Here is a 72089-nt window from a genome sequence, read left to right on the forward strand (position 1 = left end):
TCTACAGACTTAAAATACCGACCCGGTTGACGGAGTGTCATCGTGGGAAAGTATTCGATCGAGGTTGGCAAAGCAAGTGGAAATTAGCTCTTGAGAGCTACCATATCCTTGAATTGTTTCTATTTAAATTTCATTTGAATTGTTAATTACCCGAATATTACTGTTTTACTTGTTAAATGGGATTGTTAAGTGGACAACGTGCTTGCACGTGTGTTTCTTGGCCTCACGAGCAATTGCTCACCCCATAGATTTGTTTTCCTTAACAGGAGCGGATATGGGGTGAAACTTGGAGAAACCTTTGGGATGAACTGTTGTATTAGGGTTTCGATTGCAATCAACTAGACATCTTTTGGCAGTTGTATATTTTGGAAAATTGATGTATTTTGAACTTGTGGTGTAAGATCAAATATTTATCTATGGAAGCATCTGTACTTTATGTCTTGTCGTTTTAGCTATTATTGTATTAAGCTTGAACGGAAATTGCACCGAGTCCTGGCGAGAGTTGGGCAGACATTCTGCGGATACCTTTTAGTTCGCCTTAGGGAGAAGTGACAGCGTCACAGTTGGTATCAGAGTGCTAGGTTAGAGATCTATTTGAGAGATATATTAGAAACCTTACCCTTAAGATTTGAGATAAGATGACTTAGTCATACTTTAAGTGATATCTGAGCGAGTTAGTGACTAAGTTTCTAATCCAAAAATTGTGGTTGTTTTGTAGGGATGGAGAATGGAAATGGGAACCCTGCTACTAATGGGAATGGTTATGCCAATGGCCATGTAGAGCCTCCTAGGCCTATTTACTATCGAGCTCTTGGTGGAGGAGCTCGCGTGCGCTACTCGCCCGTTACTAGGTATCCTCAATGTCCGTGTAGGTTGACGTATGCATACCCGAACCACCTTGTACTAGCCCTTGACGACGAGCATCGTCAGTTGGTGAACATCAACCGAGATCTACTCTAGAAGGTGGAGGAGCTGAGCCAGATGATGAATGCTCAAAGTGAGAGGATTGCCGAGCTTGAGGAGGTATTGGCAGGCGAGGTGGCTACAGCTGAGATCACTCGCGATGAGCTTCAGAGGACTAGGGCTCGACTTACTAGATTAGGTGAGGAGGTCCGAGATCAGGCTTCTGGGATCCTAGCAGATACTAGTATGTTGGTTGATGAGGTGATGGACATTATCCAAAGTCCGACTCAAGAGGAGGATCTGGAGGAGGATCCAGAGGAGGAGATTCCACCTGGTGGCCCTACTGTGGACCCTTTTGACTGATATAGTTAGAGTTAGTTGGGGTGATGCTAGTGCCAAGGCCATTGTACTTTTGAGGCACTTGACTTTACTTTAGTTGTATGTGTGTGAGGACTCGCAAATTTCTTATATTTTTCTCAAAAATGCCTTTTATTTGGAAATTATTATTTATTAAAGCCCTACCACCCAATCATTCCACAATAAGTGCAAATAAACCTAGAAAGTAGGGTTTCACTTTTGGTTTCAAGATTGGGGCAAAATTAGGGTTTTCACGTTTTTCCGCCGGATGAATTTTCGGTATGGAATAAGGATCAAATTTGGCGATTAAAAGTGACTTTTAAGTGAGAAATAATATGTGATTAGGGGCAATGATATAAGGTTAGTAAATAGGAAGAAAAAAATCCTAGTACATGTGTTTTTAAGAAAAACGGTGCGAACCGACGGGTACCGTGCAATACCGATTGAACACACCACTTGACCACCACTTTCTTACCATACAAGCTCATTAATACTTGAGCAAAATATCTTCTCATTTTCCAGCTAGCTTGACCGAAATTTAGGGTTAGAAATAGCAAGGAAAAGAAAGAGAAAAATGAGAGGGGGTGGTGGCGCCAAGTGTCGCCACCTAAGGGTTTCTTGACCAAGATATGGTCTTCCTTCTTATCCCCAATTTTTGTTCCTTTTCCTTCATTATTTCTGTTGCTTGGCCGAACAACAGAGGAGAGAAAGAGAGAGCAAGAAACAACTTCCTTGTTCTTGATTTTAGCCATCCAAGTGAGAAATTAAACTTCTAAACCGATTAAAGTGTTAGTTGTGGGCTTGAGAAGCTAGGGGAACTAAAAATTTCCAAAGGAGGTGGAGTATCACTCTTCCAAGCTTTGTCTTTGAGGTATAAGATCTGATCATGGTTCTTGTTCTTTTAAATTTTGGTTTAAGATGTTATCTAGTTCATGTTTTGGCTTGATTACAAGATATGCAAGTTGTTGTGATGATTTTGGATGATATATGCAAGTTAGGGTTTAATAAATTTCTGCCTAAACTTGTTGTATAGTTAGTATACATTGTATATAAGTTGTACACCAATCCCTATGTCTTAGCTTCAAAACAGTATAAGTTGTACACCAATCCGATAAGCGTAGTATCGGTTGTGTCATTTCCGCAAAAACCCATCAAATCTGTTTTTGTTTAATATCATTTCCGCACTTGTTACTAATATGATTGTTGTCCTTATGTTATCTTGAGCCTTTTGGATGGCTATTGAAGTTAGATTGTTGTGTGTGTACTTTTGGGGTTGAATGAGAAAAATAACGAAGCCAAAATGGCTGGAAAATTAGGTAAACACAAAGGGCATGCTGCCCAAATTTACGCTCGAGGACTAGGGGGATATATTTACGACTTGGGTAAGGTTGACAAACGAATATCACTTGAACCATCTAGGACTTTTGCTACTTTGGTTATCGAGGGTTATACGTTAGAACCTAGCTGAACTTGTACCCGTAGGGAAGGTAGTATTAATCACTATAAATATGTTTTCCTTGCACTTTCGACTTAAAAGCTATTTCCAAGTATAATGGATACCAAAGTTTACCATTTGAAAAGCGAGCGAGTGGTCTACGGATATTTTCCAAACGAATTTCAATTTCTTGATTATTATTGAACGAAACGTCTAAGTTTCGAACCTTACATGATTTTCCATGTTCTTAAGCAACTTCTTATCGCAGATCTGGACTCCAAGCTAGGAGTATCATCTGGACGAGACCACTAAAAACACTATACTTGTGTTGGTGAGTGCTTTCACATATCGAATTGCGCTTGATACTTGTATTTGATACGTGATCAATGTGATTATATGTTATGTACGTGAAATTTTAGGGCAAGAGTGTACTTTATCGCACTTGCCCTAATCAAACTTGATATTATTCCGTGATTTCACTTGAAATGATATACTTGCATACAAATTTCATCTTGTCTGGAATTCCAGAAACCCTGAGACTAGTTAATCGAGTCGAGCCGGCAAAGGCCGGTCGATTAGATAACGAACCCCGGGTAACTAGTAATGTCGAGTGGAGTGTATCTCCTCGACAGAACGGTATACTCGAGTATTACCACCCGTGTCTCGTGTGGCATGCGGGCCCGGAAAAGGGGGTTGATTGGTGGATGGAGACTGGCGTGAAGTGGGGTATTATTTTTGGACTAGTTATTACTTGAAAGTTGACGAAGTGTCAACTACCGACCGATCAAGCTGGAATGCAACCAAGAGATGAGTTACTGTATCCTTATATGTGAACGTGAACTTGATATTTCTTGATTAACTGAAGTGATATCTCTCTGATTTGACTTGTTTGCTCGACATTCTACTATTACTCTGCTATCACTTGGGTTGTTGACCAATTTGATATTTGGAACTTCACTGAGTTTTGGCTCACCCCGCTAGTTTTGTTTTCCTTACAGGAGTACGAGTGAGGCGTGAGACACGTAAAGGCTAGCGTAGTCTAGTTGTTTGTGACTTTTGACTTTTGTCTTGTACTCGCGCTATTCCTCGAATAAAATGTTTTGTACTTGGATTGTACACACTTTGAACTAGTTTGGGTATATTGAGACTTTGTACCATGATTTGTACCAATGTAAATTATAAGTTTGAATTGTGAATGTTATTCATGGGTCATGGATGTATGCACGTGCTACGAGTGAGTGAGTCCTGGCGAGAGCTGGGCAGGCGGTCTGCCGAACTCTTTGGTACGCCTTAGGGGGAGGTGGGGTCGTCACAGGTGGTATCAGAGCCTAGGTTGTGAATTGATCTACGCAGATTGTGTACTTGATATGATAGGCTAGGGTTTTATTCTTGAGTTTAGCCTTTAGCCTTGTTTTCTACTTGTCGTGTACTTACTTTTGCCTTGTTACTTGTAAACCTAGGTTATGGCAGATACCGATGCCTCTGGGAGTGCTGGACCGTCCCAGCTTGTGCCTACGGACGTACCGACTGATGTAGTCCCTGACGCGCCTACGGACGCTCCTATCGACGAGCCACATCTGGAGGGGCCCGTTTGCCGTGTGATTACATATCAGGAGAGCCCTAGTGGGCCAATGCAGCGATGGTCCCCAGCGTGCAAGATCCGGCGCTGCGACTGCTGGAAGACCTACTCCTACCCCGATCGGGTAGTGCTCGCTGTGGACGACGAGCGGAGATGTGACGACCCCACCTCTCCCAAGGGCGAACCCAAGGGTATCGGCGAGTCGCCTGCCTAGCTCGCGCCAGGACTCGAAACACAAAACTAATAAAACGATATTAAACCAAAAGAGAACTGCTTATAATATATACAACCACCAAAAGTTCTATTTACATCTTCAAAAGCATCAAGTCAAACCCCTCTAATATACTATAACAACAACCAGTAGAAGGTAGACCCTAAGGAGGGTCCTTATACAAACCACCAAAACAAAAACAAACATCCTAACTGTCCAACTATTACAAACGAGACCTAACTATACTAACGGCAGATTCCCAAAGTTCCCCGCGTCGTCCCCTGCTAAGGAAAACAAAGGAAACGGGGTAAGCTAGAAGCTTAGTAAGTAAACAGGGGTAAAAACGTAAATTTCACGTAACCAAATTTACACAGTAGGAGTAAAGCAAAAGCAGAAAAAATAATATCACATGATAAGGATACATATGGCTCCAAAGCCAAGTCATTTGCCATGCGTGATCTCCTGTCGACACTCCGTCGACCATAAATAAGGTCCGTAGAACTTCACTTGTACACCCACCGTACACCTTATCACCCTCACTGGCCAGTCACATCACAAACTTGCCCGGGCGAACGAAATCACAAACTTGAGCTTGAGCCACAAGCTCGGGTCACAAACTTGGTTCACAACTCGGTGAACCGGATTCACAAACTTGGTGAAGTCAATCCAAGTTGGACTGACTTCGACCAAGCCCTAACCGGCTCGAATGGTCCCTCGAGGTATTGAGATCAGCCTCAAACTCACAAATTTCACAAAATTATTCAAAAGTTACCCTGAGCCACAAGCTCAAGGGTTTTAGTTCCAAAATTGCTCATATACACAAGCCATGTACAGATATGTGCGCAAATTAGGGTCTAGGTCGAGTGCGATAAAGTACACCCTCGCCTAGGTACCCTCTTCATACAAATCGAAACACATAAGCAACGAACACACAAGAACAGCCTGAATACTTACCCAAAATACCAAAAGTAGTACTAAAGCAAAATCGCTTCGCGCGTGTTCGCTAGTAGTGGGCCCCACCGGCTCCGCCTAGCTCACCACTGTCTGAAATAGAAGATTGTATCACAATTTATCACAAACGGCCACTAACGTACTTAAAACAAGCAATACGGTAAAATTGGCACATGCGTGCGCGCGAAACGGCAAACGGAAACGGCCAAATCTGCCATCTGCAACGGTTTTGACCAAAGATTAGGCTAGGAATGTCGGATCAAGGTACATGAGGTACTGTTACGAAGCTATGAGAAAGGGCTACAAATGCCCTGAAGAAACCTTAATCTAAATCTGAATGGAAGCAGGTCGAAATTGCAGAAAACTATACCAGAAATTTACGTCTTAGGGTGACAAACAGGGTTGTTTGCTGGACCATAACTCCCAGCTCACAAATCCAAATCAGGAAATTCCAAAGGCATTAGAAAGCTGAGACATAAGGTTAAAAGTTTGATGTTTTGGCTAAGACCTGAATCTATTCAGAACAGAACGAAAATTGAGTGTCAAAGTACCCATCAGAACTGTCAGGATACAAGGCAGTTCTGACGATCGATTTTGTTTTGGTCATAACAGGAGCTACGGAACTCGAATTTCAACGTACTTTATACCATTTCGAAGATAAAACCAAGATCTACATTTCTTATGAAGGAGTCAAAACCTAGATCGTACAGGATCAAAACCGAAAAGTCACAGGCAGAAACTGAACTAAAAAACGCACAGAATCTGATGTTCAAAACAGGCTTGAGTATTTCATCTATAACTCAGGCTACGGTAATCCGATTGACCTGAAATTTTGTAGAAATATTCAGGACATATAAGGTTACAACTTTCATGTTTTGAGGAACTTCTGAATCCATACGCAACATCAAGAAAAAGAAAGCCGAAGTTCGGATCCTGAACTGCCCTGATTTTCCAGTTTCGCCGGTTTTGCGTGCCACAACCGCACGATCCGTTCCTATGGTTCTTATGCGAATTTTCTAACCAAATTGATCCCTAACAACCATACTTATATCAGTCTAAGAGTGGTCTAAAGTTCCTTCACAAGTTAGCCCAAGATCACCAAATACTAACCATAATCCTTAATCTAGTTTTACTTGCACCATAGAACTTGTTCTAATCATCCAAACACACACAAACCCTAACTCAATAGCCATAGGCTACACTAAACTAACCTAATGGAGTCTAGGGTTTCTTAACCCAAACCAGATTTTTGCTAGAAACCAACCAACCAAGTGAGGCAATTTATCAAACACAACCACTACAAGGAAATTTCCCAATCAAAACAACTAAAGAAAGCATTAAAGCAAGAACCCAAATTTTTCTCTCTCTTGACCGAAATTTCCAGCAGCATAAATCACCAAAAATTAACCATAAACCTTCAATAAAACATCAAATTCACCATATAAATCCATAATCATAACATACCACATCATTTCCATAGCTTAGAGATTAAAACCCCAAAAGTTTAACTTTCAAGTAAGAGGCATACCTTCAAATAAGCTTTGTAGATGATTAACCTTCACTAATCAAGCACCCAAGTTGTTACTCCAAGATCGAAACTCAAGATGGAAGCTAAAACTTGAAGATTTTTGAAGAAAATTTCTCACCTTCTCTTCCTCTCTCTCTCGGCTCTACCTCTCTCTTTTTTCTCAATTTTGTTTTGTTTTGTTTTCTCTTGTTTCTCTTATAACTCATAAGACAACATGTTAGTCAAAGTTAGGCAAGACTTTGGGAGATATTTCTAAGGTTAACCAATCACATAAAATGCTTTATTTGTTGTTTTAATCCTTGCACTTCAACTTTCTCTTTCTTATACATTTTCCCTCAAACATTTGATAATCTTTCCATTAACTCCATAGGTCATAACTTAATCTAATCTAAAACATGTAATCATGCTTAATTACTTCACTAATCACTTTCTTATTTTAATCACTGTCACGCCCCGAGCCCGCACGTGCCCGTCACATGACATCCGCCGTACTCCGAAGTCCCACTCAGGAATACAAGGCTACATTAACTAATCTAACTTGACAGTACTAAATAATTTAAACAATTCAAGTGCGGTCGAATTACATATAAAAGGAAGTCTACGAATATTCAAGATGATCGTACATTTATTCTCCAATTAAAACAGCGGAAACAAAAGTAAATAAGTCTAACACTAGAAATAGCTAGCCTGCCAACTTCTATGCACTTAAACTAATAAAATTCATCCTCAGGGTCTTCTATGTAAACCAATTCATACTCTTCCGAATCTGCAAAAATGGTAAGAAGTGGGTTGAGCGACACATCGCTCAGTAGGTAATATTTACCCCTCTGTTAGACCATGCACTCTTTATTTTACAGATACATATATAAATATGGGTACAACCCAAATCGTTTGCATATCACTCACAACCGAAATTTTGAAAGTAACGTCATTTATAAAACAATAAATAGTAAAGAATGGCAAGGAATATAAAAGCATCTTATTGATAGTTGTACATGAGGAATTTCAAAGTCATAAATCATTTCGTCTCAAGTCACAAATCTCTTCATATCCATTCGTAAATCAACTCGTATCAGTTCATAATTCTCATTTCAAATCAGTTCATAATCATTCCATCAAATCAGCTCATAACAAGTACATGCAATGACCGGCTACTGAGTACTCAGCCTAGAGATTTTACCCCTTCTAGGTGGGCAACCAATAGGTTTCATGACTACCGATTGGTCTCATTTCATTCTTGGGTCAATCGGCTGGGCTTTATACCAGGCTACCATGACTTTCTCAATTGGTCAATCAGCTGGGCTTTATACCAGGCTACCATGACTTTATCGATTGGTCAATCGGCTGGGCTCTATACCAGGCTACCATGACTTTATCAATCGGTCAATCGGCTGGGCTCTATACCAGGCTACCATGACCTCACCAATCGGCTGGGCTTTATACCAGGCTACCATGGTGATTGGACAGGACTATAGCCCCTACCGTCTATTCCATGACTGCTCTGAGCTTTACTTATCAAAAATTCCTTTCATATATCATATACATAAATCTTTGTTTCCATAAAAGATTCAACTCATTTTGTAATATACTAACGTATCAAAACATTTCAATCAAGTCACATGGTCCATTTTGTATAATAAAATATAACTTCCATAAAAATATCCAAGTAAAGCATCTAATCAAACACCTTTCGAGTCAACACAACAAAATAGGATTTAATCAAGAATTTCACTTTGCATTTTTGAAATCTCAGAAGGGTAAGCACCACCTACCTTTGTTTAGCTGCTCGAGTGGACTACCTTAGATCCTTGTACCGTACCTATCAAATGCATGAGTTCCCTAATTAGTTGTTACTTTCTATAGATGCATAAATATACAACCTCTAAGTAAGCTTAAGGTTCATACCTAGGCCATTAAATGGACCCTAATAGCATCTCCCTCAAATTGGGCGATTTCTATTTTTGGAAGGTTTCCTAACTTGGAAAGTTTCTATTTTTAGAAAGTTTCTTAATTTGGAAAGGTTCTCCTTTTTGTAAAGTTTCCTAATTTAAAAAAAATAATTATTCATAATCATGTTTATTATTTTGACTGTTATCTTACTATACATATTTATAATTAATAATTATTTATTACTATATTATTATCGTACTTGTCGTTGCTACTTTATTTTATTACCACTTATATACATTTAATAATTAGTTATTATCACATTTCACTTTATTCCTACCTTTGTGCGTGTGTAGGTGTCATTATTATTTATGCATATATGTACATATATATATTGATTTATTATTATAATATTGTCTTAATTTATTACACTTGTCTTTATATTTATATTTTTTTGTTTACATCCTTTATTTGTTTCATCCATATTATTATTATTACTATTATTATTATTATTATTTTAAGCACTTCGTTCAACAATCTAAAGCTTATCTTATATTGTACAACTTAATCTAATAAGGCTAAGTTAACATGTTTTAGATTTCTATTTAAGTACCTTAGACTTAATTAATAAGGTAATATTTTAAATAACTAACCCTCACTTCCAACAATTATATTAGATTGGGTCCTAAACTTTAATATTCACAATATACTATAAAAATGGGCAAGTTATATTTAAAATCTATTTATTAAATATTTACTAAATTTTATATACTATAGTTTGGTCCAAGATTAAATTGCTCCCTCTTTACTTATTTATTTTTGTTTATTGTTATCATTATTTTTCATTTTATTTTATTTTATTATTAATATATATATATATATTTTTTTAATTTCTAGTGGAGCCCATGGTTGGCCATTGGCCAACCATGGCTGACCATAGTCGCCAGAGAGCTTGGCAACCCAATTTCCTCAATTGGGTGGCCATGAAGGCCAACCCAAATTGCTCCAACTAATGTTTTTTTTTTTTTTATTTCTTAGCCTTGGGTTGGCCGAATGGCCAACCTTTGGAATTCTTCTTGTGGCGTTGCTTCTGCATCGCCCTGGCCGAAACAGAGCAGCGGCAGCCGCCGCTGCTCTTCCCTTTCCTCTTTTTTTTTTTTTCTTAAACAGATTCAAACACCCCATAAATTAGGATTAAAATCAAACCCCCTCCTATTTCTATTAATCCAGATGTGAAACTTATTGAAACATATATATCTAAACCTATATAGCAATAATACATGTCCATAAGATTTCCTAGAACAATTAATACCACTACTAAAGCGTTTACAACCAAAAAGAAGTTTTCTTACTTGAACTCGAAACTTACAAGTTTAGATGCCTAGTCGTCGGATCGATTAACGGTGTCGCCTGCTTCTTCTTCCCTCATTTCTGACGGCTCTTGCTCTAGGGAGGTAGACGAAAGAGAGGTAAGGCTAAGGTTATTTTTCTGTCTAGGGTTTAGTAAAATTCTAACCCTAGCAATACTCACTAATAGGTGGCTTGGGCCAGAGTTTTACTTTATTAGAGCCCATTAGCCCATCCTACAGTTACTTCATTTTTTTCTTTTACCTAGCAAATTTTATCTTTTATAATTAATTGGAAAAACAAAATAATAAAATCGGTGCCAAAAATCGCGGGTTTTACATTCTACCCCCCTTATGAAAAGTTTCGTCCCCGAAACTTACGTACCTTGATCAAAGAGATATGGGTACCTATTCCACATGTCCTCTTCTAACTCCCATGTTGCCTCTCGTGGTGTATGGTTCGTCCATTGCACCTTGACGTAGGGTATGGTCCTTCTCCTTAGGACTTGATCCTTTCGGTCTACGATCCTTAAAGGAACCTCCTCCACTGATAAGTTCTCCTTCACCTCAACGGGTTGGTCCTCCAAAATACGACTCGGGTCTGACACATACCTCCTTAATTGGGAGACATGGAACACGTTATGTATCCTTGACAAAACAGGTGGGAGCGCTAGTCGGTACGCTAGAGGTCCAACTCTATCCAGTATTTCGTAAGGTCCTACATACCTTGAACTTAACTTATCACTTCTTCCAAGTCTCATTACTCCTTTGGTGGGGAATACTTTCAAATATATATATATTTTTCCTGGTTGCAACTCTAAAGGTCTCCTTTTTGAGTCCGCCCAACTTTTTGTTCCGGTCCTGAGTTACTTTTAATCCTTCCCGAATAATCTTAATCTTTTCCAATGTTCGTTCCACCAAATCAAGGCCAATGATTAGTTTCTCACTTACCTCATCCCAATATAAGAAAAATCTACACTTTCGTCCATACAACCCTTCAAATGGTACCATACCTATTCTGATATGATAGCTATTATTGTATGAGAATTCCATTAGTTTTACTAACCCATCCCAATTATCCGAGAAATCTAGAACACAAGCTCTTATCATGTCCTCCAATGTCTGCACGATCCTCTCTGACTGTCCATCCATTTGGGGGTAGAAGGCAGTATTTGGTCTCGGGTCAGTCTCCATAATATCTTGGTAGGTCGATCAAAAAATCTAGACATGAATTTAGAATCCTAATTCGACACTACTTTCGCAATTCATTTTTAGATTAGATATCACATTCTCTCCCCCTTTAAAGGTTTCGTCCTCGAAACCTAAAAGACATAAACATTAAAATAAGTTAACAAAATTTTCAATGCTCTTGCAAAACATCTTGGGAATTATTCTTATAATGTCTAAATTGGATTTCCTTATTTAATTCCATCAAGCTTCTGCTGCGCACTCTTATTTTCCTCAATACCTCCCATCTTCATATTTGTATAATTAAGATGAACATAATATCTCTCACCAATCCAACATTCTAAATATTGGCTTATAACGCTCTATAGAAAGGATGCCATAGACACTAATAGTACCATTTCTTCATTTGTCACGCATTCTATCACAACTTATTTACCCACTATCACAAAAAGTAGTCAATATCTCGATATATGGATTCCTGCCCACTGTAATTGGTAATGGAAATCTCTTATTTCCCTCAAATCTGATATCTATCTCATTTCAAATAGCATCACTCCTATTTTCAGATCCTTTAACTTAAGTTATTATACCACTAAATGCCATGAGAATCTCATTCCCTTGGTCATTTTTTTTCCTAGCTCAATTCAATTTTTGAAAATATTAATATCTCAAATATCATTTCACAAACTTATTGATGATACAAAAATACAGAAAATTTTATACAAAAATACCAAATTCTCATATAGGATATTAATAACTCTATCATAACCTTGGTAAAGTGTTATCTATGCATAGAATTTCAAACTCACACAAGTTTAGAAAATTGAAAGTATTTTGAAATACCTAAGTCAACTAACCATACTTCTTTCAGCATTAGAATTTAGAATATAAAGAGAATTTATCAAGAATTATTTTAAAAATTTTTTTTTTTTTTACGATAAGAAATTTTTTTTTTTTTTTTTTTTTTTTTGCAGAATACATTTAGCTATAGCCCTTTTTGAGATTGGGTGAATATATATAAAAAAAATATTTTGCACAGGATTATAGGATACAATTATTTAATGTATTTGTTCTTTTTTTTTCTTATAGATATATACATATATATTTAGAAACTATATTTACCAAACAACTGCAAGGTAAAGGTACATATTTAAAAATTCTGATTAAAACTGTTTGCGCAAATAAAATTTTGGTTTCACCATTTATTCATTTTTAGGAAAAAAAAATATGTAAAATTATATATTGTAAGAAATTTATAAAATATGTTTGCCTGATTATGACGTAATAATACCTGAACTAATAATATCAGCTAGTTTAATAAATGTCTTGAGCATTAGATCTAAACCTCAAAATAAGTCAACGAAATTCCAAGGTCCAACATGTATTGCATACGTACTTAAATTCTTGGGTACTTTCAATTTCCTGCAGACAATACTTCAATTATATATAATATTTCCTACACATCCGACATCTTAAACTTAAATGCACAATCAAAATCATATCCAATAAATCAACATCAAAAACAACTATAGTACCATTTCAACTTAAATCACACATGCAAATTTTCAAACCTATTTATTTAGTCACAATTAATCATTTCCTAGTGTGTATTTCCTCTAAAGAGTAAATCGTATCCTAGACTCTGTTATCACTAAGTATTATGGAAATCTCTTATTTCATAGCCTTCAATCCAACTTCATTCCAATTTCTAAAAACACTAATATTACAAACATTATTTAACATACTTCTAGATCGCATAACCTAAATTTCGATATCATTAAAAATCACGAGAATCTCTATTGCCTTAATTTTTTTTTTTTCTCATTTCAATCCTCAAATCCCTAATATCCCAATCAACCTTTCACATAGCTCCGAACCATATAACCTAAGATTTGGTACTGCTAAAAAGTTACAGCAATATCTCATTTCTTTTGATCCCTTTTTTTTTTCTCCTTTCAATTTCCAAAATCATTAATATCCCAACATAATTTGCCACACTCCCAAACCATATAACCTGGGCTCTGATACCACTAAAAATGTCACGCCCCGAGCCCGCACGTGCCCGTCACATGACATCCGCCGTACTCCGAAGTCCCACTCAGGAATACAAGGCTACATTAACTAATCTAACTTGACAGTACTAAATAATTTAAACAATTCAAGTGCGGTCGAATTACATATAAAAGGAAGTCTACGAATATTCAAGACGATCGTACATTTATTCTCCAATTAAAACAGCGGAAACAAAAGTAAATAAGTCTAACACTAGAAATAGCTAGCCTGCCAACTTCTATGCACTTAAACTAATAAAAGTCATCCTCAGGGTCTTCTATGTAAACCAATTCATACTCTTCCGAATCTGCAAAAATGGTAAGAAGTGGGTTGAGCGACACATCGCTCAGTAGGTAATATTTACCCCTCTGTTAGACCATGCACTCTTTATTTTACAGATACATATATAAATATGGGTACAACCCAAATCGTTTGCATATCATTCACAACCGAAATTTTGAAAGTAACGTCATTTATAAAACAATAAATAGTAAAGAATGGCAAGGAATATAAAAGCATCTTATTGATAGTTGTACATGAGGAATTTCAAAGTCATAAATCATTTCGTCTCAAGTCACAAATCTCTTCATATCCATTCGTAAATCAACTCGTATCAGTTCATAATTCTCATTTCAAATCAGTTCATAATCATTCCATCAAATCAGCTCATAACAAGTACATGCAATGACCAGCTACTGAGTACTCAGCCTAGAGATTTTACCCCTTCTAGGTGGGCAACCAATAGGTTTCATGACTACCGATTGGTCTCATTTCATTCTTGGGTCAATCGGCTGGGCTTTATACCAGGCTACCATGACTTTCTCAATTGGTCAATCAGCTGGGCTTTATACCAGGCTACCATGACTTTATCGATTGGTCAATCGGCTGGGCTCTATACCAGGCTACCATGACTTTATCAATCGGTCAATCGGCTGGGCTCTATACCAGGCTACCATGACCTCACCAATCGGCTGGGTTTTATACCAGGCTACCATGGTGATTGGACAGGACTATAGCCCCTACCGTCTATTCCATGACTGCTCTGAGCTTTACTTATCAAAAATTCCTTTCATATATCATATACATAAATCTTTGTTTCCATAAAAGATTCAACTCATTTTGTAATATACTAACGTATCAAAACATTTCAATCAAGTCACATGGTCCATTTTGTATAATAAAATATAACTTCCATAAAAATATCCAAGTAAAGCATCTAATCAAACACCTTTCGAGTCAACACAACAAAATAGGATTTAATCAAGAATTTCACTTTGCATTTTTGAAATCTCAGAAGGGTAAGCACCACCTACCTTTGTTTAGCTGCTCGAGTGGACTACCTTAGATCCTTGTACCGTACCTATCAAATGCATGAGTTCCCTAATTAGTTGTTACTTTCTATAGATGCATAAATATACAACCTCTAAGTAAGCTTAAGGTTCATACCTAGGCCATTAAATGGACCCTAATAGCATCTCCCTCAAATTGGGCGATTTCTATTTTTGGAAGGTTTCCTAACTTGGAAAGTTTCTATTTTTAGAAAGTTTCTTAATTTGGAAAGGTTCTCATTTTTGTAAAGTTTCCTAATTTAAAAAAAATAATTATTCATAATCATGTTTATTATTTTGACTGTTATCTTACTATACATATTTATAATTAATAATTATTTATTACTATATTATTATCGTACTTGTCGTTGCTACTTTATTTTATTACCACTTATATACATTTAATAATTAGTTATTATCACATTTCACTTTATTCCTACCTTTGTGCGTGTGTAGGTGTCATTATTATTTATGCATATATGTACATATATATATATATTGATTTATTATTATAATATTGTCTTAATTTATTACACTTGTCTTTATATTTATATTTTTTTGTTTACATCCTTTATTTGTTTCATCCATATTATTATTATTACTACTATTATTATTATTATTTTAAGCACTTCGTTCAACAATCTAAAGCTTATCTTATATTGTACAACTTAATCTAATAAGGCTAAGTTAACATGTTTTAGATTTCTATTTAAGTACCTTAGACTTAATTAATAAGGTAATATTTTAAATAACTAACCCTCACTTCCAACAATTATATTAGATTGGGTCCTAAACTTTAATATTCACAATATACTATAAAAATGGGCAAGTTATATTTAAAATCTATTTATTAAATATTTACTAAATTTTATATACTATAGTTTGGTCCAAGATTAAATTGCTCCCTCTTTACTTATTTATTTTTGTTTATTGTTATCATTATTTTTCATTTTATTTTATTTTATTATTAATATATATATATATTTTTTTTTAATTTCTAGTGGAGCCCATGGTTGGCCATTGGCCAACCATGGCTGACCATAGTCGCCAGAGAGCTTGGCAACCCAATTTCCTCAATTGGGTGGCCATGAAGGCCAACCCAAATTGCTCCAACTAATGTTTTTTTTTTTTTTATTTCTTAGCCTTGGGTTGGCCGAATGGCCAACCTTTGGAATTCTTCTTGTGGCGTTGCTTCTGCATCGCCCTGGCCGAAACAGAGGGCTGCCGCTGCTCTTCCCTTTCCTCTTTTTTTTTGTTCTTAAACAGATTCAAACACCCCATAAATTTGGATTAAAATCAAACCCCCTCCTATTTCTATTAATCCAGATGTGAAACTTATTGAAACATATATATCTAAACCTATATAGCAATAATACATGTCCATAAGATTTCCTAGAACAATTAATACCACTACTAAAGCGTTTACAACCAAAAAGAAGTTTTCTTACTTGAACTCGAAACTTACAAGTTTAGATGCCTAGTCGTCGGATCGATTAACGGTGTCGCCTGCTTCTTCTTCCCTCCTTTCTGACGGCTCTTGCTCTAGGGAGGTAGACGAAAGAGAGGTAAGGCTAAGGTTATTTTTCTGTCTAGGGTTTAGTAAAATTCTAACCCTAGCAATACTCACTAATAGGTGGCTTGGGCCAGAGTTTTACTTTATTAGAGCCCATTAGCCCATCCTACAGTTACTTCATTTTTTTCTTTTACCTAGCAAATTTTATCTTTTATAATTAATTGGAAAAACAAAATAATAAAATCGGTGCCAAAAATCGCGGGTTTTACAATCACCTATACTTAAACATACTTTCTCCATATATAAAACAATTAAACAACAACTTATATAATATGGACAAAATTAGGGTTTTTCAACCCAACTTAAACTTTCTAATAAATCCTAACATTAGAGATTTGCTCACTTAGGGTTTCTAATCTTCTTGAACTTACTTAACCTATACAAAATGGATTAGATCCTATACTTACCCACACTAACACACACATTAACATAACTAACTTTAATCACCACTCAAACTTGTACGAATACAAAACTGGGGTTTAAATCTTACTCCCTACTTAGGGTTTTTGAAATACTCCCAAAACCAAACGTTACCGCCCAATTAATGAATATATCAACGTAGAACGGACTGGGGCCTCACAATCTCCCCCACTTAGGACAATTTCGTCCTCGAAATTGATTCGTTTGTTCGAAGCATACCTTCAAGGTCCACCGAATTTACCCTGAGGCTCTTGCCCTACTCGTCCTCCTCTTCCAAATTTACCCTGGTTTAGGGTTCCTGCGGGTCGGGAGCCATCTATTCCGCGACCTCTCTTAGAAGCTGGCTCACTTCCCGAACTTTGTCCACTCACCAAATGGCTTGAATCGGGTTGTCTTCGTTTCCTCTCGTGAAAGGATTTTACCTGTCCCCTAGCTGTCTCAATCCGCTGTGCTTTTTCTAGTGCTTGGCCAAACGTGTCCAACTGAGCAGCTGCAAGTGCCTCCTGGATCTCCACATTTAAACCTTGAACGAAGCGGCGGATTCGTTTTCGCTCCGTTAGCACTAACTCCGGGGCAAAACGGGAGAGCTTTGTGAACTGGGTCTCGTACTCCGCTACACTAAGTGTCCCTTGACGCAGGCGGATAAAATCATCTTCCCGTTTCTCTTGTACGATGGGAGTTAAATATTTTTCATTAAACTCTCGTGTAAAGTTGATCCATGTCCAGGAGGTCTGTTCCCGCTCCCACTTAGCTCTAATCACATTCCACCAGGCTCCAGCGGCCCCCTCAAACTGGAAAACAGCAAAAGATATCTGCAGCTCCTCCGAATACCTAAGTGCGGCAAATATATCTAGCATACGGTCCATCCAGTTTTCTGCTAGATCAGGGTTAGATCCACCTACAAACTTGGGGGGTGCGAATTTTTGGAACCGAACTAAAGCACGGTCCTCTCCCTCGTGATTGCCCGGATTATTTCCTGGGTTTCCAGCAGCATTCCCATGGCCCTGACCCTGTTGGTCAACCATACGTTCCATCAAGTCAGCCATTCGCTGGATGGCTGTAGCTACTGGGTCTAGCTCTTGTTCATATTCCATTTCAGGGCTTCGTCCTCGCCCTCTACCTCTACCTCGAGTACCGGAGGCCATTTAAATGCCAAAAGTCTATGGATCCAAGCATAACGTGTACTTAGTATTCAAACTAGAAACAAAACAAAAACACGAAACAGATACACGAAAGGCACGCAAAGGATAGGTGCAAAAGATAATACTCGAATATATACATTTATTTACAAAGTCACACCAAAAGATATACAAATTACCCGACCTCCAGTCGGGTCAAAACCCAATATACACACGAGCACTCCGGCTCCAAAAATCTAGTCAGCCAACCAGATAACAAAAGAAATTAGCCAGGCCAGTTCTAACAAAAGTCATATACTAGCTAAACAAAAGTACAAAAGCGACCCTAATCGCCTCCCTTAGGGCCCAGGTTCCCAACGGAACCTAACGTGTCCACCTCGTCCATCCTCTCTGGGACGGTGGCCCGTGGCGGTGCCTCTGCGGCTAGATCTAGTAGGAGCTCGCAGTCGACAGACATACTCCGAGCCCTATCCCTCAGCTGTCTCTTCATAGCGAAGAGGTGCTGGTGTGTGTCCTGAAGCTGACGGTGCAAAGCATCCGTCCTCTCCCTCTCCTCTCGGAGACCCTGCTCCAAGTCCCTAATACGCATCGCCTGCCCAAGGCCAACCTCTCTAGCCTCGTCTAGCTGTCTAAGCAGGCTGCGTCGCTCGTCGTCCACAGCCAGGACGACCTCGTCAGGATAACAGTATGTGTACCAACATCCACAAGGTCGGTGCGCCACCTGACCAAAAGAGGAGTATAAAGTGTAAGGCTCTCCAGGTCTCTGCCGATAGCAGATCGCCCGCTTACGCAGCACTCGATACTCTACGCCTCTCGTACGCGGAAATCTCGGTCCCATGCCACTGGGTCCCGCACCACTCGAACCGCCCGGATACATACCTACAAAACATTAAGTCGTCAGTCAACCGGCATTTCAGCTTAAAAGATATCATTCAACTTAAAATGGTCAAATATGCCTAGTGTCTATCGCGTATGTCCCACTTGCCCAAGTCCTCTAACCTAGGCGCTCTGATACCAACTGTGACGACCCCACCTCTCCCAAGGGCGAACCCAAGGGTATCGGCGGGTCGCCTGCCTAGCTCGCGCTAGGACTCGAAACACAAAACTAATAAAACGATATTAAACCAAAAGAGAACTGCTTATAATATATACAACCACCAGAAGTTCTATTTACATCTTCAAAAGCATCAAGTCAAACCCCTCTAATATACTATAACAACAACCAGTAGAAGGTAGACCCTAAGGAGGGTCCTTATACAAACCACCAAAACAAAAACAAACATCCTAACTGTCCAACTATTACAAACGAGACCTAACTATACTAACGGCAGATTCCCAAAGTTCCCCGCGTCGTCCCCTGCTAAGGAAAACAAAGGAAACGGGGTAAGCTAGAAGCTTAGTAAGTAAACAGGGGTAAAAACGTAAATTTCACGTAACCACATTTACACAGTAGGAGTAAAGCAAAAGCAGAAAAAATAATATCACATGATAAGGATACATATGGCTCCAAAGCCAAGTCATTTGCCATGCGTGATCTCCTGTCGACACTCCGTCGACCATAAATAAGGTCCGTAGAACTTCACTTGTACACCCACCATACACCTTATCACCCTCACTGGCCAGTCACCTCACAAACTTGCCCGGGCGAACGAAATCACAAACTTGAGCTTGAGCCACAAGCTCGGGTCACAAACTTGGTTCACAACTCGGTGAACCGGATTCACAAACTTGGTGACCTCAATCCAAGTTGGACTGATTTCGACCAAGCCCTAACCGGCTCGAATAGTCCCTCGAGGTATTGAGATCAGCCTCAAACTCACAAATTTCACAAAATTATTCAAAAGTTACCCTGAGCCACAAGCTCAAGGGTTTTGGTTCCAAAATTGCTCATATACACAAGCCATGTACAGATATGTGCGCAAATTAGGGTCTAGGTCGAGTGCGATAAAGTACACCCTCGCCTAGGTACCCTCTTCATACAAATCGAAACACACAAGCAACGAACACACAAGAACGGCCTGAATACTTACCCAAAATACCAAAAGTAGTACTAAAGCAAAATCGCTTCGCGAGTGTTCGCTAGTAGTGGGCCCCACCGGCTCCGCCTAGCTCACCACTATCTGAAATAGAAGATTGTGTCACAATATATCACAAATGGCCACTAACATACTTAAAACAAGCAATACGGCAAAATTGGCACATGCGTGCGCGCGAAACGGCAAACGGAAACGGCCAAATCTGCCATCTCCAACTGTTTTGACCAAAGATTAGGCTAGGAATGTCGGATCAAGGTACATGAGGTACCATTGCGAAGCTATGAGAAAGTGCTACAAATCCCCTGAAGAAACCATAATCTAAATCTGAATGGAAGCAGGTCGAAATTGCAGAAAACAATACCAGAAATTTACGTCTTAGGGTGACGAACAGGGTCGTTTGCTGGACCATAACTCCCAGCTCACAAATTCAAATCAGGAAATTACAAAGGCATTAGAAAGCTGAGACATAAGACTAAAAGTTTGATGTTTTGGCTAAGACCTGAATCTATTCAGAACAGAACGAAAATTGAGTGTCAAAGTACCCGTCAGAACTGTCCGGATACAAGGCAGTTCTGACGATCGATTTTGTTTTGGTCATAACAGGAGCTACGGAACTCGGATTTCGACGCACTTTATACCGTTTCGAAGCCAAAACCAATATCTACATTTCTTATGAAGGAGTCAAGACCCAGATCGTACAGGATCAAAACCGAAAAGTCACAGGCAGAAACTGAACGAAAAAACGCACAGAATCTGATGTTCAAAACAGGCTTGAGTATTTCATCTATAACTCAGGCTACGGTAATCCGATTGACCTGAAATTTTGCAGGAATATTCAGGACATATAAGGCTACAACGTTCATGTTTTGAGGAACTTCTGAATCCATACGTAACATCAAGAAAAAGAAAGCCGAAGTTCGGATCCTGAACTGCCCTGATTTTCCAGTTTCGCCGGTTTTGCGCGCCACAACCGCACGATCCGTTCCTATGGTTCTTATGCAAATTTTCTAACCAAATTGATCCCTAACAACCATACTTATATCAGTCTAAGAGTGGTCTAAAGTTCCTTCACAAGTTAGCCCAAGATCACCAAATACTAACCATAATCCTTAATCTAGTTTTACTTGCACCATAGAACTTGTTCTAATCATCCAAACACACACAAACCCTAACTCAATAGCCATAGGCTACACTAAACTAACCCAATGGAGTCTAGGGTTTCTTAACCCAAACCAGATTTTTGCTAGAAACCAACCAATCAAGTGAGGCAATTTATCAGACACAACCACTACAAGGAAATTTCCCAATCAAAACAACTAAAGAAAGCATTAAAGCAAGAACCCAAATTTTTCTCTCTTGACCGAAATTTCCAGCAGCATAAATCACCAAAAATTAACCATAAACCTTCAATAAAACATCAAATTCACCATATAAATCCATAATCATAACATACCACATCATTTCCATAGCTTAGAGATTAAAACCCCAAAAGTTTAACTTTCAAGTAAGAGGCATACCTTCAAATAAGCTTTGTAGATGATTAACCTTCACTAATCAAGCACCCAAGTTGTTACTCCAAGATCGAAACTCAAGATGGAAGCTAAAACTTGAAGATTTTTGATGAAAATTTCTCACCTTCTCTTCCTCTCTCTCTCGGCTCTACCTCTCTCTTTTTTCTCAATTTTGTTTTGTTTTGTTTTCTCTTGTTTCTCTTATAACTCATAAGACAACATGTTAGTCAAAGTTAGGCAAGACTTTGGGAGATATTTCTAAGGTTAACCAATCACATAAAATGCTTTATTTGTTGTTTTAACCCTTGCACTTCAACTTTCTCTTTCTTATACATTTTCCCTCAAACATTTGATAATCTTTCAATTAACTCCATAGGTCATAACTTAATCTAATCTAAAACATGTAATCATGCTTAATTACTTCACTAATCACTTTCTTATTTTAATCACCTATACTTAAACATACTTTCTCCATATATAAAACAATTAAACAACAACTTATATAATATGGGCAAAATTAGGGTTTTTCAACCCAACTTAAACTTTCTAATAAATCCTAACATTAGAGATTTGCTCACTTAGGGTTTCTAACCTTCTTGAACTTACTTAACCTATACAAAATGGATTAGATCCTATACTTACCCACACTAACACACACATTAACATAACTAACTTTAATCACCACTCAAACTTGTACGAATACAAAACTGGGGTTTAAATCTTACTCCCTACTTAGGGTTTTTGAAATACTCCCAAAACCAAACGTTACCGCCCAATTAATGAATATATCAACGTAGAACGGACTGGGGCCTCACAATCTCCCCCACTTAGGACAATTTCGTCCTCGAAATTGATTCGTTTGTTCAAAGCATACCTTCAAGGTCCACCGAAGGATTAGTCATCTCAGGTTGACCCATCGCATAGACTCTTGCTGGCCCTTTGGGTCGATTTTCCCCTGCATTTGACGGCTTAGTTGTGGTCCCTTCAGTCGGTGGCTTGAGTCCTTCCTTCTGCATCTTAGGGCACCGGGCAATCAGATGTTCGGTGCTATCACATTTAAAGCATTTCCGTACCAAACTATTTTTCCAACAATTTTCGTTGGTGTGGTTGCCCCCACAGAAACCACAGGTTGGCTTACCGGCCGTACCTGATCCTCCACGCTGAGTACTCCTCTGAGGCTCTTGCCCTACTCGTCCTCCTCTTCCAAATTTACCCTGGTTTAGGGTTCCTGCGGGTCGGGAGCCATCTATTCCGCGACCTCTCTTAGAAGCTGGCTCACTTCCCGAACTTTGTCCAGTCACCAAATGGCTTGAATCGGGTTGTCTTCGTTTCCTCTCGTGAAAGGATTTTACCTGTCCCCTAGCTGTCTCAATCCGCTGTACTTTTTCTAGTGCTTGGCCAAACGTGTCCAACTGAGCAGCTGCAAGTGCCTCCTGGATCTCCACATTTAAACCTTGAACGAAGCGGCGGATTCGTTTTCGCTCCGTTAGCACAAACTCCGGGGCAAAACGGGAGAGCTTTGTGAACTGGGTCTCGTACTCCGCTACACTAAGTGTCCCTTGACGCAGGCGGATAAAATCATCTTCCCGTTTCTCTTGTAGAATGGGAGGTAAATATTTTTCATTAAACTCTCGTGTAATGTTGATCCATGTCCAGGGGGTCTATTCCCGCTCCCACATAGCTCTGATCACATTCCACCAGGCTCCAGCGGCCCCCTCAAACTGGAAAACAGCAAAAGATATCTGCCGCTCCTCCGAATACCTAAGTGCGGCAAATATATCTAGCATACGGTCCATCCAGTTTTCTGCTAGATCAGGGTTAGATCCACCTACAAACTTGGGGGGTGCGAATTTTTGGAACCGTTCTAAAGCACGGTCCTCTCCCTCGTGATTGCCCGGATTATTTCCCGGGTTTCCAGCAGCATTCCCATGGCCCTGACCCTGTTGGTCAACCATACGTTCCATCAAGTCAGCCATTCGCTGGATGGCTGTAGCTACTGGGTCTGGCTCTTGTTCATGTTCCATTTGAGGGCTTCGTCCTCGCCCTCTACCTCTACCTCGAGTACCGGAGGCCATTTAAATGCCAAAAGTCTATGGATCCAAGCATAACGTGTACTTAGTATTCAAACTAGAAACAAAACAAAAACACAAAACAGATACACGAAAGGCACGCAAAGGATAGGTGCAAAAGATAATACTCGAATATATACATTTATTTACAAAGTCACACCAAAAGATATACAAATTACCCGACCTCCAGTCGGGTCAAAACCCAATATACACACGAGCACTCCGGCTCCAAAAATCTAGTCAGCCAACCAGATAACAAAAGAAATTAGCCAGGCCAGTTCTAACAAAAGTCATACACTAGCTAAACAAAAGTACAAAAGCGACCCTAATCGCCTCCCCTAGGGCCCAGGTTCCCAACGGAACCTAACGTGTCCACCTCGTCCATCCTCTCTGGGACGGTGGCCCGTGGCGGTGCCTCTGCGGCTAGATCTAGTAGGAGCTCGCAGTCGACAGACATACTCCGAGCCCTATCCCTCAGCTATCTCTTCATAGCGAAGAGGTGCTGGTGTGTGTCCTGAAGCTGACGGTGCAAAGCATCCGTCCTCTCCCTCTCCTCTCGGAGACCCTGCTCCAAGTCCCTAATACGCATCGCCTGCCCAAGGCCAACCTCTCTAGCCTCGTCTAGCTGTCTAAGCAGGCTGCGTCGCTCGTCGTCCACAGCCAGGACGACCTCGTCAGGATAACAGTATGTGTACCAACATCCACAAGGTCGGTGCGCCACCTGACCAAAAGGGGAGTATAAAGTGTAAGGCTCTCCAGGTCTCTGCCGATAGCGGATCGCCCGCTTACGCAGCACTCGATCCTCTACGCCTCTCGTACGTGGAAATCTCGGTCCCATGCCACTGGGTCCCGCACCACTCGAACCGCCCGGATACATACCTACAAAACATTAAGTCGTCAGTCAACCGGCATTTCAGCTTAAAAGATATCATTCAACTTAAAATGGTCAAATATGCCTAGTACCTATCGCGTATGTCCCACTTGCCCAAGTCCTCTAACCTAGGCGCTCTAATACCAACTGTGACGACCCCACCTCTCCCAAGGGCGAACCCAAGGGTATCGGCGGGTCACCTGCCTAGCTCGCGCCAGGACTCGAAACACAAAACTAATAAAACGATATTAAACCAAAAGAGAACTGCTTATAATATATACAACCACCAGAAGTTCTATTTACATCTTCAAAAGCATCAAGTCAAACCCCTCTAATATACTATAACAACAACCAGTAGAAGGTAGACCCTAAGGAGGGTCCTTATACAAACCACCAAAACAAAAACAAACATCCTAACTGTCCAACTATTACAAACGAGACCTAACTATACTAACGGCAGATTCCCAAAGTTCCCCGCGTCATCCCCTGCTAAGGAAAACAAAGGAAACGGGGTAAGCTAGAAGCTTAGTAAGTAAACAGGGGTAAAAACGTAAATTTCACGTAACCAAATTTACACAGTAGGAGTAAAGCAAAAGCAGAAAAAATAATATCACATGATAAGGATACATATGGCTCCAAAGCCAAGTCATTTGCCATGCGTGATCTCCTGTCGACACTCCGTTGACCATAAATAAGGTCCGTAGAACTTCACTTGTACACCCACCGTACACTTTATCACCCTCACTGGCCAGTCACCTCACAAATTTGCCCGGGCGAACGAAATCACAAACTTGAGCTTGAGCCACAAGCTCGGGTCACAAACTTGGTTCACAACTCGGTGAACCGGATTCACAAACTTGGTGACCTCAATCCAAGTTGGACTGACTTCGACCAAGCCCTAACCGGCTCGAATAGTCCCTCGAGGTATTGAGATCAGCCTCAAACTCACAAATTTCACAAAATTATTCAAAAGTTACCCTGAGCCACAAGCTCAAGGGTTTTAGTTCCAAAATTGCTCATATACACAAGCCATGTACAGATATGTGCGCAAATTAGGGTCTAGGTCGAGTGCGATAAAGTACACCCTCGCCTAGGTACCCTCTTCATACAAATTGAAACACATAAGCAACGAACACACAAGAACGGCCTGAATACTTACCCAAAATACCAAAAGTAATACTAAAGCAAAATCGCTTCGCGCGTGTTCGCTAGTAGTGGGCCCCACCGGCTCCGCCTAGCTCACCACTATCTGAAATAGAAGATTGTGTCACAATATATCACAAACGGCCACTAACATACTTAAAACAAGCAATACGGCAAAATTGACACATGCGTGCGCGTGAAACGGCAAACGGAAACGGCTAAATCTGCCATCTCCAACCGTTTTGACCAAAGATTAGGCTAGGAATGTCGGATCAAGGTACATGAGGTACCGTTGCGAAGCTATGAGAAAGGGTTACAAATCCCCTGAAGAAACCTTAATCTAAATCTGAATGGAAGCAGGTCGAAATTGCAGAAAACAATACCAGAAATTTACGTCTTAGGGTGACGAACAGGGTCGTTTGCTGGACCATAACTCCCAGCTCACAAATTCAAATCAGGAAATTCCAAAGGCATTAGAAAGCTGAGACATAAGACTAAAAGTTTGATGTTTTGGCTAAGACCTGAATCTATTCAGAACAGAACGAAAATTGAGTGTCAAAGTACCCGTCAGAACTGTCCGGATACAAGGCAGTTCTGACGATCGATTTTGTTTTGGTCATAACAGGAGCTACGGAACTCGGATTTCGACGCACTTTATACCGTTTCGAAGCCAAAACCAATATCTACATTTCTTATGAAGGAGTCAAGACCCAGATCGTACAGGATCAAAACCGAAAAGTCACAGGCAGAAACTGAACGAAAAAACGCACAGAATCTGATGTTCAAAACAGGCTTGAGTATTTCATCTATAACTCAGGCTACGGTAATCCGATTGACCTGAAATTTTGCAGGAATATTCAGGACATATAAGGCTACAACGTTCATGTTTTGAGGAACTTCTGAATCCATACGAAACATCAAGAAAAAGAAAGCCGAAGTTCGGATCCTGAACTGCCCTGATTTTCCAGTTTCGCCGGTTTTGCGCGCCACAACCGCACGATCCGTTCCTATGGTTCTTATGCGAATGTTCTAACCAAATTGATCCCTAACAACCATACTTATATCAGTCTAAGAGTGGTCTAAAGTTCCTTCACAAGTTAGCCCAAGATCACCAAATACTAACCAGAATCCTTAATCTAGTTTTACTTGCACCATAGAACTTGTTCTAATCATCCAAACACACACAAACCCTAACTCAATAGCCATAGGCTACACTAAACTAACCTAATGGAGTCTAGGGTTTCTTAACCCAAACCAGATTTTTGCTAGAAACCAACCAATCAAGTGAGGCAATTTATCAAACACAACCACTACAAGGAAATTTCCCAATCAAAACAACTAAAGAAAGCATTAAAGCAAGAACCCAAATTTTTCTCTCCCTTGACCGAAATTTCCAGCAGCATAAATCACCAAAAATTAACCATAAACCTTCAATAAAACATCAAATTCACCATATAAATCCATAATCATAACATACCACATCATTTCCATAGCTTAGAGATTAAAACCCCAAAAGTTTAACTTTCAAGTAAGAGGCATACCTTCAAATAAGCTTTGTAGATGATTAACCTTCACTAATCAAGCACCCAAGTTGTTACTCCAAGATCGAAACTCAAGATGGAAGCTAAAACTTGAAGATTTTTGAAGAAAATTTCTCATGTCGCGCCCCATTTTTTTTGATAAATAAAATAAATGGTTTAAAAAAATGTATTTTTTTTTTGTGATTGGAAAATGAATTGTGATTTAAAAGAAAAAAATGGGTCTAAATGGGGGTTTGAGAATGCGACGATTTGACCCAAAGTTATAGTTTAAAAAGGGTTTTTTGAAACGAAATATGGAGTCGCCACTTGGTAATGAGTTAAGGTGTACCAAGTCACCTAAAAATGGATTTTAAAGAAAAATAGGAAAAAGTAGTAAGAAACCCCTTTTAAACGACTCCTAGTCCACGTAAACCAACGAAAAAGGTTCGGGAGTCACATTTGACAAAGGGCAAGGCAAGGATAAAATCCAAGGCACCCCTTTGACCTAGCCAAGGCTAGTTGCATGATTTAATCAAAGATTTTCTTGTTTTAACCAAAGAATTTATTACATTTGGGTGCACTACATGAATGCAAACCCTAGACCTAGGGGTATTGGGGGGAAATTTCTCTTCAAAGGTTGAGTGGTGCCAATCACATTAATTGTGAAGCCCAATAACGATCCTTTGAAGAAGTCACGAATAATGCGAGTGGGATGCAAATGAATGGAATGCATGTATGCAATGTGAGGACCTGGGTTTGAAAAAGTAATAAAAGACAAGAATGTGTAAGTAAAATGTGCACGTGAGTGGGCAAGGTACGGTATGTGAAATGATAATATGAAGTGCATGTGTGCAAGTAATGACAAAAGTGCTCGTGTGCAAGTGAAAATATAAAGGTGCACGTGTGCAAAATGGGAGGAAAAATGAAAGTGTGATGAGGGTGTAAAATGGTAGAGTGGATTTAAAAATGCATGAGCCTAGGGAATTCATGCATATTGGGTACGGGGAGACCTAAATCGTGACTCAATTTGCCCTTTTATAGAGGGAATACAAGCGTGCTAAGGCTTAGAAAAAGCCACACTCGTCTATATCCCATATTTAAGGGGACTCTCAAGCAAATGAACCCTATAACTAGCATGAAATGCAAAAATCCTAAAATGGAGGGAAAAGGGGTTCGAGGGGCATGCAAAATGATAAAACTAAAAAGAATGCATGACATGTAATGAACATGCAAACATGTACTAACGAGGGGAAATCCCTAAGGGTTTAGCGTTGGACTAGCCCATTCTATGAATTCCGACTAGCGTTGGACTAGTGGAAAAGTACATTCATCCATTCCATTCATCCACACTATAAAAAGCGAGTAGACATGCGAATCACTTATAAACACGTAGCACATAACACTTAGCATGCTTGACTAGATGCAAGGACCTAATAAAGCGATTAAACACTTAACACGTATGCATGCAACCAAACTAATGAACCTATTACATTCACTAACTAAAACAAAAAGGGAAGGGGAAAATGGACCAAATTGCTCCCCACAGCCCTATCTATTACAAGCCAAGAGGTGTACACATACCCCATTAAAAGAATAACTTAATAAAGCAAAAGTAAATGAAAGGAATGAAAGGAATTAAAGAAATGTAAAGAAAGCAAAGTAGACATGCAATTCACTTAGCACCTTGGATCATATAGGAGAGACAAACAAAGATAAAAGAAATTATACCTTCCCCTAATGGTAAGCAAATGAGGGAAAATGGCTTCAAAACAATAAAGGGGTCAAGGCATCAATTTAAAAGTAAAGTATAAGCAAAAACACCAAAACCCACCTAATTGCAACTTGAATGAGCTCAAAAAATGCTTAAAGACCAAGAAAACGGAATAACCCGTTCAATTTCCAAATATAGCATCTACTAAAAGATCCAAAACAAACATTACTCAAACATTCAAGTCCAAATAAATCGTTTAAGCACTTCAAAGATTCCAAAAATAAAGAAAAAGCCAAACAATGATTGAAGTTGTAATGATTTTAGGACTTAATTACAAGATACTAAAACATGCTTGGGCTTTTGTGGCACAAAGAGAAACTTAGAAGGATCAAATTGATTAAATGTTCCAATTACTTGGGCCATAGTGAGTCAAGAGGGGACTTGGGGGGTTAAAAATGTAATTTTTCTTTGGCTTTTCATGCATGCATACGTGAACTTCAATTTCTGCAATGCTTTCCTTTGCTGCAAAATTTGCAGCTTATCAAATTGCTTTCCTTAAACTCCAGATAACCAAATTCAAAACAGCAAAAACTACCCTTCAGATTCTTCTAACATGAACATCCAAACAAGAAAAAAAAAAAGAATCAGATTCTCAAAGCGCAAATCTGGCTTAACACAAAGATTCAATGAAAAAGCTTTGCTGCAATTTCAAATTCCAAACACAAAGTTCAATCCACAGGCTCAATTTTGAGGAGAACTTCACCCACCAAACATCAAAACTCTAGACTAAACAACCGAGTATAGAACCTTAACATCTAAACAAGCAGAACTTAAAGGAACCTCACGCAACAGATGCAAAGAAACTCATGCATTCTGCAATTTTTCCAGCCGCAGCTTTTCTTTCCATTTCAATCATGCAAACAGATTTATTCAGCACCAAGATCCTACCTATCCATCATCCACTAAACATGCAGCTTCATTACATGATTGAACTAAGAAAGGGAGCTGATCATCAAGGGTGGAATGAAGACCAAAACAGCAAAAGAAGAAAGAGTGCAGCAAGCTTTTTTCAATTTGCTTCCTAAGCTTTGAAGTCTTGGCAACCAAGAATAGATTAGACAAATTCTTAATCAATCTTCCAAGCTTTGAACTAATTAACAACTGCACAGCTACCATATTCCAAGCAAGCAAAATCATGTGAGGAAACTATGTTAATTCATGAAGGAATGCATGCAAGGCAACGAAGAAACATTCTACAATCAAAGCTTGCTGCAATTTTCCAGGTTTGGTTCATTACCATGGCAGGGAATGCAATTCTCAACAGAGAAAATGAAACTTGCTACTCACGGATCATAGGCATTCGGCTTACGGAAGAAAGAAAAACACGCAAAGTTAACATCTTTTGGATTCATAAGCTTTCAATTCCGCATGTTCAGAATACACATAAAAAACCCACGTAAGAATCACAAGACCTGGCCTTTTAACTTACGAAACAAATAATCAAGTTCATGGTGAACATGAAACAACCAAAGAAACGGAGAAGTGGGCAACAACACTGGAATGAGCAAAATAAGGCTGGAGTTACCTCAGCGCTTTATATAGTTGGAATCGCAATGAAAATTTGCAGGAAGGTAGGAAAACTGATATCCTTGGGCATAATCGTGACCCCCTTAATGTGAATGGCATCAGATTTGCGTCCCCAAACAGTCCAACCAAGTACGTCTCCGCAGGCTCTCTTCTGTACTTCCTGATTTCTCTCGGCGCCACCGTCCTTGGACAGAAACGATGGGGTTTCTTCACTCCTCAGGTTGCCGGAGCTGATTCCCTTGTTGCCTTGGTGGCTAGCTGCTTCCTTGGTTCACTTGTTGCCCAGATTCTCCTCTTCTCTCTCAGAAAAACCTCTCCCCTTTTTCCTCCCTCGACCTCAACCTCAGCCGCCTCTCTTCCTTGTTCTTTTTCTTTGCTGGTTTTTTGCTTTTCCGTCACTTCCCCCAACTCTCTCCATTGCGGCTGCCTTTTTCTTGGCTTTTATATGGGACCTCCAACCCTAAAACTCCAGGATCTTCTGCTACATTTGCAACTAAGGATCTCCCCAAAGTTCACTTGCAAGCTGCTGCCAAAACGCAGCTTGCATGCTGCGCGTTGGTTTTTTTTTTTTTTTTTTTTAACAAACAAAATTGATAATAATAAAAAGAAATAACCAAAACAAATTAATTAACATTTGATAAAAAATAAACTAGAACAACAAAGTGCAATTTCCATTTCTTTTTTCATTTCCCATTTTTCCACTTTTTCTCTTTTTTCCTTTTTTTTCAAAATAACTCAACAAAAATAAACAAAATGCCAAAAGATTGAATTTAGAAGAAATAAAACATATTTTGTGGGCAATTTTCTTTTTTTTTCTTCTCTTTTTCTTTTTTCATTTTCATTCATTTTCCAAGAAATTCTATGCTAAAAACCTAAAAATAAAACTAAAACTAGAAACTAAAACTAAAAATCGAATAAAACTAAAATGATAAAACTAAAAATGTAATTACACCAAAATTTGGTGTCTACAGTTTGCCCCTCTTTGTCTGAGTTTTGAAAAAACTTGAGACAAAGAAGTAGACACCAAATACTTACCTGTGTTATTCGGCTGCGCATGATTCCAACGATGGGGACTGACCCCTGACAGGAAATTTTAAAATCGGGACTGACTCGAGGCAGAAATTTAAACGGGACTGACCCGAACAAAAATTTAAATGGGACTGGCCCGAGTAGGAATTTAAATGGGATAGACCTAGACAGAAATTTAAAATCATGGGATGCTTACTAGTGGGACTAACCCGCAGCTAGCGACGAAGTAAAAGGAAAAATGCGCACTAGTGGGACTGACCCACGGCTAGTGGCTGAGAAAAAGAAAAATGTGCACTAGTGGGACTGACCCACGGCTAGTGGCAATGAGAATGAAATGCTTACTGGCGGGACAAACCCAGCTTCAGTAGCAATGAGAATGAAATGCTTACTGGCGGGACAAACCCAGCTCCAGTAGGAATAAAATGTTTTTACAATCGGACAGTGGGATAAAACCCGAGCCTGCCGAAATCGGAGGGATAAGACCCATGCCCAACGAAAATAAAAGTGGTCAGTGGGATAAAACCCGAGCCTGCCGTGAATAAAAGCGGTCAGTGGGATAAAACCCGAGTCTGCCGAGATGAACTTGATTTGATTTTTGACTTTTTGATTTTTGATTTTTGATTTTTGATTTTTGATTTTTCCTGACTGAGAGAGACTTGTCGAAATAATCTGCCCCAGTGTGATGAATTTGTCAGTGGGATTAAACCCAAGCCTGCCCAATGGGAAGTTGACGGCACGAAATCCAGGCCCAACGTGATCTTTAGAATGTTGGCGGCACAAAATCCAGGCCCAACGGGATCTTTGGAATGTTGGCGGCACGAAATCCAGGCCCAACGTGATCTTGTGAAGTTGACGGCACGAAGTCCAGGCCCAACGGGATCTTTGGAATGTTGGCGGCACGAAATCCAGGCCCAACGTGATCTTGTGAAGTTGGCGGCACGAAATCCAGGCCCAACATGATCTTGTGAAGTTGGCGGCACGAAATCCAGGCCCAACAGGATCTTTGGAATATTGGCCCAACATGATCTTGTGAAGTTGGCGGCACGAAATCCAGACCCAACAGGATCTTTGGAATGTTGGCGGCACGAAGTCCAGGCCCAACGTGATCTTGTGAAATGTTGGCGGCACCAAGTCCAGGCCCAACAGGATCCTTGAGATGTTGGCGGCACCAAGTACAGGCCCAACGGGATGTTTGAGATGTTGGCGGCACCCAGTCCAGGCCCAACTTGATATTTGGAATGTTAAAATCCAATCCTACCATTCAATTGGTCAAGAAATTGAGCGTGATTGTCACGAAAGTGGGGAATAGGAGGGTGCGCGGCAGACGCTGAAATTTCGCCAGAAAAGACAACAAGAATTTAAAAGTTTGAGATTTGAAATTGATTTCTTCAAGAAATAGGAAGTTAAACCTAATTTTGATTGATCGATTTTGATTTTTTTTTTTAAAAAAAAAACTTTTCAAGAAATAAATTTGCCCCAGTCTCCACCGATTATCGTGCAACCGATCACTTGATTTGCATTATGGCATGGTTGCTCCTCCTTAAAACTTTGATTGACTTCTTCTTTGGTCCGAACCCCTCAGTCATATAAAAATTCTTGGGCAACATTTCTCAATTCAAAACGTTGCCCCAGTTTCGTCCTTTGAAACGCGTATGAATCTGCAAAAGAAAGAACAAATAGTGCCACCGCCATTCGATCAATTCCTCCTTCAAGTAATGTGTAAACATGAGTACTTTGATGTTTTCCCCCTTGATACTTCGAAAACTCAACTTTGTTCTGTGATCTGATTAAATTTCATTGACTTCCAATGTTAATAAGGCCCTTGGTATCCAGGGATTTTCGATAAATCAGGGGGATTGCCAGCCGATGAGACCAAAGAGATAAATGAGATCATGAAACTGATGAAAGAATAGGCTATTTACACAACAAAATGACAAAAATTTTGTAACATGAAAACAATCATTTATTGAACGAAAATTAATTTTAAAGAAATAAATCTATAATTTGACAATTTACGCTTGAAAAACCAAAGTATTCCGACTTCAAGCAAAATGCCACGCTTGACCCTTTGGATATCATCTGCCCTGAGTTCAATGTCGGCAACAGAAAAATCATAATGCGAGGAGGAATCCCAAATGAATCAAATCACCAGCTTTCTAATTCCAACCTCACTTTTTCATGAAACTCTACCTTAGCGCCCTTCTGGGTTTTCACTAAGGCTATTCCCACTTCTTTTTCCTTTTTTCTTTCTTTTCCTTTTTCTTTTTTTCCTTTTCATTTTTCATTCTTTTTGTTTTTTTTTCTCTTTCTTTTCTTTTCTTCTTCTCTTTTCCTTTTCTTTTCAAAGGTCCCCTTTTCGGATTTTCACCTGATGAACAAATCTTGCCAATAGCCTTTATCAACTCAAAAAATGTATTTTAAGAAATAATGGCATCAGTGCGACAACCCCTTCCCTTACAACATGAGTGAAGGCGTATTGACATCATTTGCCATGTGACTTAGAAAATTTCCTTAAAAGAGGTAATACCAAGAACGGAAGCCAGGACTTTTTGACTTTTGTAATGGGGTCTGGTGAGGTGCTAGGAAAGGTTAAGGCTTGAAGGCAGACTTCAAAAAGTAGTTCAAATGATCTGAGATCGCATTTTCATGTTAACCCTATTTTAGGGTTAAACCAAAACTTGTCCCAGTCTATTTTCAACTGAGATTTTTTGTTTTTTCATTTTCTCCCTTTTTCATCCATCTTTTGAAAATTTGCCCCAGTTTATGCTCAATGGAGGCTTTTCGCTTTCATTTTTTTTCTTCTTTTGATTTTTCGACCTTCTGCCTTTCTTTTGAATTTTTCACAAAATTTGCCCCAGTTTATGCCCAACTGAGGTTCTTTTTCTTCTTTTGATTTTGTTGCTGTATCGCTTTTCACTTCGTGGGACTTTTCTTTTTTTTCAACTCAACTTTGCCCCGATGTGGGGTTTGCGATTCTCATGGGTTGCCAAATGAAGTATTTTATTCTGAAGGCTCAAAAGGGATAACTAGGGATATAATGTCTTAATGGGAAAAGAAGAGGGCCTGACTTTCATTCCGTTCTTCACATTAACTCTAAAAGAAAACTTTCGTTTATCAGATGAAAATTTCTTACACATCTCCGAATTGATTGGCTGAGGGAACAAGTGCTCCACCAGGCGATACCCTTTTTGATGATAAGAGCACCTCAACAATTTGCGGCAAACTTTCCTTTTGGCTTCATTTTGTACTGATAAAAATCACCTTAATGCTTTGCCTTCTCGTCTGAATGGTCATGATTTGACCCTTTAGTGGTAATCACAGACCAATCCTCTTGATCATATTGACCACGATGGACTGTGTTCAATTGCTTCTTATTCCTAATCTTGATCCCGATTCGGCTTGGACTTCTTTTATTCCATTCGGGTTTCTTTGAAACATTTTCGGATGCCTCTTTCCCACTCATCTCATTTTTGAAATTCACATTCACATTTATGAGATCGCTGCCATCAAATTTCTGAACAGTGATATCCAAAGGGTCAGACGGTTTTATTCTGAGCCATCTGAAAAGAATGTGTAAATCACAATATATAAGACTGTACATTTTATTGAAAAACCATACTTAATATCATGGAACGTGTCTTTAGCAGTCACTTGATTGAAAACTATTTACAAAAAACATATTTAAACAAAAGACACATGTATGAACGATTTTCATTTGTTTTAACAAAAACAACTCCCCAAATTTATCAAAACTTCCCTTCAAAAGGAACCTCACTAATTCAGCCATTTTCAGGATTTTCAGATTTCTTCATTAGGGTTGGATGCCTCAAAGACGTCCTTGTGTTCGGGAAAGGGATTTGTATTTATGCTCGGTCCTTGTTCACCCTTTTTCCTTAGCACTATTTCTCCGACTTCGATCATATCCTGGATTTTATGTTTCAATGCTCGACAATCATTGGTGGAATGCCCGGGAGTTCCAGAATGATAAGCGCAGACTGCTTGAGGGTCATAGTCAGAAGGAAAGCGCTTAGAATAGATCTTAGGAGGTATAACACCAATTTTCCCGACAGTTTTCAATTGCTCATATAATTGGTCAACAGGCCGACCTAGATTGGTGAAGGTTCGGTGTGACGTTGAATTTTGGGTGTCACTGGTTCGCTGGTAATTTGGGCTAGGGGGTGGAATAGGTCTTGGGTTAAAAGGAGGGCGAGGTCTAGTTTGGAGATTTGGTTGAGGATTTTGAAAGGGTGGTGTGAGTAAATTTGGTCGAAGTCGAGAATGGTTAATGGTAGTATGGTGGATAGGACGGGAGTTCGGGTAGTATGGATAGGGTGATGAATAAACAAGGCGGTTTGAAAATCTAGGTCTGGCCGAGGGGCCCTGATCCCCAACAAAAGCAGTTTCCTCTTCTTTTCCTTTAAATTGGTATTTCTTCCCACTGTTATTCTGGCCTTGCAGAGCCTCTAGTTGCATCTTCAATGTTGACACATTAACAATTTTTCCGGCCTTCACAAACTCATCAAATTCTTCCAATTTATTGACAACTTCAGCAAAGGAACACCCAGTCATTCGAAAAATTTCCTCAAAATAGGGCGGGTCATGAGTTTTGATGAACGTACGAACAATCTCATTTTCAGTCATGGGAGGCTCCACTTTGGCAGCTAATTTTCTCCATCTCTTCGCATATGTCTTGTGGTCCTCGGATGGTTTCCTCTTGGTTCCCTCCAATGTGGTCCTCGTTGGAGCCAGCTCACAATTGTATTCGTATTGCCTTACAAAAGCGGTTGATAAGTCCAGCCACGTCCTCATATCTTCGGGTTTCAAATTCGAATACCAGTCCAGTGCATCACCTTCTAAGCTTTCAGGAAACAAATGAACTGGTAGATTCTCGTCATCTATTGGCTTGCCCAACTTGTTGGCAAACATTCGGAGGTGCGTCTTGGGGTTGCCCGTTCCATCATACTTGCTAAACTTGGGCGTTTTGAAACCCATGGGCAATTGCATATCCGGAAATAGGCTCAGCTCGTTGTAGTCTAACCCTCCTTGTTTGTTCAAGCCTTGGCTTTTCCTTATGAACTCCTCAAACCGATCCAATCGCTTTAGCAAATTCTTATCCACTGGTGCGGATGACTCCCCGGCTTCAATTTTCCCTTGAACAGCGGTATCTAGGGTGAATGGCTCAACGGTAGAGTAATAATAAGGTCCCTGTGGCTCGAATGGCATGCTCATAGTAATTGACGGATAATTTTGGGGAATTTGGACATGAGGAGGGTTAGTTTGGATGTAAGGTGCATAAGCAGGTTGTGGGCCATGAGTGGGATAAGTAAAGACTTCCTCAGGTGGGTTTATGACTTGTGAAGTAACAGAGGTTTGAACATAAGGTAAAAATATGGGTTGAGGTTCAAATTGGCCAGGAGGTAGCGGCTCATGTTGTTCACCGCTAGCACCACTAGCTACCAATTGATCGATTACTCGCCGTTGGGCCATCATTCCAACGCTCAGCTCATTAAATCGATTTAGAACTTCACGCAGTTGAGCTCCCAGATTTGTCAAGTCAGCCGGTGATGTAGTTGCGGGCCTATCAGATGATTCTGGATGGGTACTCATGTTTACACTATTTCTTGAAGCTCGGTTACGCAATCGGGTGATAATGGGGCTTTTTCGGGTAACTATATACTACCTGAGAATGTAGGAAAACCCTTATTAGATACCCTTCTTGATTGACTGCTGTCAAAAAGAAAAGAAAAAGGAAAAAGAAAAAGACAGGAGTTAGTAACAATTAAAGTAATTCGGATGCATGTCCTATGGGGGAACCCTTTTTGTGCCAAGGGTAGGCCTAAAATGAAAATGCAATCCTCTGAGGTAGGCACTATACCATACCTGATGGATCTGATCAACTCATTGAGTAAAAAATAATTTTGAAAATTTGGTCAATTGGAGAGACAAAAGACATTTGTCAAAATGAGGACCTCGTCCGAAGGGATTGATCACTTTTGATCGATACAAGAACTTGCAAAAACGCACGGGTTTGACCTTGACAAACTTCCTATCGAAGAGATTGGAATTCGTTGACAAAATTTCTTAGTGAAGCACGGGTCAAAACCCCAACCGATCAGATGGGCGGATGCAATGAATGGTTTTCTCAAAATTCACTAGGTTTCCCAATTTGGAATCATTGGAACCCTGATTGGTCAAATGGGTTAAATGAAATTGACCATTTATTTAAAATTAACCGAATTACCCTAAAAAGGGAAATGGGTCAAATGAATTAAATAAAGTTTAAAAACTTACTCAAAATTGACCGAATCATCCTAAAAAAAAGGAACTTGATCGAATGAAATTGAGAATTTTATTCAAAATGGATCGGATCATCCTAAAAAGGAAACTTGATCAGATGAATTGAATGAAATCGAGAATTTATTCAAAATTGACCAGATCGCCCTAAAAGGGTAAATTGGTCAAATGAATGAAATAGAATTAGTGATTTATTCAAAAATTGGCCGAATGACTCTAAAAAAGGGTAAATTGGTCAAATGACCCTAAAAAGGGTAAATTGGTCAAATGAATTGACGATTTATTCAAAATCGACCGGATGACCCTAAAAAGGGTAAATTGGTCAAATGACCCTAAAAAGGGTAAATTAGTCAAATGAATTGACGATTTATTCAAAATCGACTGGATGACCCTAAAAAGGGTAAATTGGTCAAATGAATTGATTGAAATTGATGATTTATTCAAAAATCGACCAAATCACCCAAAAAAGGATAAATTAGTCAAATTGATGATTTATTGAATGAATTGGCAAAATGGATTGGTTGAATTGTCCGGCCATTGGTTATTTCAAAATTATTGAGGTGCATTAGTCTATGACCTTCTAAAAATCAAATTTTTGCCTCAATTTATTTATCGTTTCAATAGGAGGAATCATTTGTGAATTTCTTCAAATTAATGTCCTTCACGCAAGGGATTTTTACCAATTTTTGATAAAATGGCCAAAAAGTGATTATTAGATGCTCATATTCCAAAGATCACTCTATGAAAATGATCGGATCCTACCTTACCTTGTGCACTACCCCTTTGGATGGTACAAAATGTAAATGTGCAAGTCTCACTGGATTAAGTATCCGAAACACAAGGTGGCTTATTCCTAAACACGGGATTCCCTATGTGGCATTCCCTTTCTAGGGTTTATGCATGATGCCATTTATTAAAGCAGTAAAACATGCAATTTGAAATGAAATCATGACCTAAAAGGACCTTTTATACGCCAAGGTAGGCTTAGAATGCTATGCCATTATTAATCTATGAATGCAACATACCAAAATCTTTAAACGTGCAATAACCTATTTACGAGGGTAGGCTCTAGAAGAAGGTCACGTCAGACCTCTTATTTGCTAGGGTGTGTGAATGCAATGGGGACACAAAACCAAGAAAAGTTAGTTCAACCAAATAAATACACATAACACATTGTAGCACCGAAATCAATACAAAGAAATAAAGCAATAAAAGGGAAAGAGTGGTTGGATCCCTCCCCTCGTGAATAGTGTCCCTAGCTCAGGATAAGGCTTACTCTACCCTAAGGCAATTCTAATATGGATGCATGAGGTTGGGGCTCGCTAATGCATCTAGACTCGATAAGCTCAGGTCCCCGAGCCTTCAGACTTGGAAACCAAAGGTCATCACCCCCAAGGTTCCTTGTCGGTGGCTCGAGCGATTCCCCAGATATTGCTACGCACATGTCGTGTCACGGCCACATGTCTGAGTGAATCTATCAAAAAATCCTCAATCTTCGACTAAAAGCTAAAGGCTATTAACCCAAAGCTTAAAGCGGAAGATTAAGTGACCCCTCGGATCGTGCTACGCACACGTCGTGTCATGATCACACGTCCAAGTAGGTCGCCTAAAATCCTAACAGGGTGGAGTGGCGTGACAAGCCACTAAAAGAAAATAAATGGAGGGTGAAAAATTAAAGCGTATGCACGTATGCTAGTGCTCGTTTGGAGGGGAGGGATCAAGAACCCAACACGAGGCTCTAGGGTATGTCCCCCACCCAAATGCAATGCAAGCGCGAGATAACAAGTAAACATACATCCAACCAATCATTCATTCGTGAGCGAGGGAGTAGTTTGAGATGCGTGAAATGCAAAATCCTAAAAAAGGAAAAAAATGCAACCCTAAAACATCCAAATGTGATATATGAAAAGGTTAAAAGAAGAAAAAGGTTGATTAAATCAAATTTGCTCGGACTCTCGAATGTCCCCAGTGGAGTCGCCAACTGTCGCGCCCCATTTTTTTTGATAAATAAAATAAATGGTTTAAAAAAATGTATTTTTTTTTGTGATTGGAAAATGAATTGTGATTTAAAAGAAAAAAATGGGTCTAAATGGGGGTTTGAGAATGCGACGATTTGACCCAAAGTTATAGTTTAAAAAGGGTTTTTTGAAACGAAATATGGAGTCGCCACTTGGTAATGAGTTAAGGTGTACCAAGTCACCTAAAAATGGATTTTAAAGAAAAATAGGAAAAAGTAGTAAGAAACCCCTTTTAAACGACTCCTAGTCCACGTAAACCAACGAAAAAGGTTCGGGAGTCACATTTGACAAAGGGCAAGGCAAGGATAAAATCCAAGGCACCCCTTTGACCTAGCCAAGGCTAGTTGCATGATTTAATCAAAGATTTTCTTGTTTTAACCAAAGAATTTATTACATTTGGGTGCACTACATGAATGCAAACCCTAGACCTAGGGGTATTGGGGGGAAATTTCTCTTCAAAGGTTGAGTGGTGCCAATCACATTAATTGTGAAGCCCAATAACGATCATTTGAAGAAGTCACGAATAATGCGAGTGGGATGCAAATGAATGGAATGCATGTATGCAATGTGAGGACCTGGGTTTGAAAAAGTAATAAAAGACAAGAATGTGTAAGTAAAATGTGCACGTGAGTGGGCAAGGTACGGTATGTGAAATGATAATATGAAGTGCATGTGTGCAAGTAATGACAAAAGTGCTCGTGTGCAAGTGAAAATATAAAGGTGCACGTGTGCAAAATGGGAGGAAAAATGAAAGTGTGATGAGGGTGTAAAATGGTAGAGTGGATTTAAAAATGCATGAGCCTAGGGAATTCATGCATATTGGGTACGGGGAGACCTAAATCGTGACTCAATTTGCCCTTTTATAGAGGGAATACAAGCGTGCTAAGGCTTAGAAAAAGCCACACTCGTCTATATCCCATATTTAAGGGGACTCTCAAGCAAATGAACCCTATAACTAGCATGAAATGCAAAAATCCTAAAATGGAGGGAAAAGGGGTTCGAGGGGCATGCAAAATGATAAAACTAAAAAGAATGCATGACATGTAATGAACATGCAAACATGTACTAACGAGGGGAAATCTGTGACGCCCCACATCTCCCTAAGGCGGACCAAAGGGTATCCGCGGACGCCTGCCCAGCTCACGCCAGGACTCAAGCAATTCCATTCAATTTAAAATCGAACTAAACACTTCGATGAGATCAACACGAATACAATAATGCGGAAGCGTTCAAGCTTAACAAGTCACTTAATGTATCACCAGTACATCGGGTAGTCATGAAACGACTTAAATTCAAAGTACACATCAGGGCCCAAACTTTTCAAGTTTACAATTTCCAAAAGTACAACCCAAACCAGGGCCTAGTCAAAATATATAACAGGAGTCTTAACAAAATTACAACGGATGGTTTCTCCATATCTCTCCAAGAGTCGGTCCTGTTAAAGAAAACAAAACTATAGGGTGAGCTAAACGCTCGTGAGGCCAAGAACACACATGCAAGCACTTAGTCAAATAACAATCCCAGATTTAATAAATAAAGCCATGTCTTTTCAATAATCAATCAATCAAACAGGAAAAGTAATCAGAAACAATTCAAGGATATAGTAGCTCTCAGGAGCTAAGTTCCACTCGATCTGCCGTTGTCATTCGTATACCTTCCCGCATTGACCCTCCTGTCAACCGGGTCGGTATTTCCATTTCCGTAGATCACCACTTACTTTTCTCCGTCCACCGTGCACCCCAAGGGCCCACAATGACCATATTTGGGCGATACTCAACGAGTATGCCAAGCAAGACCTCTTAATAGGTCGAGCTTATGTGTATCTCATGGCTCGTCCAAATCCCCGACCAAGCCCATTGCTGGCTCGAGTCTAAGGACGGCCTATGAGTTTGGGCGTCCCCCATTCATTTGAAAGTCGAGGAGGTTCACTCCAACGACATAAGCATTCATGACATAACATTGCATTTCATTCATTCATTCAATACATTTCATTCATTCATTTGAAATTAGAACGAGTGCGATAAAGTACGCACCCGCCCTTATTTTTAAAACTTTCAACAAATCCCACAAATAAGCAAGTATCAAAATTCACACACTTGACACTCACCGAGCAATTCAATAAGAATTATTTTCCGGAAGTTCAAGTGTCCGCGGTGAGATCCTCTTGAAGGTCTCCTTGCGCGCCTGGCAATTTAATAGCGAATAATCATACAATTAACCCACTTATCAAGAAGATTGTACATTAGTACAATCTAAGGATTATTTTGCAAAAAAGAACCTCAATTACACGTAAATCGAGGTTCAACTTGCCTTTTATTAGGTACAATATTATTTGAGTTTTTATCATGAAAATCGAGGGCAAAACGTTTGAATAATACTAAGAGAATTAAGAGTTTTGGAAAAACTCCTTTGCCTTGAAAAGTGAGAATTTCAGTTTCATCCTAAATCTTTGAAAAATCGTAACTCGCTCGGTATAAGTCGAGAATTGGAAAACTTTATACCGTTGGAACCCTCTGAGAGAGTACTATAAGTTCCTAGAAGACACTTTTCCATGAATCGAAGTGAAAAGTGGTCAAAAATGGGCTTGAAGACGCAGGGTTGGTTTTCATGGCAGAATTAAGTTGGATTTCGGCCAACTTTGGAAATTCGCCACGATTCACACGTTGCAAACCGGCCTCTGAAATTTTCAGCTCAATTAGTGTTGCAAGTGAAGTGTATGACAAAACAAGCGGATCAAGAATCGGAGTTTCGAGCACCGAGATACGGTAGCCCGAAGTTGAGCAAATTCAAGACTGGATGAGAATTTTCCAGATTTGAACCTCTAACTTTAGTAATTCAATTGGGTATCGAAACGAACTTGAATTGGCACCAAAATTGGCAGTATTTCAATACTATTTGGAAAGTATCCCTCTATCGAATTTCGGGGAAAAATACCTTCGGCAAGGTAGTTAATTAGCCAACCAAAGTTCAAGAAAAATCCTAAGGCAATCTGCCATGACTTTCATTTTCCAAATTTCCAATCGTTTAACCAAGAAAGTTATCCAACCATGGTTGATTTGTGAAATAAGGGTCTAAGATACATCCATGATACCTTTGGTAAGTGTTTAATATCAAGAACATCAACTAACAAGTTCACTCCAAGATTTTGTTCCAAACCAGTCCAAAGATTAGGGTTTTCCAAAACAGAGCAGTCCACTTGTTTCAGTCACAACTCAGTCATTATAGCTCGAAATCGAGCATGGCTTACGCCGTTGGAAAATAAATTCATAGATTTAAAATATCACAGAAGGAATCGTTTCCAAATTCGGCACTCATCTGGTTCAAATTCGGGCATCAAGTTGCTGCCTGAACACTTCATTCCAGAAGAACAGAGTAACAGGACAGCGAACTTAAAACATTTGGTTCGGCTTTCTCACAAAGAATCAGAACGTGCATTATATACCAAATTAAAGCTAGGAATGTCTAGTTTCAAACGCCACCGACGGCACATGATTTCGACATCCGAAGACAGAGTTATAGCCAAAATACTACTGCTGGTCAGAGCATACGCGAATCAGTTTTCCAGATTTGCTGGTTTCTAAAAAAAATTCATTTGCCCATTCAAACCTCATTATTTTTCAATGAAATTTTTCACACCTCTAATACATCATATAAGCATCCAATTCAAGCCATTAGTTCATTAAAAACTGGCCTTAAAATGGCCGAATAAAACAGGGGTAGAATCGGAAGTTTTTGCTTCTTACACCCAATGAAGTTCCTACTAATTACCCACCACTAATGCATCATTATAACCACTAAACCAACAATATAATCACCATCAATCATCACATCAGCAACAACAACCCAAGTGTGGGAATTCCAAGAGCCCACAATCACATTTTTACACCATACAAAAGCTAACCAAATGCATGCATGAACTTAACAAGGCAAGATAGCTTCCAATCTTCAAGTTTTCAAGGGTAGATCATCACTTACTTTGGGGTTGATGTTCAAGCAGAATTTCGGTCCTTTTTGCCCCAGAAAAACCGTGAGTTTTAGCTCTCTTTTGCAGCTCAAAATGCTCCTCAAGTGTCAAGCTAGGTGTGGTGCAAGTTTGGTTAAATTTGGAGGTGATTGGGGGTGGTTTTGGGTGAGATTAGTGTGCAGAAATTTTAGAACAAGGAGTTAGAGAGAGGGAGTGTTTTGGCCGGCCATGAGGGAATGAGAAGAGAGAGTGTGTTTGATCTAAGTTAGCTTCCAAGAGAAGGTGCAATGTGTGGTGCAAAATCACCCAAAAGTCAACTCTCATTAGGGGCCGTTTGGTGTGATTGCGGCTCGATTTTCCCGCGAGTTTGGTTCACTGGTGCACTAAACCTCCAATGCATATATATTCATGTAAATATTATTCACTCTTAGTTGTCCCGAAATAAGGGTCTAAAGTCCCCCAATCGAAGTCGCGCGTGTGAAAACGCGTACCGCCAAATTTAACGCTATAACGCGAAACTTTCGGAAAATTCTTATAACGATTGCACTACTAACTATCACTTGAATATTTATTCATAAGATCACCTATTTTAGGACCATAGTACAAGTCTCCAATATTCCAAGCTTATCGTGCTACCACGCGGAAAAAAATCTCCAAGTACTATTCACTATTTTTACTAAACGCGCTCTAGGAAATTAATTTTCGAAACGAATCATTTTAAAAAATATAACGAAGATATACTACCACTTATTTAGGTCTAATAAGACTAGAAAATATTCCTTGGAAATAAAATCCAATTAAATAATTTATTAAGCCATAAATTAGGCATAAAATAATAGTTTTTACGAGTCTTCACATCCTCTCCCCCTTAAGAAAATTTCGTCCTCGAAATTTACTTTGGTCGATGAACAAGTCTGGATACTTCTCCCTGATTGTCTCTTCAACTTCCCATGTTGCTTCCTCTACTCCATGGTTCTTCCATAAAACTTTCGCTAGTGGTATCTGCTTGTTCCTCAATTCCTTTACCTTTCGATCCAGAAGTTTTACCGGTCTCTCCTCATAGGTCAGGGTTTCATCAATCCCAATATTCTCCGGTTGTAAAACATGAGAGGGGTCTGGATGATACTTCTTAAGTATGGACACATGAAACACGTTATGGATACGAGATAAACTCGGTGGTAATTCCAGCTTATAGGCTACATTCCCAACTCGCTGAATAATCTTATAAGGCCCTACAAACCTTGGTTGTAGTTTCTTTCCTTTTTCCGGACATCAAACTTGCTTTTAAAGGCGTAATCTTGAGAAATACCATATCTCCAACGGTGAACTCCAAATCCTTCCTCCGATTGTCGGCATAACTTTTTTTTTGTCTACTCTGAGCGGTTTGAATTCTTTGCCGTACCAATTTCACCTTTTCATTAGCCTCCTCAATCCATGATACAGTAGTCGTGTCTAAGATTTTCCGTTCACCTACTTCATCCCAACAAATTGGGGATCTACACTTCCGACCATACAGTGCCTCATACGGAGCCATTTGAATAGAAGAGTGGAAACTATTGTTATAGGCAAATTCCACTAAAGTCAAAAACTTACTCCAATTCTCTCCAAAATCCAGTACACAAGTCCTCAACATGTCCTCAAGAGTTTGAATTGTTCTTTCAGATTGTCCATCAGTCTGGGGATGATAGGTGGTACTAAAGTTCAACTTAGTCCCCAACACTTCTTGCATCTTTTGCCAAAACCTCGAAACAAATCTTGGATCCCTATCTGACACAATACTCACAGGTATACCATGTAGTCTGATGATCTCATCCAAGTACAACTTGGCCAGCTTTTCTAACGGGTATTTCATGTTAATCGGTAGGAAATGAGCCGATTTAGTCAATCTATCTACTATCACCCAAATGGCATCATGGCCTCTCTGTGTCCTTGGTAAGCCTGATACAAAATCCATGGTAATATTTTCCCATTTCCACTCAGGTATTTCTAGAGGTTGCAAAAGCCCAGATGGTTTCTGATGTTCGGCTTTAACCTGTTGACAAACCAAGCATGTTTGAACAAATTGGGCAATTTCCTTCTTCATATTTTTCCACCAATATAGACTTTTCAAGTCTTGGTACATTTTATTCCCTCCTGAGAAATTATATGCCCTAGGAAAATCACTTCTTTTAGCCAGAATTCACATTTGCTAAACTTAGCATATAACTAATGTTCCCTCAAGATTTGTAAAACAATTCTTAAATGTTTCTCATGGTCATTCACATTCTTAGAATACACCAAAATATCATCAATGAAGATCACCACAAATTGGTCCAAGTAAGGCTTAAAAACCCTATGCATTAAATCCATGAAAGCGGCAGGTGCATTGGTTAACCCAAAAGGCATCACTGCAAACTCGAAGTGCCCATACCTCGAGTTAAAAGCAGTCTTAGGTATGTCCTTCTCCAAAATCCTCAATTGATAGTAACCTTACCTTAGATCCAACTTTGAAAACACTACCGCCCCTTGCAGTTGGTCAAACAGTTCATCAATGTGGGGTAGTGGGTATTTATTCTTAACCGTAACATCATTTAAACCTCGATAATCTATACATAACCTCAAACTCCCATCTTTCTTCTTTACAAACAAAACTGGGGCTCCCCACGGAGAATCACTCTCTCGTATAAAACCCCGTTCCAACAAATCCTGTAATTGTAACTTCAATTCATTTAATTCAGCTGGAGCCATCCGATATGGTGTCCTTGAGATAGGTGCTGTTCCCGGAGCTAAATCAATTTTAAAAGCTATTTCCCGTTCCGGAGGTAGAGACTCCAATTCTTCAGGAAAAACATCAGAAAATTCTTTTACTACCGGTGTGTCCTCCAGATTCACCTTATCGTTAGGGGTATTAATAAGAAAAACCAAATACCCTTGAGCTCCTTTACTTAACAACTTTCTAGCCCGAATTCCCGAAATAAGTGCAGACGAGGCTAACTTACCCCTTACATCCAGCAAAGCATGGCTTATTTAATAATCACTTATCAGGTTCAAGTACTACATATCACACCAATCCAACTTATCAAATAGTCATGGTCCAATAGGGAATTAATCGCATAATCAGATAAAACAGGCAAAAGGCTTGAAGTCGGAAGTAAAGTCCCAGACATTTGGAAGAAATTCAGGATATAGCGAAGCTTCAAATCAAAAGTTCATCCCTGGTGGTGCTGGACAACACAACAAGCAATGCCCCACCAGAGAGGTTCAGTTCAACCGCTACAGAAGAGTAGTAGCCGGTCTACAACCACACCAGTACGAATAAGTTCAAGAGTAGGGTCAAAGCAGAGCCAAATACTTCAGGTTCATGGTGTATGAGTACGAACAAAAGTATAAGTTCAAGTTCAAGTGCAAGTTCAAGTTCAAATTCAAGGGTCATGAGTACGAGTAAGAACACACTGGCCTAACCTCTGTCCAGCAATTCACATTCTTAAACAGTCACAAAATTCAAGTCCACATTCCATATATTCAGTCAAATTAGGTCCATTGAGGATACGCAAGAGCACACTAGCCTAAACAGGTTCAAGTCTCAAGTAAGCTCAGTCTAATCGGTTTCAGGCAGTTCGAGTTCTCTTACCAACCCACTGCAATACTTTCGGAGTTCAAACTTCCTAAGATTGAAATATTGGCACAGAACCAATCATAACATATGTTGCGCACAAGAAAATCTCACCAAGTTTCCGGTTAGGTTAATCCATTATACACTTGTAGATCGGATCTTCGGGTTTATGTTCGATTCATATTCAGTACTAGGGACCTATTAAATTATATGAAACTGTCTATCAATTTGTCTCACAAGTACAGGGTTGTCTAAGCCCTCGGTCACGGTCCCCTTTTCTCATTCCTGCTACCCTACTTAAGAAAAGTCTATAAGCACAGGAAAAGGCATAACTAAGCATAAAGAGCGTAACGCGTATACAAGTTGCAAAAACATTTAAAATCAGGTCATGATTCATTACATGTATCAAAAGTTATAGCACGATTAGAAGTTACAAAACAAGACCAAGATGTCCAATATTGCACAAAGGCAATTAAGTGCCACAAAAATATAGAAGTACATACAAGCAGGATACAAAAGGCCTCACAGCGTGCACTACCCCTTTCTAAGTCCATAGTTAAACCAAAGGGGTCCAGACATCACTAATTTCAATCAGATCACACGCCTTTACGAAATTAGATCCAATAAAGCCATAACGCAAGCTAAAACCAAGATTATCCATTCGGAGTTCAAAATCTTTAATAACCAGCCACCAGTCGGAACACCATCATCTCCAAAAATAACCAGTCTTAGGGTTTTGTAATTAAAGTCTCAAGTTCCAAGTTCAAACCCAAGAATAAGTACAACTTGCTACCTTACGTGTCAAATGGAAACCAAATCAATTCACACTAACTTGTACTCTTGAATGCAGTTGCTCTATATCTCAAAGTTGCCTCCGTCCATACATTTAAAATTGGCTCACTCTTCTTGAAAGTCAAGAATTTTAAAACATAAGAAGAGTATTTCAAGTAATCAGACATCTTATCAAGTTCAGGATTCACATTATTAAACATAAGCTTGCCATTCTTTCGAAAACTCAGGATATATATATATTTTTCTTCGTGTAAAGCATGGACAAATTTAAGTGAGAGATTACACCAATATACAATCAAGGGGGAAAACTTAGTTTAGAAAATGTAAATCTTGTATTAACTGTGGCGACCCCACTTCCCCCTGAGGCGAACCAAAGGGTTGGCGGGCCGTCTGCCCAGCTCTCGCCAGGACTCACGCACGCACACTAACCCAAATCCTATCGAAGAATAGCCTAACTATTACAATGTCGCTTCCTTTCAAAATAAGTCAACATCTACCACATTAACTTCAGAGACAACAAGGAACTTAAAATCGCCAATCTATGGCCCTTAGACATCACACGCTCTAGAACCAAGGAATAAGGTCGTTCGTATCTAGATACATCAATCCATAATTCACAAACACAAATATATTATCCAACCTCCGAAATAGGGTTTACACATTTTCCAGCTTCAAGCGGCAATCCAAAAACAAAAGTACAGAATTCAAGTTAAAACACAATACAAGCCTACACAATAGCCATAATATTCGTTACATCCCATACGAGAAGAAAAGAAACATGAATAAGTCTCAGCGCTTTCAGTCTCCAGAACCTGTTAAGGAAAACAAATACGTGGGGTGAGCTAAAGCTCAGTGGTGCCCCAAAACATGCAATCACATAAATCAAACAGCGGTTAATAATTTAAATCAAATCGAAACAGTCAGGAAAGCGTGTAACAACACAAGGTAGGATACAAGGGCTCTCAGGAGCCATTTTCCACGCTTGATCAGATACCATCGTAGTTGACCCTCCGTCAACTTTCCCTACTTAATTTCCATGTAGATACACTTATTTTAATCCTAACCCGTCACCGTTCATACCTCTGCTTTGGGCCCAAACTTCATCTACCGACGCAGTATACTCGAGATATACCCGTAATAAATTTGTCGAGGGATTCACCCAACGACGTTTTGGTAGTTGGATTCAGATGTCGAGGGATTCACCCAACGACGCAACTACAGATTCAGATGTTATGGTAGTTGGATTCAGATGTCGAGGGATTCACCCAGCGACGCAACTACATTTAGATTCACAGATTCAGATGTTATGGTAGTTGGATTCAGATGTCGAGGGATTCACCCAGCGACGCAACTACATTTAGATTCATTAGAAAATGTTTCACACATGTCACCACTCGAACGGCTAGTGCGATAAAGTACACACTGCTCACTTCGATGGATCAAAATCATTTATTGCATTTTGGCAATTATCACATAGCGAATTGATAAAGCGCTTAACCACCTAACATAGAACAAGCAGGGACACTCACCAAGAGTGAAGTTCAGATATTGGATTGAGGATCGAGTTCCGCGTCCTCGTAAAATCCTAGAATATCAGAATTTAAGCCATAAGTCTTCTATTGGAACTTTTGGCTTGCACATGTAGAGTTTTCTAGCATGTTGCTAGTTTACTTTTTCTCAAAATATTTTACTTGGAATCAAGCTTGTGAGAACCGTACAATATTTCTTATAATATTCCTGGAATACTTTTCCTCGAAGAAAATACTATTATTATTTTCTTAAAATAAGTCGGCAAGATATTTAATATCAAGGCTAGAAGTATACCTTGAGAAAAAGTTCCTTTGAGTGGCGGTGCTTGCAAAATCTTTGCTAAGGCTTTAGGGTAAGGTCTATTGAAAAATGTTGCTAGAATAAGGTTTTTCTTTTCTTCTTGCCAAGCAGGTTGCTACGTTTAAAACCAAAGTGATCGAGTTTCACCTTTCAAATTTTCCTTAGTTCCGACTAGCCTTAAACGATTTATAAAGAAGGAAGGAATTTGGAACAAAACTAAGGTTTTGAGTCTGGGAGAATCATTTCCCCAGATTGATAAGGCTAGTTTAACTTAAGGGATAAAAGTCATGTTGCCCAAGTTTCTAAGGCAAAAATAGTAGACACTATGTTTAGCAATATGATGCTAAATCTGTACCGTTCGAGACTTAAAGCAAAATATTTTTCATTTACTTAGTCAAGCGTTTACTTGGAGTCACAAGGTCGGTACAACTTCTCACATTTTCGATTCCAAACCAAAATCACATTTCCTCAATATTGCACAATTAGAATTTAAACAGTAATAACACTAGGGCTCGTCAATTCTTAGCCCTGTGTTCCAACAAATTTATATCTAAGCATAAGCAGGAAAATTTACCAAGGCTTCGTCAATACTTAGCACTTGGTAATCATTACTTATATCAACTCACAGTTTCACAAAATAGTAGCACAGATTTCCAAACAATTTCAGCAATTCAGTTATCCATGCAGGATGGGAATTCATAGAGCCCACCGTCAACAATTTCCAATAAATCAACCGTCAATTCAAAAGTGGGAATTCATAGAGCCCACCGTCAACAATTTCGACACATTATGCTCCAATGAAAAATAATGTCGACCATTAGCTTTGCGGACATTGGAATACGAATAGAAACTGTTTCACTAGCCAGGCTTAAGCATACGTTTAGCAAGTACCTTCTTACCCTCTAATCCTTTGAAAATTTCAGGAACACCCTAGGGTCAAACCACAATTCAGTCAAGAGTTTGAACCACTAGTAATATAAGGTCCCAATCCGAATTCAAGTGGAGATTTAAAATGAAACAGGTCATTCATGCCAAACAGTTTACTTTGAAAATTCACCGACAGTAGTACACATGGAGTAAAAATACGAAATTTCTACAGGGCGAAGATCTATGATTCTAGTTTCAAATGCCGCTGACGGCGCCTTAAACGGATTTTCCTACACCAAGATATAACCGTTTTATCGAGACTGGTCAGGGACTTCCGAAAATCTGGAGTTTCATTTTTCACTTATGAAAAACTCCTTTTTCTTTTCTTTTCACACCAAAAGTTTTTATTCAAACCATCGTACATTTCTTATAGGGCTCCAAAACAACATATTCCAAGCATCATTTTTCAAGAAAAATTTCCAAGAACCAAGCAAATTTTCAACTCAATTCTCGGCTGTCTCAACGAAAATTCCAGCAATTGTATACTAGCGTTTTTGGTTTCAGCTTTACATGTACTAATTGGTTCATTGCTGAACAAATTGTATATCTTAAAATTTGTATCTCTTATGAAATTCTGAGCCACCATAATCCAAGGAAATAAAATAAATTTCCAGAAACAAATTGAATTTTTCCAACGATATTGAAATTCTGGTTCATACCCCTTCGGCTATCACCCAAAATTTCCAGCAACCAATCTACTTTAGTTCGAATTTTCCCTTGGTTTAATCATGGTGTTAGTTACTCAAATTCAGTATTTAAACACATAGCAAGATAATGAACATTTCCAGTTTAAGAGTTGAATTTAAACCATGGTTACAAACCCCAAAATTTCCAGGTTTAAACCTCACGGCTTCTCTCAAGATTTCCAGAAATAACAATGGTTCTAAAACAGAATTTTCTTTGGTTAAAGCAGAATTTTTTTGGTACTCTATTAGGACATGTAAACACGTAGCTAGCTAGTAGAGGTTTTCAAATCAAATCCAGGTTCAAGCTACTATTATACTCAACTAACACAAATCCAGAAATTTTACCAACTATTCTCGAATGATCATTCATGAACCAATTTTTCGGCTTTCCTTTTATTTTCCAAGTGATCCAGGCTAATTAAATTCATGCATGACTCTAATCATAATAATCATCCGAGATTCGATTAGTTAATCACCCATGCATGCTCAATTCATTTCCGGAAAACACATTAGAGCTGCACTTCCAATCATCTTCTCGGCTAAGACATTTCCCTCTTAAAACAGAAGTTTCTTAAACTTTACCATTATCATCCGAAAGCACAATCAACATGCATGGTCTTAATCATCCAGTTTTTATTCAGCTAAGTACACTTAGGTGCTCAGATTGTCACTGGAAAAACAAAAGTGAAGCCGCATTTCCAATCAGCTTCTCAGCCGAAACATTTACTTCCAAAACAGATTTCCTAAGACTTTGATTTCATTAATCGGCTGTCTAAACCATGCATGCATGTCCCTAATGGTTTCAATCTACCTCTGATAACTCCTAAAATGATCCAGAAATTTACCTCACAACTAGTCAAGCTTTCACACGAAAATCTGGAAAATGTTTTCCTCCTCTCGGCTCACAAGCACGCGACAGGGTAGTGGTCCTGGTTCAGTGGGTTGCGGCTGGAATTGGCGAGGTGCAGAGTGGTTAAGATTGCAGTTGTGATGTTGGTCTGAAGTTATCGAAGGTGGTGATGGTTCTCTGGTTTCTCCCTCAGCTTACGGACAAGACAAAAGGGAAATGCAACTCGCGGCTTCCTCCTTCAGCTCCTCTTTGTCGATAATAACTAAGCAGAAGAGTTGCAGTTGTGGTTTGGAATGTGAAGTGGAAGTGGATGAAAGAGTGCCGTGGTTTTGGAGCTGATTGAGTGTAAGAGTTGGTTTACTTGTGGAGTTGGTGATGGATTTGGATTGGTGGTATGGGCGGTGCTAGGCTGCTGTCCGAAGTCTTGTTTGGGCAGAGGACTTGGAATTGTATCTTGATATGTGAAAGAAAGAGGGATGTGTATGGTGCCGGTTTTAGAAGATGTTTGAGGCCAGAATTGGTGGAGTGTGGAGATGGTTTTACGTATGGAATTGGAGAGTTTCTGATTGGTTAAGTGGGCGGCAATGGAAGGCTGAACAAGGGAATGTTTGGCCGAGCATTGTGAGGTTGTGGTATAGTGGAGGTTTTGTGAAATTGTGGAGGGCATTTTGGTCCATTCACTTTGCCCCCTAACCTCTTCTCAATCCTCAATTCTATCTTAAATCCAATACTTATCACCAATTGAAATTTGAAGGCCTAATTCTACACTAATATACCGAAACCGTTTTATCGAATATAATCGGTTACGAATTAATATTAAGGTTCCTAACATTTGTACTTTATTAACTTATTAAAATCAAGTTTGACCTTGTTATAAAAATCTAACATTTAACGTTAGTACTAATTGGAATTTATTTTAAGGAAATTAAGGTTATCGATTGGTTGTCCTTTAAATTGTTTGAGTCAAGGAAATTAAGATCCTAATTTTAATATGTTAGTACGAAGAATTAATTCTTAACTCTAAGATATTAATTTAGTATAGTAAAACTAAGAAATTCATAGTCTAGGGAAATTATATCATTCTTCATTTATAACGTGTGTTTAACTACTTATTTGAAAACAAGAAAACATAATATAACTCAAGAATTATTAACTTAGTGTAGCAAAGCTAAGTGCTTTAATAGTTAGCACCGTTATGTTATTTTGCACACAAAAATTATTTTTATATACTTGTTTACAACAAATGAACTAACGTGGTAGATTAGAACAAGAATTACGAAGGGATTATGCACTAGTATCTAAAAGCGAGTGAAAGTAATACTAGAAAAGATTTAAAGAATACGAAGGCTAAATAAAAGTGAAGTCGAAGTAAGCATTGGTATTTCTGCAAAATTCAAGGTTCTCACATCCTCCCCTCCTTACAAGAATTTTGCCCTCAAAATTCATTCTTTCTAAGGAAATAAATTGGGGTGCTTCCTTCGCATTTCCTCTTCTAATTCCCAGGTTGCTTCCTCAAGTCCATGATTTCTCCATAACATTTTTACCAGAGGAATTTTCTTGTTCCTTAGCTCCTTCACTTCTCTTTCCAAAATCTTGACTGGTCCTTCTTCATAGCTTAACGTCTCATCCACCTCAATTCCTTCTAGTTGCAGCACATGGCTTGGGTCAGGGTAATATTTCCTAAGCATGGATACATGAAATACATCGTGAATCCTAGCCATGCTTGCAGGCAATTTCAGCTGGTATGCTACATTCCCAACTTTCCTCAAAATTTCAAAAGGTCCGATATACCTTGGCTTCAGTTTCTTACCTTTCTTAGATACTACTCCGCTCTTCAAGGGTTTAACTCTTAAGAAAACCTTGTCCCCTATTTCAAACTCCAAATCTTTCCTCCTTGTGTCGGCGTAGCTCTTTTGTCTACTTTGGGCAATTTGAAGCCTTTCTCTAATTAGTTTCACCTTCTCCTGGGCTTCTTCTATCCAAGGTATGGCTGTAGGGTCTATAATCTTCTTTTCTCCAACTTCATCCCAATGAATCGGAGATCGACACCTTCTCCCGTACAAAGCTTCATAAGGTGCCATTTGAATCGAAGCCTGATAGCTATTATTATATGCAAATTCTACCAAGGTCACATATTTACTCCATTTACCTCCAAAATCCAATATACACGATCTCAGCAGGTCCTCCAAAGTTTGGATTGTCCTTTCCGATTGCCCGTCGGTTTGGGGATGGTACGCAGTACTAAATTTCAACTTGGTCCCCAAAGACTCTTGGAATTTCTGCCAAAAACGCGAGACAAACCTTGGATCTCGGTCGGACACGATACTCACTGGAATACCATGTAGCCTTAGGATCTCTTCTGTGTACAACTTGACCAATTTCTCCAATGAAAAACTCATGCTCACAGGTAGGAAATGTGCAGACTTAGTGAGTCGATCGACTATTACCCAAATTGCATCAAATCCTTTTTGACTTTTAGGCAGTCCCGTTACAAAATCCATGGTGATGTGTTCCCATTTCCATTCAGGAATTTCTAACGGTTGCAACAAACCAGAGGGCTTCTGATGCTCTGCTTTTACTTGTTGACAAGTTAAACATTTCTGTACATACTCTGCCACATCCTTTTTCAAACCTTCCCACCAATATAAACTCTTCACATCATGATACATCTTGGTCACTCCCGGATGTATGGTATACTTTGATCGATGTGATTCTTCCAAAATTTCTTTTCTGATCTCTTCATCTGCCGGAATCACAATACGATCTCGGAACCTCAATACACCTTCAGATCCCAATTTAAAATCTAGGATTTCCCCTTTTTGCACTTTTTCCAAATTCTTCTGAATCACAGGGTCCGATTTCTGAGCCTCCTTAATATGTTCTAGTAATGGTGATTTCAGAGATAGATTCCCAAATAATATCTTCGATTTCTCCAAGCGAGGATTCCAATTACTTATTTCTTCTAGCATGTCCCATTCTTTAACCATCAACCCCGCTATTTGGGCCTTTCTACTTAAAGCATCAGCTACCACATTTGCTTTGCCTGGATGGTAGTTGATCGAACAATCATAATCTTCCAAAAATTCTACCCATCGCCTTTGTCTCAAGTTCAGTTCCTTTTGGGAGAACAAATACTTGAGGCTCTTATGATCTGTAAAAACCTCAAAAGTCACGCCATACAAGTAGTGTCTCCATTTCTTTAAGGCGAAAATCACTGCTGCTAACTCTAGGTCATGAGTTGGGTAGTTCTGTTCATGAGGCTTCAATCTCCTGGAAGCATAAGCAATTACTTTACCCTTTTGCATTAAAACACATCCGAGACCTTCTCCAGAGGCATCGGAGTACACGGCATAACCTTCGTCTCCGTCAGGTAACACCAAAACAGGAGCGGATGTTAAACGCCTCTTTAACTCCTGAAAACTTGACTCGCATTTTGGAGTCCAGATAAACTTATTTCCTTTCTTGGTTAACTCGGTCATAGGTCCTGCAATCTTCGAAAAATCCTGGATAAATCGCCTATAATAACCTGCTAAACCCAAGAAACTTCTGATTTCAGTTGGAGTTTCTGGCCGCTTCCAATTCATAACAGCTTCAACTTTTGCCGGATCCACGGCAATTCCATCTTTGGAAACCTTATGCCCTAAAAAGGAAATCTCTTCTAACCAAAACTCGCACTTGCTGAATTTTGCATACAACTTATGCTCTCTTAGTATCTGCAATACTATCTCCAAGTGTTTAACGTGTTCCTCCTGAGTCTTGGAGTATATCAAAATATCATCTATGAAAACTACTACAAATTGGTCCAGGTATTTCTTAAAAATTCTCTGCATCAAATCCATAAATGCAGCTGGTGCATTAGTTAAACCAAAAGGCATGACTGCGAACTCAAAATGTCCATATCTTGTACTAAAAGCAGTCTTGGGTATGTCTTCCTTCTTAATCTTCAGCTGGTAATACCCTTGCCTTAAATCCAACTTAGAGAAGACCACTGATCCTTGCAGTTGGTCGAACAAACTATCAATCAACGGTAGAGGGTATTTATTCTTAATAGTAACCTCATTTAACCCTCGGTAATCGATACATAGCCTCAAACTCCCGTCCTTTTTCTTAACAAATAGAACGGGTGCTCCCCATGGTGAGTCACTTTCCTTTACGAAACCTTTCTCCAACAGGTCTTGTAATTGGATTTTCAACTCTTTAAGCTCGGCAGGAGCCATTCGGTACGGAGTCTTAGAAATTGGAGCCGTTCCAGGCACCAAGTCGATCTTAAACTCCACCTCTCTCTCTGGTGGTAAAGTCATTAATTCTTCAGGAAAACATCCGGAAATTCCCGTACTACTAACACATCCTCTAATTTTACTTGATCACTGGGAGTATTAATCAAGAAGGCTATGAAACCTTGAGCTCCTTTAGATAACATTTTCCTTGCCCGTATTCCCGAGACCATAGCAGAAGATGCTAACCTACCTTTAACATCTAACCTCAGGGTTGCTTCTCCAGGTATACAAAATTCCACTACTTTCGCTCGGCAATCAAGCTTAGCATGATGGTGACCTAGGAAATCCATTCCTATGATAACATCGTAACCTTTTATATCCAGACTGATCAGATCCACTAGCATTTTCTGTTCTCCGATATAGAATTCACAATTCTTATAGGCCAAGCTAGTGATTACCTTTCTATTACCCATGGGTGTCCTAATTTCAAGATCAAAGGGTAATCTAACGGGTTGCACATCTATTCCAGACATAAAAGATGGATTTACAAATGAATGCGTTGCACCAGGGTCAATTAACACTTTAGCTAATCTATGAAAAATTGGAAGTGTACCTTCCACAACTTCCGAGGAATCAGGTACGGGTTGATCATCTATAGCATACACTCTGGCAGGAACTGTTGGCCGGCTCCCTCCAGAAGTGTTTGGTCTAGCTTTCTGAGGAGTTCCTTCCTGCACCTTTGGACATCCTGAGATTTGGTGCTCACTACTTCCACATCTCAAGCACCTTCCTTGCTTCTTCCAGCAACTATCCATAGAATGACCAGGTTTCTTGCAATAAGCACATGTCACTTGAGGAACTATTGCTCTACCCCCTTGCGGCCGATTCCTAGGTTGTCCTCTTCCAATTGGTCCCCCTCTAGCTCCAATATTTCGTCCTCCTGCATTCCTGGCCCCGTGTCCTCTTGCTTGGGCGCCTCGGGGTGCTCCAGAACTATTCACTCCACTAGTTCCTCGGCCCACTTTGGCCGGTGGAGCATTTCCAAAAGTCGGCTCCCGACTACTGCTAGGAGCAAATCTTTTCTTGGACTGAAAAGACTTCACTTGAGCTCTGGCTACTTCAACTCGCTGCGCTCTTTCAACAGCCTCAGCGAAGGTATCTATCCTTACAACAGCTAAACTTTCCTGTAGTTCCACATTCAAACCCTGCACAAACCTCCGAACACGCCTTTGCTCGGTGGCTATCAACTCAGGTGCAAAGCGTGACAGCTTTGTGAACTGGACTTCATACTCGGCGACACTCATCGCCCCTTGTTTGCATCTAATAAAATCATCCTCTCTCTTCTCCTGAATGAGAGGTGGAAGGAATTTGGCATTGAACTCCCTTGTGAAGTTCGCCCAAGTCCTTGGCGTATGGTTAGTCTCCCATGTAACCCTTACTAGATTCCACCAGGAGCGAGCAGCTCCCTCAAACTGGAAGGTAGCAAAAGTCACTTTTCGCTCCTCGGTATAGTTCAAGGCGGCGAAAATCTCAGTGATTCTCTCCCACCAGCCTTCGGCCACTTCCGGCTCGGGTCCTCCATAAAATTTGGGAGGTCCAAATTTCAGAAACCTTTCCAGTGCCCGATCATCGGAGTCAACTGGGCCTCCTGGTTGATGCACTGGTTCAGTGGTTTGGCGATCAGTCAATCGCTCGAGAACTTCAGTAATACGGTCAATTGCGGTGGCCACCCGGTCTCCGGCCACACCTTCCTGCCCTTGGTCTTGATCGACCTCGGGTTCCCTATCACCACCCGCTTCCGGGTGTTGTCTAGTGGGTCTTCCCCGGCTCCTTCCTATCACTTGGCGATCCATATTCTAAATATGCCTATTACGGAAGGATAGGTCAATTAGGCAAAAGTATTATTTATTTATGATTATTACCATTCTTTTTGGTAAATAAAATCAATATGGAAATAGAGAAAAGATAACTAAAACGCTTAACATATAATTCCACAGAGAAGTCATACAAATAACAAGTTGGGACGTTTCCAAAAGTAAGGCACATCGACTAACACAAATACATACAGGTAATCCCTTATACAAAATTAGGGATATGGTGCCTCAAAGGTAAGTCATCCACCTAGACAAAACTTGATGACTTAACTAATGTCCCTTGCCTAACTTTCTATGTCTAGTGTAACCAGGTAAGTCCTAATCTAACCCTGAGCAGGGCTATCTGGAGCAACGTCCTCCTCCGGATCCTCCTCCGGGTCCTCCTCCTCCGGATCCTCCTCTATCCCTGCCTGCTCACCACCCTGAATAAAGCTAGTGGCCTCATCCATCATCATCGCAGCATCAGCCCTGATGCCTGCGCTCCTATCACGCATCCTCTCTGCTAATCGAGTCGCCCTAGCCTTTTGCCGTTCTATCTCCAGGCGGGCAGCCTCCAGTAGATGATGCTCAGCAGTGAGCCTAACCTCTAAATCAGCTATGCGGTCAAACTGAGTATCCACCATTATACCCAGCTCCTCCACGTCCTGGATCAGGATGGAGTTAGCGTCCCTCAAGTGGTGGCGCTCATCGTCTAAGGATAACACTAGCTCATTGGGATACGCGTACATGGCTCGGCACTGGCACCTAGGGTGCCTGTCAGCAGGTGAGTAACGTATATGAGCTCCTCCACCTCGTGGCCTGTAGGAGATGGATCTAAGCGGCTCCGCATGTCCATTAGCCGCACTACCCCCGTTAGCATGTCCGTTTCCATTTTCCATACCTACAAAATGATCAAAACTTAAAGGTTAGAACTTAAATAGCTAATTGGATCGGATATCACTTAACGTATAACTAAGGTCTCCATTCTTATTTCTAGAGAGGATTAGGGTTTCTAACACATCTATTAAGTCTCTTGAATAGCTTTTCTAACCTAGGCTCTGATACCACCTGTGGCGACCCCACTTCCCCCTGAGGCGAACCAAAGGGTTGGCGGGCCGTCTGCCCAGCTCTCGCCAGGACTCACGCACGCACACTAACCCAAATCCTATCGAAGAATAGCCTAACTATTACAATGTCGCTTCCTTTCAAAATAAGTCAACATCTACCACATTAACTTCAGAGACAACAAGGAACTTAAAATCGCCAATCTATGGCCCTTAGACATCACACGCTCTAGAACCAAGGAATAAGGTCGTTCGTATCTAGATACATCAATCCATAATTCACAAACACAAATATATTATCCAACCTCCGAAATAGGGTTTACACATTTTCCAGCTTCAAGCGGCAATCCAAAAACAAAAGTACAGAATTCAAGTTAAAACACAATACAAGCCTACACAATAGCCATAATATTCGTTACATCCCATACGAGAAGAAAAGAAACATGAATAAGTCTCAGCGCTTTCAGTCTCCAGAACCTGTTAAGGAAAACAAATACGTGGGGTGAGCTAAAGCTCAGTGGTGCCCCAAAACATGCAATCACATAAATCAAACAGCGGTTAATAATTTAAATCAAATCGAAACAGTCAGGAAAGCGTGTAACAACACAAGGTAGGATACAAGGGCTCTCAGGAGCCATTTTCCACGCTTGATCAGATACCATCGTAGTTGACCCTCCGTCAACTTTCCCTACTTAATTTCCATGTAGATACACTTATTTTAATCCTAACCCGTCACCGTTCATACCTCTGCTTTGGGCCCAAACTTCATCTACCGACGCAGTATACTCGAGATATACCCGTAATAAATTTGTCGAGGGATTCACCCAACGACGTTTTGGTAGTTGGATTCAGATGTCGAGGGATTCACCCAACGACGCAACTACAGATTCAGATGTTATGGTAGTTGGATTCAGATGTCGAGGGATTCACCCAGCGACGCAACTACATTTAGATTCACAGATTCAGATGTTATGGTAGTTGGATTCAGATGTCGAGGGATTCACCCAGCGACGCAACTACATTTAGATTCATTAGAAAATGTTTCACACATGTCACCACTCGAACGGCTAGTGCGATAAAGTACACACTGCTCACTTCGATGGATCAAAATCATTTATTGCATTTTGGCAATTATCACATAGCGAATTGATAAAGCGCTTAACCACATAACATAGAACAAGCAGGGACACTCACCAAGAGTGAAGTTCAGATATTGGATTGAGGATCGAGTTCCGCGTCCTCGTAAAATCCTAGAATATCAGAATTTAAGCCATAAGTCTTCTATTGGAACTTTTGGCTTGCACATGTAGAGTTTTCTAGCATGTTGCTAGTTTACTTTTTCTCAAAATATTTTACTTGGAATCAAGCTTGTGAGAACCGTACAATATTTCTTATAATATTCCTGGAATACTTTTCCTCGAAGAAAATACTATTATTATTTTCTTAAAATAAGTCGGCAAGATATTTAATATCAAGGCTAGAAGTATACCTTGAGAAAAAGTTCCTTTGAGTGGCGGTGCTTGCAAAATCTTTGCTAAGGCTTTAGGGTAAGGTCTATTGAAAAATGTTGCTAGAATAAGGTTTTTCTTTTCTTCTTGCCAAGCAGGTTGCTACGTTTAAAACCAAAGTGATCGAGTTTCACCTTTCAAATTTTCCTTAGTTCCGACTAGCCTTAAACGATTTATAAAGAAGGAAGGAATTTGGAACAAAACTAAGGTTTTGAGTCTGGGAGAATCATTTCCCCAGATTGATAAGGCTAGTTTAACTTAAGGGATAAAAGTCATGTTGCCCAAGTTTCTAAGGCAAAAATAGTAGACACTATGTTTAGCAATATGATGCTAAATCTGTACCGTTCGAGACTTAAAGCAAAATATTTTTCATTTACTTAGTCAAGCGTTTACTTGGAGTCACAAGGTCGGTACAACTTCTCACATTTTCGATTCCAAACCAAAATCACATTTCCTCAATATTGCACAATTAGAATTTAAACAGTAATAACACTAGGGCTCGTCAATTCTTAGCCCTGTGTTCCAACAAATTTATATCTAAGCATAAGCAGGAAAATTTACCAAGGCTTCGTCAATACTTAGCACTTGGTAATCAGTACTTATATCAACTCACAGTTTCACAAAATAGTAGCACAGATTTCCAAACAATTTCAGCAATTCAGTTATCCCAGGATGGGAATTCATAGAGCCCACCGTCAACCAATTTCCAATAAATCAACCGTCAATTCAAAAGTGGGAATTCATAGAGCCCACCGTCAACAATTTCGACACATTATGCTCCAATGAAAAATAATGTCGACCATTAGCTTTGCGGACATTGGAATACGAATAGAAACTGTTTCACTAGCCAGGCTTAAGCATACGTTTAGCAAGTACCTTCTTACCCTCTAATCCTTTGAAAATTTCAGGAACACCCTAGGGTCAAACCACAATTCAGTCAAGAGTTTGAACCACTAGTAATATAAGGTCCCAATCCGAATTCAAGTGGAGATTTAAAATGAAACAGGTCATTCATGCCAAACAGTTTACTTTGAAAATTCACCGACAGTAGTACACATGGAGTAAAAATACGAAATTTCTACAGGGCGAAGATCTATGATTCTAGTTTCAAATGCCGCTGACGGCGCCTTAAACGGATTTTCCTACACCAAGATATAACCGTTTTATCGAGACTGGTCAGGGACTTCCGAAAATCTGGAGTTTCATTTTTCACTTATGAAAAACTCCTTTTTCTTTTCTTTTCACACCAAAAGTTTTTATTCAAACCATCGTACATTTCTTATAGGGCTCCAAAACAACATATTCCAAGCATCATTTTTCAAGAAAAATTTCCAAGAACCAAGCAAATTTTCAACTCAATTCTCGGCTGTCTCAACGAAAATTCCAGCAATTGTATACTAGCGTTTTTGGTTTCAGCTTTACATGTACTAATTGGTTCATTGCTGAACAAATTGTATATCTTAAAATTTGTATCTCTTATGAAATTCTGAGCCACCATAATCCAAGGAAATAAAATAAATTTCCAGAAACAAATTGAATTTTTCCAACGATATTGAAATTCTGGTTCATACCCCTTCGGCTATCACCCAAAATTTCCAGCAACCAATCTACTTTAGTTCGAATTTTCCCTTGGTTTAATCATGGTGTTAGTTACTCAAATTCAGTATTTAAACACATAGCAAGATAATGAACATTTCCAGTTTAAGAGTTGAATTTAAACCATGGTTACAAACCCCAAAATTTCCAGGTTTAAACCTCACGGCTTCTCTCAAGATTTCCAAAGGGGAAATGCAACTCGCGGCTTCCTCCTTCAGCTCCTCTTTGTCGATAATAACTAAGCAGAAGAGTTGCAGTTGTGGTTTGGAATGTGAAGTGGAAGTGGATGAAAGAGTGCCGTGGTTTTGGAGCTGATTGAGTGTAAGAGTTGGTTTACTTGTGGAGTTGGTGATGGATTTGGATTGGTGGTATGGGCGGTGCTAGGCTGCTGTCCGAAGTCTTGTTTGGGCAGAGGACTTGGAATTGTATCTTGATATGTGAAAGAAAGAGGGATGTGTATGGTGCCGGTTTTAGAAGATGTTTGAGGCCAGAATTGGTGGAGTGTGGAGATGGTTTTACGTATGGAATTGGAGAGTTTCTGATTGGTTAAGTGGGCGGCAATGGAAGGCTGAACAAGGGAATGTTTGGCCGAGCATTGTGAGGTTGTGGTATAGTGGAGGTTTTGTGAAATTGTGGAGGGCATTTTGGTCCATTCACTTTGCCCCCTAACCTCTTCTCAATCCTCAATTCTATCTTAAATCCAATACTTATCACCAATTGAAATTTGAAGGCCTAATTCTACACTAATATACCGAAACCGTTTTATCGAATATAATCGGTTACGAATTAATATTAAGGTTCCTAACATTTGTACTTTATTAACTTATTAAAATCAAGTTTGACCTTGTTATAAAAATCTAACATTTAACGTTAGTACTAATTGGAATTTATTTTAAGGAAATTAAGGTTATCGATTGGTTGTCCTTTAAATTGTTTGAGTCAAGGAAATTAAGATCCTAATTTTAATATGTTAGTACGAAGAATTAATTCTTAACTCTAAGATATTAATTTAGTATAGTAAAACTAAGAAATTCATAGTCTAGGGAAATTATATCATTCTTCATTTATAACGTGTGTTTAACTACTTATTTGAAAACAAGAAAACATAATATAACTCAAGAATTATTAACTTAGTGTAGCAAAGCTAAGTGCTTTAATAGTTAGCACCGTTATGTTATTTTGCACACAAAAATTATTTTTATATACTTGTTTACAACAAATGAACTAACGTGGTAGATTAGAACAAGAATTACGAAGGGATTATGCACTAGTATCTAAAAGCGAGTGAAAGTAATACTAGAAAAGATTTAAAGAATACGAAGGCTAAATAAAAGTGAAGTCGAAGTAAGCATTGGTATTTCTGCAAAATTCAAGGTTCTCACATAGGAACCTCAATTACACGTAAATCGAGGTTCAACTTGCCTTTTATTAGGTACAATATTATTTGAGTTTTTATCATGAAAATCGAGGGCAAAACGTTTGAATAATACTAAGAGAATTAAGAGTTTTGGAAAAACTCCTTTGCCTTGAAAAGTGAGAATTTCAGTTTCATCCTAAATCTTTGAAAAATCGTAACTCGCTCGGTATAAGTCGAGAATTGGAAAACTTTATACCGTTGGAACCCTCTGAGAGAGTACTATAAGTTCCTAGAAGACACTTTTCCATGAATCGAAGTGAAAAGTGGTCAAAAATGGGCTTGAAGACGCAGGGTTGGTTTTCATGGCAGAATTAAGTTGGATTTCGGCCAACTTTGGAAATTCGGCACGATTCACACGTTGCAAACCGGCCTCTGAAATTTTCAGCTCAATTAGTGTTGCAAGTGAAGTGTATGACAAAACAAGCGGATCAAGAATCGGAGTTTCGAGCACCGAGATACGGTAGCCCGAAGTTGAGCAAATTCAAGACTGGATGAGAATTTTCCAGATTTGAACCTCTAACTTTAGTAATTCAATTGGGTATCGAAACGAACTTGAATTGGCACCAAAATTGGCAGTATTTCAATACTATTTGGAAAGTATCCCTCTATCGAATTTCGGGGAAAAATACCTTCGGCAAGGTAGTTAATTAGCCAACCAAAGTTCAAGAAAAATCCTAAGGCAATCTGCCATGACTTTCATTTTCCAAATTTCCAATCGTTTAACCAAGAAAGTTATCCAACCATGGTTGATTTGTGAAATAAGGGTCTAAGATACATCCATGATACCTTTGGTAAGTGTTTAATATCAAGAACATCAACTAACAAGTTCACTCCAAGATTTTGTTCCAAACCAGTCCAAAGATTAGGGTTTTCCAAAACAGAGCAGTCCACTTGTTTCAGTCACAACTCAGTCATTATAGCTCGAAATCGAGCATGGCTTACGCCGTTGGAAAATACATTCATAGATTTAAAATATCACAGAAGGAATCATTTCCAAATTCGGCACTCATCTGGTTCAAATTCGGGCATCAAGTTGCTGCCTGAACACTTCATTCCAGAAGAACAGAGTAACAGGACAGCGAACTTAAAACATTTGGTTCGGCTTGCTCACAAAGAATCAGAACGTGCATTATATACCAAATTAAAGCTAGGAATGTCTAGTTTCAAACGCCACCGACGGCACATGATTTCGACATCCGAAGACAGAGTTATAGCCAAAATACTACTGCTGGTCAGAGCATACGCGAATCAGTTTTCCAGATTTGCTGGTTTCTAAAAAAAATTCATTTGCCCATTCAAACCTCATTATTTTTCAATGAAATTTTTCACACCTCTAATACATCATATAAGCATCCAATTCAAGCCATTAGTTCATTAAAAACTGGCCTTAAAATGGCCGAATAAAACAGGGGTAGAATCGGAAGTTTTTGCTTCTTACACCCAATGAAGTTCCTACTAATTACCCACCACTAATGCATCATTATAACCACTAAACCAACAATATAATCACCATCAATCATCACATCAGCAACAACAACCCAAGTGTGGGAATTCCAAGAGCCCACAATCACATTTTTACACCATACAAAAGCTAACCAAATGCATGCATGAACTTAACAAGGCAAGATAGCTTCCAATCTTCAAGTTTTCAAGGGTAGATCATCACTTACTTTGGGGTTGATGTTCAAGCAGAATTTCGGTCCTTTTTGCCCCAGAAAAACCGTGAGTTTTAGCTCTCTTTTGCAGCTCAAAATGCTCCTCAAGTGTCAAGCTAGGTGTGGTGCAAGTTTGGTTAAATTTGGAGGTGATTGGGGGTGGTTTTGGGTGAGATTAGTGTGCAGAAATTTTAGAACAAGGAGTTAGAGAGAGGGAGTGTTTTGGCCGGCCATGAGGGAATGAGAAGAGAGAGTGTGTTTGATCTAAGTTAGCTTCCAAGAGAAGGTGCAATGTGTGGTGCAAAATCACCCAAAAGTCAACTCTCATTAGGGGCCGTTTGGTGTGATTGCGGCTCGATTTTCCCGCGAGTTTGGTTCACTGGTGCACTAAACCTCCAATGCATATATATTCATGTAAATATTATTCACTCTTAGTTGTCCCGAAATAAGGGTCTAAAGTCCCCCAATCGAAGTCGCGCGTGTGAAAATGCGTACCGCCAAATTTAACGCTATAACGCGAAACTTTCGGAAAATTCTTATAACGATTGCACTACTAACTATCACTTGAATATTTATTCATAAGATCACCTATTTTAGGACCATAGTACAAGTCTCCAATATTCCAAGCTTATCGTGCTACCACGTGGAAAAAAATCTCCAAGTACTATTCACTATTTTTACTAAACGCGCTCTAGGAAATTAATTTTCGAAACGAATCATTTTAAAAAATATAACGAAGATATACTACCACTTATTTAGGTCTAATAAGACTAGAAAATATTCCTTGGAAATAAAATCCAATTAAATAATTTATTAAGCCATAAATTAGGCATAAAATAATAGTTTTTACGAGTCTTCACAAAATCCCTAAGGGTTTAGCGTTGGACTAGCCCATTCTATGAATTCCGACTAGCGTTGGACTAGTGGAAACGTACATTCATCCACACTATAAAAAGCGAGTAGACATGCGAATCACTTATAAACACGTAGCACATAACACTTAGCATGCTTGACTAGATGCAAGGACCTAATAAAGCGATTAAACACTTAACACGTAGGCATGCAACCAAACTAATGAACCTATTACATTCACTAACTAAAACAAAAAGGGAAGGGGAAAATGGACCAAATTGCTCCCCACAGCCCTATCTATTACAAGCCAAGAGGTGTACACATACCCCATTAAAAGAATAACTTAATAAAGCAAAAGTAAATGAAAGGAATGAAAGGAATTAAAGAAATGTAAAGAAAGCAAAGTAGACATGCAATTCACTTAGCACCTTGGATCATATAGGAGAGACAAACAAAGATAAAAGAAATTATACCTTCCCCTAATGGTAAGCAAATGAGGGAAAATGGCTTCAAAACAATAAAGGGGTCAAGGCATCAATTTAAAAGTAAAGTATAAGCAAAAACACCAAAACCCACCTAATTGCAACTTGAATGAGCTCAAAAAATGCTTAAAGACCAAGAAAACGGAATAACCCATTCAATTTCCAAATATAGCATCTACTAAAAGATCCAAAACAAACATTACTCAAACATTCAAGTCCAAATAAATCGTTTAAGCACTTCAAAGATTCCAAAAATAAAGAAAAAGCCAAACAATGATTGAAGTTGTAATGATTTTAGGACTTAATTACAAGATACTAAAACATGCTTGGGCTTTTGTGGCACAAAGAGAAACTTAGAAGGATCAAATTGATTAAATGTTCCAATTACTTGGGCCATAGTGAGTCAAGAGGGGACTTGGGGGGTTAAAAATGTAATTTTTCTTTGGCTTTTCATGCATGCATACGTGAACTTCAATTTCTGCAATGCTTTCCTTTGCTGCAAAATTTGCAGCTTATCAAATTGCTTTCCTTAAACTCCAGATAACCAAATTCAAAACAGCAAAAACTACCCTTTAGATTCTTCTAACATGAACATCCAAACAAGAAAAAAAAAGAATCAGATTCTCAAAGCGCAAATCTGGCTTAACACAAAGATTCAATGAAAAAGCTTTGCTGCAATTTCAAATTCCAAACACAAAGTTCAATCCACAGGCTCAATTTTGAGGAGAACTTCACCCACCAAACATCAAAACTCTAAACTAAACAACCGAGTATAGAACCTTAACATCTAAACAAGCAGAACTTAAAGGAACCTCACGCAACAGATGCAAAGAAACTCATGCATTCTGCAATTTTTCCAGCCGCAGCTTTTCTTTCCATTTCAATCATGCAAACAGATTTATTCAGCACCAAGATCCTACCTATCCATCATCCACTAAACATGCAGCTTCATTACAAGATTGAACTAAGAAAGGGAGCTGATCATCAAGGGTGGAATGAAGACCAAAACAGCAAAAGAAGAAAAAGTGCAGCAAGCTTTTTTCAATTTGCTTCCTAAGCTTTGAAGTCTTGGCAACCAAGAATAGATTAGACAAATTCTTAATCAATCTTCCAAGCTTTGAACTAATTAACAACTGCACAGCTACCATATTCCAAGCAAGCAAAATAATGTGAGGAAACTATGTTAATTCATGAAGGAATGCATGCAAGGCAACGAAGAAACATTCTACAATCAAAGCTTGCTGCAATTTTCCAGGTTTGGTTCATTACCATGGCAGGGAATGCAATTCTCAACAGAGAAAATGGAACTTGCTACTCACGGATCATAGGCATTCCGCTTACGGAAGAAAGAAAAACATGCAAAGTTAATATCTTTTGGATTCATAAGCTTTCAATTCCGCATGTTCAGAATACACATAAAAAACCCACGTAAGAATCACAAGACCTGGCCTTTTAACTTACGAAACAAATATTCAAGTTCATGGTGAACATGAAACAACCAAAGAAACGGAAAAGTGGGCAACAACACTGGAATGAGCAAAATAAGGCTGGAGTTACCTCAGCGCTTTATATAGTTGGAATCGCAATGAAAATTTGCAGGAAGGTAGGAAAACTGATATCCTTGGGCATAATCGTGACCCCCTTAACGTGAATGGCATCAGATTTGCGTCCCCAAACAAGTCCAACCAAGTACGCCTCCGCAGGCTCTCTTCTGTACTTCCTGATTTCTCTCGGCGCCACCGTCCTTGGACAGAAACGATGGGGTTTCTTCACTCCTCAGGTTGCCGGAGCTGATTCCCTTGTTGCCTTGGTGGCTAGCTGCTTCCTTGGTTCACCTGTTGCCCAGATTCTCCTCTTCTCTCTCAGAAAAACCTCTCCCCTTTTTCCTCCCTCGACCTCAACCTCAGCCGCCTCTCTTCCTTGTTCTTTTTCTTTGCTGGTTTTTTGCTTTTCCGTCACTTCCCCCAACTCTCTCCATTGCGGCTGCCTTTTTCTTGGCTTTTATATGGGACCTCCAACCCTAAAACTCCAGGATCTTCTGCTATATTTGCAACTAAGGATCTCCCCAAAGTTCACTTGCAAGCTGCTGCCAAAACGCAGCTTGCATGCTGCGCGTTGGTTTTTTTTTTTTTTTTTTTTTTAACAAACAAAATTGATAATAATAAAAAGAAATAACCAAAACAAATTAATTAACATTTGATAAAAAATAAACTAGAACAACAAAGTGCAATTTCCATTTCTTTTTTCATTTCCCATTTTTCCACTTTTTCTCTTTTTTCCTTTTTTTTCAAAATAACTCAACAAAAATAAACAAAATGCCAAAAGATTGAATTTAGAAGAAATAAAACATATTTTGTGGGCAATTTTCTTTTTTTTTTCTCTTTTTCTTTTTTTCATTTTCATTCATTTTCCAAGAAATTCTATGCTAAAAACCTAAAAATAAAACTAAAACTAGAAACTAAAACTAAAAATCGAATAAAACTAAAATGATAAAACTAAAAATGTAATTACACCAAAATTTGGTGTCTACATCTCACCTTCTCTTCCTCTCTCTCTCGGCTCTACCTCTCTCTTTTTTCTCAATTTTGTTTTGTTTTGTTTTCTCTTGTTTCTCTTATAACTCATAAGACAACATGTTAGTCAAAGTTAGGCAAGATTTTGGGAGATATTTCTAAGGTTAACCAATCACATAAAATGCTTTATTTGTTGTTTTAACCCTTGCACTTCAACTTTCTCTTTCTTATACATTTTCCCTCAAACATTTGATAATCTTTCAATTAACTCCATAGGTCATAACTTAATCTAATCTAAAACATGTAATCATGCTTAATTACTTCACTAATCACTTTCTTATTTTAATCACCTATACTTAAACATACTTTCTCCATATATAAAACAATTAAACAACAACTTATATAATATGGGCAAAATTAGGGTTTTTCAACCCAACTTAAACTTTCTAATAAATCCTAACATTAGAGATTTGCTCACTTAGGGTTTCTAACCTTCTTGAACTTACTTAACCTATACAAAATGGATTAGATCCTATACTTACCCACACTAACACACACATTCACATAACTAACTTTAATCACCACTCAAACTTGTACGAATACAAAACTGGGGTTTAAATCTTACTCCCTACTTAGGGTTTTTGAAATACTCCCAAAACCAAACGTTACCGCCCAATTAATGAATATATCAACGTAGAACGGACTGGGGCCTCACAGGAGATGATTGGCTAGCGCCAATCGAAGGTGCCAGACGGAGATTGAGCGTCTCCAGGCTACTCTCCGAGATCAGGGGGCTAGGATCCGAGAGCTGGAGGCCTCGGTATTGGAGGAGCAGCAGCGGACGGATGCCTTCCGCGAGCAGGCTCAGGCGACTTCTGGACACCTTGTGCGAGTGGTTGCAGATATTAGAGACCGGACTGGCCATATCTTGACCGAGTGCGAGGCCCTAGTGGACGATGTGCTCCAGGACTTGGCCGGAGAGGGCCAAGCGCCTGTAGTTCCTGGTGCTCCTGGGAAGGATCCAGAGGAGGATCCTGAGGAGGACCCGGAGGAGGAGTCGAGTGCATCCTCAGAGTCTATTGGGTCGGCGTCTAGCCAAACGACCTGTTAGAGTTGAGAGGGTTTCTTTTGTGGGATAGTTAGGAACATAGTAGGACGACACGTTTTCTTTTGTTTTTGACTTAGACGTGTCATGGTGGATGTAAATAGGGTCTCTTTTGTTCTATATTCCTAGCCTAGTAGAGCCTCTGACTTGCTTAAGTTGGCATGTATATATGACTTGTTTGCTATGTATATAAAGTACTTGTTTATTACGTGTTTATTTGCCTCTATTTATCCTTTTGCAATGTACTATACGAGCTGTACCTTATCTTGTTCATATGTTTATAGTTGCTTAACTCTCAAAACATGGAGGGTAGAAGAAGTCAAACCAGAGGAACTAACCAAGGACGCGGTCCTAGTCAAGGCCGTGGGAGTAGACAGACACAGGAACCAGTGCTAGAACCGAGAGAGAAGAGAGAGGCAACAATTGAGCCACAACCTGAACCCCAGGCTGCAGGGGGAGATCAAGTGGCAACTGCCATCCAGCAAATGACCAATATTTTGGCCCGATTAGTGGAACAACAGGGTCAAGCCCCTGTAAATCAACCTAGGGGCCCTAATAATGGACAAGATAGGGCCTTAGAGATATTTCAGAAGTTCTCTCCACCCAAGTTCTTAGGAGGACCAAACCCGGATGGAGCCGAGAAATGGCTGGAGGCCATGATTAATATTTTTGCCGCCTTAAACTATACAGAGGAAAGGCAAGTGCAATTTGCTGTTTTCCAGTTCGAGGGGCCAGCTAGGGCTTGGTGGAACGTAGTGAGGGCCAAATAGGAGAGAGAGGCGACTGCATGGACCTGGTTAAACTTCCTACGGGAGTTTAACGAGAAATATCTTCCACCCATCGTTCAGGAGAAACGAGAGGATGATTTCATTAAACTCCGCCAGGGAACGATGAGTGTAACTGAGTATGAGACTCGGTTTACAAAGTTGTCCAAATTTGCTCCTGAACTGATAGCTACGGAGCAAAGAAAAGTACGGAGGTTTGTGCAAGGGCTAAATGTGGAGTTACAAGAAGCCTTAGCGGCAGCTCAAATTAATACGTTTACGGAGGTACTGGAGAAGGCCCAAAGGATAGAGACAGCTAGGACACACATGAGGAATTTCCACGCTAAACGGAAAGGGGCACCTAGTGGAGCCCAAGGGTCAGTACGAGGTGATCGGAGCATGCTACCTGCTAAATCCGGTCGTGGGACTGGAGGTGGACGGTTTTCGAGCACATCTAGGGGAAGTGCTCCGAGAGGTAGTGCCCAGAAGGGAGGCCAAAGTGGTAGGGGTCAAGGTAGAGGTATTTCCCAGGGAGGCCAAACCTCCACTCCTACAGTAACGTGTGGATATTGTGGAAAACCAAACCACACAGAGGATGAGTGTTGGAGAAAGGCTCGGAAGTGCCTAAGATGCGAAAGTGTGGATCACCAAATAAGCAACTGCCCGTTGATTAATGATACCCAGTCAACTGCTAGGTCAAACCCAAAGCCGACCAATGCTGGAGGGACCAGGTCGA

At 39.4% G+C, this 72089-nt stretch overlaps 3 long non-coding RNA genes across 3 annotated transcripts; all 3 read right to left on the minus strand.

Moving 5' to 3' along the window:
- Window positions 1-41011: 41011 nt before the first annotated feature.
- On the minus strand, window positions 41012-43785 carry LOC140007464 (uncharacterized). The gene is made up of 3 exons (XR_011814775.1): window positions 43662-43785; window positions 41794-41870; window positions 41012-41121 (listed from the first exon to the last, which is right to left on the minus strand). It is a non-coding gene; the product is annotated as an uncharacterized lncRNA (long non-coding RNA).
- Window positions 43786-48599: 4814 nt separating this feature from the next.
- LOC140007686 (uncharacterized) lies at window positions 48600-52887 on the minus strand. Its single transcript, XR_011815030.1, has 3 exons — window positions 52323-52887; window positions 49564-49619; window positions 48600-48846 (listed from the first exon to the last, which is right to left on the minus strand). It is a non-coding gene; the product is annotated as an uncharacterized lncRNA (long non-coding RNA).
- Window positions 52888-59691: 6804 nt separating this feature from the next.
- Window positions 59692-61394, minus strand: LOC140007465 (uncharacterized). The gene is made up of 2 exons (XR_011814776.1): window positions 60656-61394; window positions 59692-59938 (listed from the first exon to the last, which is right to left on the minus strand). It is a non-coding gene; the product is annotated as an uncharacterized lncRNA (long non-coding RNA).
- Between the last annotated feature and the right edge of the window lie 10695 nt (window positions 61395-72089).

This window comes from Coffea arabica, chromosome 5c (assembly GCF_036785885.1).
Source record: "Coffea arabica cultivar ET-39 chromosome 5c, Coffea Arabica ET-39 HiFi, whole genome shotgun sequence".
In the NCBI taxonomy this organism is placed as follows: Eukaryota; Viridiplantae; Streptophyta; class Magnoliopsida; order Gentianales; family Rubiaceae; genus Coffea; species Coffea arabica.